The sequence below is a fragment of the Hyla sarda genome, chromosome 2 (genome assembly GCF_029499605.1).
Source record: "Hyla sarda isolate aHylSar1 chromosome 2, aHylSar1.hap1, whole genome shotgun sequence".
Classification (NCBI taxonomy): domain Eukaryota; kingdom Metazoa; phylum Chordata; class Amphibia; order Anura; family Hylidae; genus Hyla; species Hyla sarda.
The window spans coordinates 261,245,811-261,317,899 of record NC_079190.1 but is presented as its reverse complement, the minus strand read 5'-3'; the positions used below and the strand labels follow the sequence as shown (position 1 = coordinate 261,317,899).

Genomic DNA, 72,089 nt, shown 5'->3' with positions numbered 1-72,089 from the left:
CTAAATCTTGCAAAACTACAACTCCCAGCATGCCAACACAGCAAACGGCTGTCAAGGCATGGTGGGAGTTGTAGTTTTGCAACATCTGGAGGGCAACAGTTTAGAGACCACTCTCTAAACTGTCGCCCTGCAGATGTTGCTAGGCAACAGACTCCCGGACACGCGGCGCCATACTCACCTCCACCGCCGCCATGATCACAGCCTCCACCGGGTGAGTGACCGCTGCTGCCGCCGCCGCTACTACACGGTTCCCCCCCGCTGTGCCCGGACACCGATGGGTGGGCATAGCGGGGGGGAACCGAACTTTAACCCCCCCGCCCCCAGTCTGCTATTTGTCGGTCGCTCGGCCGATCAATAGCAGGGATAGGAGGGGTGGCAACCCTGCCACCTCACTCCTATCTCTTCAAGGGGGATCGAGGGTGTCTTGGACACCCCCGATCCCCCTTATTTTATCGCGGCGCCGCCGTTGATGGGCAGGGGGAGAGCGCTCCCCCTGCAAACACCATAGATGCCGTGGTCAGAACTGATCATGGCATCTATGGGGTTAATGCTGCCGGGACCGGCGTGATCGCGGCCCAGGCAGCTGCGGTGGGACTCCGGCTGTAATTGACAGCTGAGTCCGATCCGCGATCTCCTGCGCTGCCCGCGGCAGAGCAGGAGATCGCTTGGACGTATGCATACGTCCATTTGCGCGAACGTCTAATTCGCCTGGACGTATGCATACGTCCAATAGCGGGAAGGGGTTAAGGACACAGCCAATTTTATTTTTGAATTTACATTTTTTCTTTCTTCCCCTTTTAACCCTTTAAGGACCTAGTCCATTTTGACCTTAAAGACCAGGTAACTCTTTTATATTTTCATCCACAGATTATTATGAGGGCTTGCTTTTTGCATGACCAGTTGTCCTTTGTAATTACATTACTCATTTTACCATAAAATGTATGGCGCAACCAAAAAAATACTATTTGTGTGGGGAAATTTTAAAGAAAATCCCAATTTTGCAAATTTTGGAAGGTTTCATTTTCACGCTGTACAATTTACAGTAAAAATGACATGTGTTCTTTATTCTGTGGTTCAATATGATTAAAATAATACCCATGATTACATACTTTTCTATTATTGTTGCACTTAAAATAAATCGTTAACTTTTTAACCAAATTAGTACGTTTAAAATCCCTCTAGGGACAAAACAGGGACATTTTACATTTTTATTGGGGGAGGGGATTTTAAAAATTTTTTAAAACTTGTTTTTACTTCTTTTTTGAAAAACTTTTTATCTCCCCATGGGTACTATTTATAGGAATCATTTGATTGCTAATAGTGTTCAGTGCTATGCATCGGGCATAGCACTTATCAGTGTTATCGGCAATCCTCTTCTCTGGTCTGCTTGATCTCAGAGCAGAGCAGAAGAAGCCGTGAGGCCGACGGAAGCAGGTGAGGGGACCTCCGTCCGCCACATTAGCGGAACTGATCCCTGCGGCCGTGCCACGGGCGATCTTATCAGCATATAATGTAGCCGTGCTGCCGCAGATGCCGTGATCTGTACACTTTATAGTAAACCTGACATGTTTTCTTTATTCTGTGTGTCAATATGATTAAAATGAAACCCATGTTTACACGCTTTTCTATTATTGTGCTACTTTAAAAAAAAAAAAAACTTTTTAAAATTTTTTTTAAATACAAAATAAGTATGTTTTAAATTGCCCTATTTTGGCCACCATTAATCTTCTCATTTTTCTGTATACGGGGCTGTATGAGGGTTAATTTTTTGCACTGTGATCTGTAGGGGTTTATTTTTATCATATTTGTGTATATGTGCCTATTTAATCGTTAAAAAGTTTATTCATTATTTTTTTTTTACACTTTTTGGGGTAAAATAGGAAAAGATGCAATTAAAATGTTTATTTACATTTTTTTCAAACTTTTTTTTATCCATTTATATTACAATTTCTATGTCTCCATAGGGAACTATTTATAGCAATTAGATTGCTTATACTGTTCGGTGCTATGCATAGGCATAGCACTTATCAGTATTATCGGCAATCTTCTTCTCTGGTCTGATAGAAGGCAGACCAGAGAAGAAGACCCTGTGAGAGCAGCCAGAGGCAGGTGAGGGGACCTCTGTCCACCATCTTGGCTGATCTGATCCCCACAGTCGTGCCTCAGGTGATCCGATCAGCCATCAGAACCGCCGCAGAAGCCATTATCAGTATTGATCATGGCATCTAAAGGGTTAATGGTGGGCGACAGTGCAATCACTGATGTCTGCCATTATCAGCAGGTCCCTGGCTGCTAATAGCAGCTGGGACTTGCCGTGCGTAAAGCGAACACTACTTCTGTGCTTGCTTTATGTACAGGACGTAACTGTGTAACGGTGTGTGTATGTAGTGTTTTACTCTTTATTTCAAGACTGTCATGAAAAAGTCTGGTGATTTTAAGGTACAAACACACGGTCGGTTTACAGAGATTTTCCCGCTGCAAGTTACAAGTTTGAGCTGCGGTGGGTTTTCCGAAGCTCAAACTGGCAACAGGAAACTTAACTGTAAAATAGTGTGTGTTGTAGAGATGGAAATCATTTCTACATAATGGCCACTAGATGTCATTATATCCTAGTATATTCTGCTATGAAAATCATGCAACAGCACTCATTTTGAGAAAACATATTACATAGACTATTCAACCATAATAGTCATTGTAACAAAGAAGCTGTATAACAGGGGTTGTCAGTGAAATAGCTGTCAGGATGCAGCTAGCTAGTGGATGAGACTTGGTTTGGATACCTGGAGGTACACTTAGAATCACATGAACCAAGCAGCAAACTAAAGAGATGAAGCAAAAATGTATTCCAGTAACAAGGCTGAGGTCAAGGAAATGCAAAATAGTCAAATTTAACAAATAAACAATAGACATTTGCAAGATGTTCTTTGAGCTGCATGCAAGTGCCACTAGGGTCTAATGTTATCCAAGAGAGCTAGTTGCTTTTGCAGCCAGATGCTACCAGCTGAGCAAGGTAGGAGGGATTTGGCCTGATCATAAGTGCCGTGTTGTCAGGGGCGTAGGAACCGGGGGGGACGGGGGGATGGATCCCCCCAAGAATTAAGGCTGGTTGACCAATAATGGCTTCATCCCCCCCCCGCTCACCGCTCGCTGCCCGCCGCCGCTACTACTACTGTGTTTGTGTCAGTCCGGTAAGAAAATGTTAAATACTACTACCAATGGTAGTAGTATTTAAAATGTTCTTACCGGACTGACACTGACACTGCCACCCTGCCGATATTTTACCGCCACAGCCGGTATTTTCATTCAGATTCCGGGCTGTGCCGGTAAGTTTCATTCACTGTGATCACACTAACCTAAAAAAAAAAAAACTCCTGTTCTGTTCGGTGCCGGCGCTGCTGAGCGGGGGTGGGGGCCGCACGCCCGCACCATGCCGCTCAGCACAGCACCCTGTCTGACTCTGAGGCTGTCCCTGTCTCCCAGTCCCAGTCTAAAACTTTACCTGGCACTGTGCAATGCTGTGCGGCCGGGTGGCTGGATCTGTGGAGGGACGTTGCGGAAGTGACGTCACTCCGCAGACCCGCGCAGGACGTCACGTCACTCGCCGAGACTGAGAGGAGACTGGAGAGGTGCTGCGGTAGTAGGTAAGTGTGTCTGTGTGTGTCTGTTACTACGTGTGTGTCAGTGTTTGTGTGTCTGTCGGCCAGTGTGTGTGTGTGTCAGTGTTTGTGTGTCTGACACTGTCAGCTAGTGTGTGTGTGTGTGTCTCTGAATTCCACCCCACCCACCCCAATTCCCCTGTGGCAATTCCCCCTACCTATGGGGAAGAGAGGGGGGGTTGGTAACTGCCTATACCTATGTACCTATGGTGAAGAGAGGGGGGGTAACTGCCTATACCTATGTACCTATGGGGAAGAGAGGGGGGGTTGGTAACTGCCTATACCTATGTACCTATGGTGAAGAGAGGGGGGGTAACTGCCTATACCTATGGGGAAGAGGGGGGGGGGGGTAACTGCCTATACCTATGGGGAAGAAGGGGGGGGGGTAAACTGCCTATACCTATGGGGAAGAGGGGGGGGGTAACTGCCTATACCTATGGGGAAGAAGGGGGGGGGTAACTGCCTATACCTATGGGGAAGAGAGGGAGGGGGGTAACTGCCAATACCTATGGGCAAGAGGGGGGGGGGTAACTGCCTGTACCTATGGGGAAGAGGGGGGGGTAACTGCCTATACCTATGGGGAAGAAAGGGGGGGGTAACTGCCTATACCTATGGGGAAGAGAGGGAGGGGGGTAACTGCCAATACCTATGGGGAAGAGAGAGAGGGGGGGGGGCTAACTGCCTATACCTATGCCTATAGGGAACAGGGGGGGGGGGTGTAACTGCCTATGCTTATTGGGGGGGCTCCCTAACTTTATACCTGGATGCCTAACTACTTACCTACATACCAGGCTATCTAACTATGTACCTGGCATTCATACATGGCTGCCTAACTACCTAGCTAGCCCCCTACCTACCTGGCTTGTCACCTACCTACATATCTGGCTTCCTGATCTACCTATCTAGTTACCTATTTACCTGGCTACCTACCTACCTGCCCTTTTACTGTGCAGGACACAAAGGAGGGCTTTATTACAGTTTGTGGGCCTATAGATGGATAGATTGTGTAGAGGAGGGCACTGAATATATACCGAGTCTCACATGTTTTTCCTGCAGATGTTAAGAGATTCACATGGCGGTCTTATCCGGACGGAGAAGAAAAGGAAAGAGGACGTCGCTGATCAGAAAAGACGTAATTGTGAGTCCCAAAATGTAACTGTTATCACTTATATGGTATACAGATCCTGTGTACAGCTGTTATCTACTGCCATATGGTCCTGTATATAATCACTTATATTGTATACAGATCCTTTATAGTATACTGGTCTGTGTATAGTGGTTTTATTCAGTACAACATTTTCCGTTTTCCACCTACAGAGCTATATGAGGGCTTTATCGGTATCAATTTGGTTTTGATGATTTTTTTCATCCTATTTTTTGTTGTTGGTAGTGTGTATACAGAGGAGCTGTTAAAATGTTTGCATTTGCACTATTTGGTGAGGTTGTCAAATGTATTTATATTATATTTATATTTGCTGGGTATCCCCTTAAATTTATTGCCTGTTGTTAAATAAATGTTATTTTCAATTGTAAGTTTTATTCTCTAAATGTAATTTTTTTGTGCGATATAGGAAAGTTCCCCCCGCATATATATTGTATCCATCCCATCCCCTGTGCCATTTCTTTACCCCCCCCCATCCCCCATCCCCCATGCCATTTCTCAAACCCCTGATCCCTCGTCCTCTGTGCAATCGGGCCCCTCCCCTTTTTTTATAGCTCCACTCCCACATAGCCACACCCACAACCGGTATTTTTCTGAGGGAAAGGTGGCAACCCTATACTACCTGTATTCTTCGGCAGGCCCCGCTGATGCCTGCGGCCTGCACGTATTAATTCATTACTTTCCCTTTAAGAAAGTAATGAATTCTGGGGGATGAGTGAGGCAACGTGCCTGTGCGCAGTTATGTACTGCAGCGTAGCTCTATTTGCCCGCCAAAGAAGAGCTGTGTCGCAGTTGGAAAAGAGCCCTTCACCAAGACGGTCGCCTGCAAGGTAGCTCCTGCTGCTCCAGCTTAATCTATGGCCGCCCGCCCGCCTGCAATGATATTTCTCACATGAATCATCATCATTCAGCTTTCTACTAGGAAAGCTGAGTGAATGATGATTCCTATGAGAAATTTTATTGCAGCCATATTTTTTTCACCCAGCTTTCCTAGACTGTCTTCGGAACAGCAAAGTTTGCCTAAATATGTGGTAATATATATTTAGGCAATATTTGCTGTATTGAAGTCTAGGAAAGCTGGGTGAAAAAATATGGCTGCAATTATATTTCTCACAGGAATCCTACTAGGAAAGCTGAGTGATTCCTGTGGAAATATAGTTGCAGCCATATTTTTTTCACCCAGCATTCCTAGACTGTCTTCGGAACAGCAAAGTTTGCCTAAATATGTGGTAATATATATTTAGGCAATGTTTGCTGTATTGAAGTCTAGGAAAGCTGGGTGGAAAAAATATGGCTGCAATTATATTTCTCACAGGAATCACTCAGCTTTCCTAGTAGGATTCCTGTGAGAAATATAATTGCAGCCGTATTTTTTCCACCCTGCTTTCCTAGGCTTCAAAACAGCCAAGTTTGCCTACATATGCGGTAACACCTAAAATATAATTGCACAAATCTAACAGCAGCCATAGGAAATATTATTGCAGCCATATTTTTTTCACCCAGCTTTCCTAGACTTCAATACAGCAAACATTGCCTAAATATATGTTACCACATATTTAGGCAAACTTTGCTGTTCTGGAGACAGTCTAGGAAAGCTGGGTGAAAAAAATATGGCTGCAATAATATTTCCTATGGCTGCTGTTAGATTTGTGCAATTATATTTTAGGTGTTACCGCATATGTAGGCAAACTTGGCTGTTTTGAAGCCTAGGAAAGCTGGGTGGAAAAATATGGCTGCAATAGTATTTTTCACTCAGCTTTCCTATGACTGCTGTTAGATTTGTGCAATTATATTTTAGGTGTTACCGCATATGTAGGCAAACTTGGCTGTTTTGAAGCCTAGGAAAGCTGGATGGAAAAAATATGAATGTAATAGTATTTTTCACTCAGCTTTCCTATGGCTGCTGTTAGATTTGTGCAATTATATTTTAGGTGTTACCGCATATGTAGGCAAACTTGGCTGTTTTGAAGCCTAGGAAAGCTGGGTGGAAAAAATATGGCTGCAATAATATTTTTCACTCAGCTTTCCTATGGCTGCTGTTAGATTTGTGCAATTATATTTTAGGTGTTACCGCATATGTAGGCAAACTTGGCTGTTTTGAAGCCTAGGAAAGCTGGGTGGAAAAATATGGCTGCAATAATATTTTTCACTCAGCTTTCCTATGACTGCTGTTAGATTTGTGCAATTATATTTTAGGTGTTACCGCATATGTAGGCAAACTTGGCTGTTTTGAAGCCTAGGAAAGCTGGGTGGAAAAAATATGAATGTAATAGTATTTTTCACTCAGCTTTCCTATGGCTGCTGTTAGATTTGTGCAATTATATTTTAGGTGTTACCGCATATGTAGGCAAACTTGGCTGTTTTGAAGCCTAGGAAAGCTGGGTGGAAAAAATATGGCTGCAATAATATTTTTCACTCAGCTTTCCTATGACTGCTGTTAGATTTGTGCAATTATATTTTAGGTGTTACCGCATATGTAGGCAAACTTGGCTGTTTTAAAGCCTAGGAAAGCTGTGTGGAAAAAAATATGTCTGCAATAGTATTTTTCACTCAGCTTTCCTATGACTGCTGTTAGATTTGTGCAATTATATTTTAGGTGTTACCGCATATGTAGGCAAACTTGGCTGTTTTGAAGCCTAGGAAAGCTGGGTGGAAAAAATATGGCTGCAATAATATTTTTCACTCAGCTTTCCTATGGCTGCTGTTAGATTTGTGCAATTATATAACAATATACCGGGTATATGAAAATGATACCAATAGTGCCTACACTGACCTCACACACAGCCTACCTCCCACAGTCCTGACAGATTCCTATCCCTTGAATTCACTGCTTCCTGAAGGTACCTGTGATGAGGAGCCTGTATTGACCCGCCCCATTTAGCCCCTCCCCTTTTAGCCCCTCCCCTTTTATGACTCCGCCTTTTTTCAACGTCTCAATGCTATCCCCCCAGGTTTTTTGGGCTTCCCCTGCGTGTTGTAATATACAGAATATCGCAGGGAAAGCAGACGTGGTGAGTAGTAGTATCCCCTTAGATCTCTTCCCTGGAGAGATTCCGAGATACCTGAGAGGAAAATTTAGAGGTACTCTGGGATACAAAAACTTATTCCCTATCCTAAGGATAGGAGGTAAGTGTCAGATCGCGGGGGGTTCGACTACTGTGCCCCCCATGATCTCCTGTAAGGGGCCCCAGCTCTCCTTCTACATGGAGCATGTCAACCACCTATGGGAGATTGCTCTGTGCAAGTCTCCACGTTTTCATGTGTGTAATAGTGTTGAGCGGCATAGGCCATATTCGAATTCGCGATATTTCGTGAATATATGGATGAATATTCGTCATATATTCGCTAAATTAGCAAATTCGTAATATTCACATTTTATTTTTGCATATGCGAAAATTTGCATATGCGAAAATTAACATAAGCGAAAATTTGCATATGTGAAAATTCGTACGTCAGTCTCACACAGTAGTATTAGAGCCTTCTTTACACCTCAGAAGCTGGAAGCAGAGAGGGATGATCACTGTGATGTGTACTGTGAAGAAAAAAAAACAAAAAAACGAATATTCATAATTGCGAATATATAGTGCTATATTCGCAAATATTCGCGAATAAAATTTGCATTGCGAATATTCGCGAGCAACACTAATGTGTAAATGACGCTCGGAAACTGGAGAAAAGAAGACAGCTTCAGGGGAATTTTCACACAGTGAGGGAGATTAATCAAAACTTGTGCAGAGGAAAAATCGACCACTTGCCCATAGCAACCAATCAAATTGCTTCTTTCAATTTTGAAAAGGCCTCTGAAAAAAAAAAGCAATCTGATTGGTTGCTATGGGCAACTTTTCCTAAGCAGAGGTCTTTATGATTCTCCCTTAGTGTACCAGTAAAACATTAATTCCACATCCTTAAAGAGTAGCTATCACTAAATTAAATTTCTCTATTCCCCCTCCCTATCTGTCCCTGACACTAACTACATCTATCCCTGTCTGTATTTCTGCCCAAATCCCCATAAAAATACCTTTAGAAGAAAGGCTGCAGGAGCTCAGAGTTGAGCTCTCTGGTGAGGGCAGGAAGTGGGCGGACCCGACATGCGCGACGTCATCTGAAGCCTGGCCGGGGCTCGCTTCCGCCCATCCCCTCTCTCTTTCCTGCAGCTCGCGCGCTGCAATGAATGTGGAGACGGCACTGTACTCGCTCTCTGCCTGTGTAGAAAACAGTGCTCGTGCGCGTGTGCCGCAAAAAATTTAAATATCCCCACCGCCTTGCATCTCCCTCTCCTCATTCATGTGAACCCGGCCAGCGTTGGTCCAAACGTGCTGAACGTCAGGGAGAGAAAAGAGCCGTATAGGGTGACACCTAGTGGCCAGGTTTACAAACGTAAAACACACATAAAACATGATTTTTTTTTAAATAAAATATATTATAAAATATTATAAATTTATAATATAAATGTATAATTATAAATAAAATATTTTTTATCTATTTAATAATTTTTTTTTTATGAGAGTACCCATTTAATGGGGTTATCCGATTACCAAGTTATATATTATTGTAATGTGCTTTTATTACCATGTTTTCACAAAGAGAAAAGTAAATGTAGCCAGCACTGCCGCTAACATACAACACTCAGCACAATTCACAGACTTCACAAATCTTGAACAACCACGGATAGGTACAGGTGATAAGGTGGCGCTACACGCTGAAAGGAGATAGAGTCCAATCCAACTTCACATAAAGAGACAAATAGTGGAGCGCTCACTGTTTTCAGATTAGAGGCAGATCAAAGCGGACATATTCATCCACGGGACACAATCGGTCCTAGCAGGGAGGCGGAAGATGACTCCGGGGGGAGCTCAGATGTCAGGGCACTGGCCGTATCATGCCACTAGGTGCTTCGTCAGGCCGCTGAGAGTCTCAAAAGCAGTCGCTCAGTATTTCAGATCACTAACTCTTTTTTTTTCTCTAAGAGCCGAGGAATGTGTTCTCGAATCACCCAAAGTGCAAGAAAAAGTGCAAAACCTGTTACACTAAAAAAAAACTGGCACAAAGGATGCTGTCTATCGCAAACCATTCTCCTACAGGAGAGAGGCCCCCCAACAAAACCTTACTCTTCGCCTCCGGACCAAAAAGTATCTGCGAGGTTCCATGTTCGATGTCCCTTTTCACCAAAGCTACTAAGGGACCACAAATGCTCCCGGCATCCCCCTTGGCGTTAGCAAAGGTATCTGCCTTCAGAGCCATAAACGGTCGGTACCCTGCCCATGCAGGAGTACTCAGGGTTTTTGCAGGGAGGTGCGGAACCTGATGGCCACACACACCTCCCCTAGGGGGACACCCAGAAGGTCTACCGCATCCTAACAATTCTGTGGACACACAACACGCAAAAAGTGACACAGGGACAAAAAATAAATAAATAAGTGAATGCGCACAGGTATACTGCCCAGACCTCCTGCCAGATCTACAAAAATTTATCATCGAGTTTATCCCTTTTTCTTGTGTATTTTTTTTGCGCTAAAATTTGCGCAGTGACTTTCATGTCTTTTTTGTGCATCTTTTTTGATACTGCAAAAAGCAAGTGCTCTTTTTTATGTGCATTGTGGAATGCCTTTTACAGTGTATACTAATGTATCATGTGCGTTTTTTTGTTTAGACGCATTTTTTTTGCACAAATACGTTTTTTTCAATGCAAAAATACGCCATCAAAAAGGACACGTAGGAAAGTGTTATACTGAGACAGCCAGGGGATGCAGGAGCCCTCCCTCAACATTTCTAAACTACAATTACTCCCATCATGGGACTGAGTCTGTCCCATGATGGGAGTAATTGTAGTACCACAGCACTGAGAGATGGCACTTGCACATCCTCCCCGGCTGCGTGACAGTTAAGACTACTTCTCCCATCATGGACAGACTCTGCCCATGATGGGAGTTATAGTCCAGGGGCCGATCGCACCGGTTCATTCTCCAGAGACCCATTGCGATCCACATTCATTAACTGTAAAAGCCGGTGGCACATGCGGCTACACTGCGTACCCAGTCAGATACTGTATATGCTGTCACAATGGAAAAAAAAAAGCTATTCATCAATCAGAGCTCCTGTCTCCCGGCGACGGGGATTATGAATTATGAGAGCTGTATTCAGGAGCCGGCGGGGAGCTTGTACAGTTAATAAAAGCGGATCGCAGCGGGTCTCTGGAGAATGACCTTCTGTGATCTGCCCCTCAGCCCCAGTACTATAACTCCCAGGCTCCTGTATACACTGTCATATTTCATAATCCTCACCGAAGGGAGCTCTGATTGGTGAATAGCTATTCACCAATCAGAGCTCCCGTCTCCTGGCAGCCGGGATTATGAATTATGACAGTGTATACAGTCTTCCTTGCCTGGAGCCATCAAGGAGCGCAGTGTAGCTGCATGTGCTGCTGGCTTGTTAATTTAATAAATGCGGATCGCAGTGGGTCTCTGGAGAATGACCTCCTGCGATCTGCACCTCAGCTACTGGACTATAACTCCCATCATGGACGGAGTCTGTCCATGATGGGAGTAGTAGTCCTAATAGTCCCGCAGCCGGTGCATGTGCAAGTGCCATCCCTCAGCGCTGCGGTACTATAACTACTCTCATCGTGGGACAGACTCTGTCCCATGATGGGAGTAGTAGTCCAAGGGCAGAGGGACAGATCGAAAGGGGGTCCCACTCCTGAGACCTCCTGTGACCTTTACTGCTCTGCCCCCTAATGATGACATCATTAGGGGCAGGGCTACACAGTCCAGGCCTGACTCTGTTCTCATGCGTTTTGCATAATGGGTACAGAGCCTTTCTGGCAGTGTGTTCCCAAACAGGGAGACTCCAGCTGTTGCCAAACTACAACTCCCATCATTGGAGGCTCCCTGTTTGGGAACACGCTGCATTAAGTGCGCTCTCCCCAGGGGAGAGTGCAAAAAATTTATTAACCCATATTTCTTGTTTTTCTTTTCTTCTCCTTTCAGATACGTGAATGTGGAGGACTACATCAGATTCAGTGGACTGAGATGGTGACCAGCGTTTTTTCTTTATTTCAATAAAATGGTTAATGAGGGGAGTGATTTTTTAAATAATTTTTTTTTCAATGTGTCGTGTTTTTTATAATAGAATTTTCAGGTTTAGTAGTGGAAGCCGTCTTATGAATTATTATTATTTTTTACACAAGCTGCGACTTTTTGATTTTTGCTTATTTCAGCACATTTCTGAACTCTGCTAATGTAGTCATTTTTTTTTTTACTTTGCAGTGGTCATGTATTTATGAAATGCGATAGTTGCTATTTATGAAGAAAAAAAAGTCGCATCTCCTTTTAAAAGTCGCATATGTATTCCAGGTCCAACCTGGCTTACAGAAAGTGCATCTGTCTGCTGAAAAGGACATTAACACCCACTTTATCAAATGTTCTTGTTCTGCATCATGAAACAAAGCTACTACATTAATGTTAATGTTAATTATAGAACAACATTTATTATATAACTAATAACTATTAATTGTAAGGTTGAAAATACACACTGAACACCTTGTTAATTTTAGGACATGAGCATGCTGGCGTACCCACTAAATTTTAAAATTAATGTTGTGTTAAAATAGAATAAGGAACAAAATAATTGTGTATAAATTTTTACAGACTGCGTAAATGACCCATATGTGGCACTAAAATTTTTCCTTAAAAAAAAAAAAGAAGCATCCATAGTAAAACAGCTCTGTGCACATTTTGGGGTGGGTAATGTACCGAGCCGTTTTTTTTTTTTGTGGCTTCACTATTGTTTATGTGTCTTTTGGTGCTGCCAAGTCTTCTTTCTTGACGTAAATTCCAGGCTCGGCGCAGCAACCCACCAATGTCACAAAATGCAGGCTCAAAATTAAACAAAATAGCCTCCAGAGTATGGATATTCATGGTGTGGCATACTATGTTTGTCACGATGCCGGCTGGCAGGTAGTGGATCCTCTGTGCCAGAGAGGGGTGGCGAGGACCGCGCTAGTGGACCGGTTCTAAGCCACTACAGGTTTTCACCAGAGCCCGCCGCAAAGCGGGATGGTCTTGCTGCGGCGGTAGTGACCAGGTCGTATCCACTAGCAACGGCTCACCTCTCTGGCTGCTGAAGATAGGCGAGGTACAAGGGAGTAGGCAGAAGCAAAGTCGGACGTAGCAGAAGGTCGGGGGCAGGCGGCAAGATTCGTAGTCAGGGGAGATAGCAGGAGTTCTGGTACACTGGCTTTTAAACACACAAAACGCTTTCACAAGGCACGATGGCAACAAGATCCGGCAAGGGAATGCAAGGGAGGAGACTAGATATAGCCAGGGAACAGGTGGGAGCCAATTAAGCTAATTGGGCCAGGCACCAATCATTGGTGCACTGGCCCTTTAAATCTCAGGGAGCTGGCGCGCGCGCGCCCTAGAGAGCGGAGCCGCGCGCGCCAGCACATGACAGCAGGAGACGGGAACGGGTAAGTGACCTGGGATGCGATTCGCGAGCGGGCGCGTCCCGCTGTGCGAATCGCATCCCCAACGGCCATGACAGGGCAGCGCTCCCGGTCAGCGGGACCGACCGGGGCGCTGCGGAGAGAGAGACGCCGTACGCGCTCCGGGGAGGAGCGGGGACCCGGAGCGCAAGGCGTAACAGTACCCCCCCCCTTAGGTCTCCCCTTCTCTTTGTCTGGTAACTGCCTCCCCTGGGATGAGGACACCGGGAAAGGATGGAGGGATTCCTCAACAGCAGGCGGAACAGCAGGAGTAGGGATGGGGAGGGAGGGCAGAGGGCGAGACTTGGCACGGGGCAGTGTGACACCAGGACGAGGGCCAAGAGGGGACACAGAGGTTTGCCTGATGGGACTGGGAGGGGGGGAGAGGTATTTCTTGTGGCAGGCAGAGTCCTTAATGACCTTAGGGGGACCGGATACAGGAGGAACCACAGGGTCACGGCAGGGAGTACTGGGGACCGGTTGAAGGCAGTCCTTGGAACAAGAGGGACCCCAACTCTTGATCTCCCCAGTGGACCAATCCAGGGTTGGGGAATGGTGTTGAAGCCAGGGTAGTCCAAGGAGAACTTCAGAAGTGCAATTAGGAAGGACAAAAAATACAATTTCCTCGTGATGAGGTCCGATGCACATTAGGAGGGGCTCCGTGCGATAACGCACGGTGCAGTCCAATCTGGCTCCGTTGACCGCGGAAATGTGGAGTGGCTTGACAAGACGGGTCACCGGAATGCGGAATTTATTCACTAAGGACTCCCGAATAAAATTCCCAGAAGCTCCAGAGTCCAGGCATGCCACGGCTGAGAGGGGAGAGCTGGCTGACGTAGAAATCCGAACAGGCACCGTGAGACGTGGAGAAGTCGACTTAGCATCAAGAGACGCCACACCCACGAGAGCTGGGTGCGAGCGTGCGTTTCCCAGACGTGGAGGACGGATTGGGCACTCCACCAAAAAATGTTCAGTACTGGCACAGTACAGACAAAGATTCTCTTCCTTACGGCGATTCCTCTCTTCCAGGGTCAGGCGAGACCGATCCACTTGCATGGCCTCCTCGGCGGGAGGCCTAGGCGCAGATTGCAGTGGAGACTGTGGGAGAGGTGTCCAGAGATCTAAGTCTTTTTCCTGGCGGAGCTCTTGATGCCTCTCAGAAAAACGCATGTCAATGCGAGTGGCTAGATGAATGAGTTCATGCAGGTTAGCAGGAGTCTCTCGTGCGGCCAGAACATCTTTAATGTTGCTGGATAGGCCTTTTTTAAAGGTCGCGCAGAGAGCCTCATTATTCCAGGAAAGTTCAGAAGCAAGGGTACGGAATTGTATGGCGTACTCGCCAACGGAAGAATTACCCTGGACGAGGTTCAGCAGGGCAGTCTCAGCAGAAGAGGCTCGGGCAGGTTCCTCAAAGACACTTCGAATTTCCGAGAAGAAGGAGTGTACAGAGGCGGTGACGGGGTCATTGCGGTCCCAGAGCGGTGTGGCCCATGACAGGGCTTTTCCAGACAGAAGGCTGACTACGAAAGCCACCTTAGACCTTTCAGTGGGAAACTGGTCCGACATCATCTCCAAGTGCAATGAACATTGCGAAAGAAAGCCACGGCAAAACTTAGAGTCCCCATTAAATTTGTCCGGCAAGGACAGGCGGAGGCTAGGAGTGGCCACTCGCTGCGGAGGAGGTGCAGGAGCTGGCGGAGGAGATGATTGCTGAAGAAGTTGCGAATGTTGGTGCACAATGGTGGACACTTCCGACAGCTGGTGGGTTAGATGGGCGATCTGTCGGGCTTGCTGGGCGACCACCGTGGTGATATCTGAGGCAACTGGCAGGGGAACCTCAGCGGGATCCATGGCCGGATCTACTGTCACGATGCCGGCTGGCAGGTAGTGGATCCTCTGTGCCAGAGAGGGGTGGCGAGGACCGCGCTAGTGGACCGGTTCTAAGCCACTACAGGTTTTCACCAGAGCCCGCCGCAAAGCGGGATGGTCTTGCTGCGGCGGTAGTGACCAGGTCGTATCCACTAGCAACGGCTCACCTCTCTGGCTGCTGAAGATAGGCGAGGTACAAGGGAGTAGGCAGAAGCAAAGTCGGACGTAGCAGAAGGTCGGGGGCAGGCGGCAAGATTCGTAGTCAGGGGAGATAGCAGGAGTTCTGGTACACTGGCTTTTAAACACACAAAACGCTTTCACAAGGCACGATGGCAACAAGATCCGGCAAGGGAGTGCAAGGGAGGAGACTAGATATAGCCAGGGAACAGGTGGGAGCCAATTAAGCTAATTGGGCCAGGCACCAATCATTGGTGCACTGGCCCTTTAAATCTCAGGGAGCTGGCGCGCGCGCGCCCTAGAGAGCGGAGCCGCGCGCGCCAGCACATGACAGCAGGAGACGGGAACGGGTAAGTGACCTGGGATGCGATTCGCGAGCGGGCGCGTCCCGCTGTGCGAATCGCATCCCCAACGGCCATGACAGGGCAGCGCTCCCGGTCAGCGGGACCGACCGGGGCGCTGCGGAGAGAGAGACGCCGTACGCGCTCCGGGGAGGAGCGGGGACCCGGAGCGCAAGGCGTAACAATGTTTTTAATATTTTTTTTTTTCTGAGGAGGGTGTTGAGGAATAGTTGGAGTGCAGCTATTCAGAGCCAGGCAAGCCAGTCAGGGTGTCACCTGATGCGGTATGCCCCCCCCCCTCCCAGTCACTCTCTAGCATGCTTCTGGTAAGATAAGGTAGATAAAGAACTTTGGCTATTAACATAAGGGAAAACTTTTATTTATTAAGGTTGTGCGACTATTTGATAAAGAGGTCACATGTAAGCAAGAGTAAGTTAAAAAAATTGTCAGATAAAAGCCATATGTTTGAAAAGAATGATAAATCTCCTTCTATGTGTTTTTTTTTAAATAAATAAAAAAAACGTGTGTGTTTTGGGGCTTATGCTACACCCAGGCTTAGTAATAGATTCTGTCTACAAGAGGCTTCCACTTCTAAGCCTGAAAATTCAATTATAAAAAACACAGCACATTGAAAACTTTTTTTAGATAAAAAAAACACTCCCCCACAGCCTTAGTTAACCCCTTTTATTGACATTTAAAAAAAAAAAACTAAAAAAAATTACAAAAACGCTGTTCATCGTCACAATCCATCGAATCTGATGTAGTCCTCCGCATTCACGTATCTAAAATGAGAAGAAAAAAAAAAAAAAAGGTTAGTAAATTTTTGGTGCTCTCCCTGGGGTGTTCCTAAATAGGGAGCCTCCAATTGATGATGTCTGCCTACTATATCCTGTATATACAGTCATCTATTCTATAAACAAACAAAGACTTAACCCAGAACTACTCAGCAGCAGTGTGGGTTAACTCTTTCCTTGCTGGGCTCCTGTATAGTATACATGGGTACACTATGCACCCCTGTATACTATACAGCCGGTGGAGGTAAGTACGGATGCTCTGCACCCTGTATATGTTATACATCACTCCTCACCTCCTTACACTGTGGACCGGGCTCTCTGCATCTGTCCGATGGAGTGGTACCCCGAAGGCAGTAAAAAAAAAAATGCCACAGGGTACAAAAATGACTGTTTCCACACACCAGCAAAAACGCAAGAAAAGCTGACAAAACTCAGGAAAAAGCTGTGACAGTTTTTCTGGCATTTTTGCTGGTGGACAAAAAACCTCAATGGAATCCGAGCCTCAAAACAATAGAACAAAATCCCTGTGTCCACTTTTCCTGTGTGGTCCAGCTCAGGTGTACAAATAGAACTGTGTGGAGATTTAGAACTTTGCACAAAATGCATCATGTGCCTTGCACAAGTATGGTAAATTTGGTGCAATTGCACAAAATTTAGAACAATCAAAATGATCTAAAAAAAGTCCAAAATGTGTTGTGTTTTTGCTTTATTCTGTACACATTTTATATGGATTATCAATAAAGCAAGTGCATTCCTATATTTGCCTGGTGCTGGACAACTTCCTTTCTTGTGTCACATTCAGACCAGTTTTATCTTCTGAACAACAAAGAAAAAAGGGGGGGCTCAGCCTAATATGTAAAGGTTTCTACAATGGTATACAAAACATACTACAGAAAATCCAAGAGCAAACAAGATACCATATAAATGTTCACACCAATAATGAAATAAGATAAATCAAATCATTTTATTGCAGAACAATTACAAAAAGACACAGACTTTTAAAAACACTTAAAAGGCTTGACACAGAGCCACCCTACAAGACAGGAGGGAAGCCAATATGGCTCAATACAATGAAAAAGATGACCAACCCTCAAAACAGAGAACCACTAATATAAATGAAGTGCCTATACATACATAGTAAACAATACAAAAAATACAAACATTTCTGTGTTACAAGTATATCAAACCATGTGAAAGACATAATAAGGAAAAAAATATATGCATGAAGTGAGATAAAGTAATGCTACCCTTAAGCAGCAGATAGCAGCAATAGAATAGAGGGTTAGGTCAAATATCAAGATGGTAGTCAGAGGTACGGTGTCCACTAAGTGTGCACAGTCCTAAAGTCCCCTGAGGTAGAGTCCCTCAGGTCCACAGGGCTCTCCTGCAGGGTCCCCCTAAGTCATGATATGGTATTGTATAGTATATTAAGTATGTACATCTATTATATGTATTGTACAGTGAATGTAAGTAATATGTGAAGGTTGTTAGGACGTTTACACTGTATAGGACCTTCCTAAGGTCATGTGATATGTCATGTGATAGGAGATCACATGATATACCCAGAGTTCCAGAGGCACAGGTAGCCTCAGACAACCAGCTACCAATGGGCTTTAGGCCAGCCCCCTGATATATAAGGGGCTGTGGTCTCCACATTCTCTCTCTTGGTTCCTGCAAGTCAAGCAAGCACAAGTCCTGTACAAGTCAAGTCCAGAATAGCTAGGCCAAAGCCTAAAAGTCTGTAGCCACTAGTGTTGAGCGGCATAGGCCATATTCGAATTCACGATATTTCGCGAATATATGGACGAATATTTGTCATATATTCGCTAAATTCGCATATTCGTAATATTAGCGTTTTATTTTCGCATATGCAAAACAATTCGCGTATGCGAAAATTAGCATATGCAAAAATTTGCGTATGCAAAAATTAGCATATACAAAACATTTACATATGCAAATTTTCGGATATGCGAAAATTCGCACGCCAGTCTCACACAGTAGTATTAGAGCCTTCTTTACACCACACAAGCTGGAAGCAGAGAGGGATGATCACTGTGATGTGTACTGTGAAAAAAAAACAACAAAAAAAATTCATATTCGTAATTACGAATATATAGTGCTATATTCGCGAATATTCGCGAATTCGCGAATATGCGATATTCGCGAATAAAATTCACATTGCGGATATTCGCGACCAACACTAGTAGCCACATCAAATCTGTGAGTACAAGTCAAGTCTCTACAGTCCCTACCAAGTCATCACCGAAGTACAGTGGCCTGCACCATTATTATTGCAACTACAAGTCCAAGCAAGCCTGCGAGGTTCCCTGTGTCCCAGTCATCTCTTAGGAAGTTGGCTATTTGTAAAGACTGTTATACTGCCTTCTTCAGTAAAGTTCCAGTTGCATCAAAACCCTGCTTTGGACTCTCATTTACTATATGCCGTTTTGGATTGGTTGTCTGCGATACCCTACACTATACAACCACATCTTGGCATCACGAACACTAGGGGTTAACAACATCTTGCCCCAGGGGTTAATACTGTATGATTCCGCTACCTACACTGCTACACCCCGTGGTCCCACCATAACACTGTGGTCACCACAAGCTTTGGCGTCACGAACAGGATAGGTGTGTGCCTTTAACTATTTAACCACCAGGCTACCCACAACAGGATACGGGTATATACCAAAAGCCACTAGTCCTCCCCCTATTCAGAAATGTGCTTAGAGAAGTGTTCGGAATTGTCGCAAACTGTTACCGAAATTGCGCCCAAAAGTGTACGGGACATTGTCTGTGAAATTGGGCTTTGCTGAGCCGCTAAAAAAAGTAAGGGGGTAGTTGAAGAAAATTGTATTGCTGCATGTGTAAAATTCTGGCCAAAGCCTTGCTATGTGCTCCATTACAAATTGTACCTGCAAGGGTTAAGGAGGAACCCCAGAAGCGTGCAAAAATGTCCCGCGCTGGTCAGCATCCCGTCCCTGTGTATGGTCATCATGTAGTCATTTCCATGCCAAGGTGGAACTGCTTATAAAAGAGACCAGGCGGCCAGCGCTCTTCAGTTTGGAGATGGCCGAAAGGAGTACAGACATGGCGGAGCCCACCGGTGCATATGGAGAGAGCAGTAAGATGGCGCTAGTGGAGCAGAAAGTTGCTGCGGCCCCAGTGCAATTATTTCAAGACTTGGCTGATCACTTGCAGCGGCTGTCCCTTGGGACCGAGGAGGCCTGCCACCCCACCAGGGGGATCATCAGATTCTTCAGGAGCATCACCAGTGTGGCTGTCCCCTCACCATAGGACCCAGGGAGCAAGGGCGTGCCTGTACGGCCTTGGTCCCCAACAGATTAAGAACTATGAATGTATATGGTAGTGGTACATGAATGAAAGCAAGAATACTATTTTTTTGAAAACTTTCCAAATGCATTGTGTATGTGGGGAATTATGTTTTTTTTTTTACTTAATACAGTCTATTATTTTTGCTTAATACAGCTACCACTAGAGGGAACCGACAACATTTGGATTTCTATATTTGGTATAGAGTTTAAGGGGGCTATATTAATCAGTATGCAGAGGACTCCCTTTGGTGGCAGCTGGATGTTAGTACTATGCAATAGTAGGTAAAAGAAAAATTATTGTGTAGCCTTGTTCCACCATTTGCCTTTGTAGCAGTTATGAACACTGTCAGTATCATAGATAAGCCAGTGCACTTTATAGAGATCACCTCCATTAACTATAAAACTTAGCAAAAGGAAAGTTAATAGGATCCCTTTTGTTATTACTGTGTTACATTTTTACTCTAATTCTGTTAGTTTTTTTTTATGAAGAAATTTTGTAGCATGCATTTTATTTTTTTCTAATTCTTTCAGGGACCAACAAAGTCAAGCTGTTCAATTCCCTACAGCCTTTAAATTGAGTGAAACTGCACTTTATTATATTGCTTTGCTGTTGTCTCCCCTGATCAGACAAATCAAATCTAATTGAATCTTAAATATCAGTTTTCTATGTAATACAGTCTTGTCATTATGAGATCCCCAAGCTGAAGGAGGAAGAAACAAGATTTCATTGGTAATCTCAATTGCCAACTTATGTTAATGCACTTTGTCTCACATGTTTCAAATATGATTTTCAATCTAGCTAAAGCTACACAAGATGAAAGGTCAGATTGACTATGAATTTATTTATGAATTTATGTTAGTTAGTAGGTATATGCATACTAGTATGCATCTACACAGACTGTACAAATGATAACATTCTTTTCCAATCCCCTTTAAGCCTTAGGTGAATATGATCACAACTAGTGATTTTCAAAAGGTCACATCGGCTGGTTTGGCAAAATCTTTGGTTCTGTTGTACATTAATTAAAGGATAAAGGAATTTAATGTGAGGGTAGAAAGTTCAAATAAAAAAATTGGTGTGGAAATACGAGGGGAGGGGGGGGGGGGCATGTTAGGATAGGGACTTGTCAGTTGTTGGGAGAGGTCATTCAAAGGGAAGAGGGGGGGGGGATAGGGGTCCTGCGTACATGTTAAAATGGAAAAAAAAATTCCCTCTCCGTCTTACTTCCTCCTCTTTTCCATTAGGAAGAATAAATAATTGCAAAGGAAAGTAGGATGTGTACGAGCATATGGGTATGGAATGAAAGGGGTTTGGGGATAAATATAAAAGACTAGCGATAGGAGATATTCAAAAAAAGCATTTACCGGGTATAATTTGTTTACTGAAAACACATTTAATTAAAGAAACTGCATAGAGAATTAATAAAGAATTATTTTTCACACAATGATCACTCCTTTTTTACGTCATGTTCTAGAGGGGTCACAGTTATGATTCACGATAAAGTTAAATGGGAGTTATACCATAAATTAATTGACTCAGAGGGAAGATTTATAATATTGTATAGGAAATTGGAGAAATTAATATGCACTTTGCCTTTTGTATACATGTCTCCGCCATACACATCCGATGTTCTTAAAACTGTAATTAGGTTTTGGCAAGGGAAGAGTGAATATCCATTATTTATTCAAGGTGATATAAACTGTGTGATGAATGAAGAGGTAGATAGATTAAGATTGGGAAAGGTAAGAAAGTATTATGGACAAACCTCCCTGAAGAAGTTCTGCAATGAAGTAGGATTAATAGACATATGGAGAGCCCGTAACCCAGGGAAGAATATATATTCATGTTGGAATTAAACCAGTAAAATGATTAGTGTTTGAGTGATAAATTAGGGAGTGCAAAGATTAGGAAGATTAACTATTGCACGCGTTGTATTTTTTATCACTCTCCGTTAAAGGGGTACTCCGCCCCTGGCATCTTATCCCCTATCCAAAGGATAGGGGATAAGATGTCAGATCGCCGGGGTCCCGCTGCTGGGGACCCCGGGAATCGCCGCTGCGGCACCCCGCTATCATTACTGCACAGAGCGAGTTCGCTCTGTGCGCAATGACGGGCGATACAGGGGCTGGAGCAGCGTGACGTCATGGCTCCGCCCTTCATGACATCACGGCCCGTCCCCTTAATGCAAGTCTATGGCAGGGGGCGTGACGACCGTCGCGCCCCCTCCCATAGACTTGTATTGACGGGGGCGGGCCGTGATGTCACGAGGGGCGGAGCCGTGATGTAACGATGCTCCGGCCCCTGTATTGCCCGTCATTGCGAGCAGAGCGATCTCGCTCTGTGCAGTAATGATAGCGGGGTGCCGCAGTGGCGATCCCCGGCGATCTGACATCTTATCCCCTATCCTTTGGATAGGGGATAAGATGTCTAGGGGCGGAGTACCCCTTTAAGTGTTCAAATTGATACAGGAATGGGAAACTTAACGCATATTCGTTTGAATTTTTGGATAACGAGGCAATAAAACAGCAGTTAATCGAATTCTTTGATATGAATTGGGGCACAGCCTCAGACCAAATTGTGTGGGAAACAGGAAAAGCATTTTTATGGGGGGAACTAATACATGCAATTGAAAAAAAGAGTTCAACAAGAAGGAAAAAAAACTTAATGGACTTAGTAAAAGAAGCAGAGGAAAAATGTATAATAGACGGATCAGAGGACAATAAAAAGGATTGGGAAGGTAAACAAGAAAAAATAGAAAGTTATTTAAATGAGAAAAGTAGGAGAAAGGCTAGTTTTCAAGGTCAACAGAGATTTATGGAAATGGGGAAACCTAATAAAAAATGAATGGCTCTATTTAGCAATCAACAAGGGAAAAGAGGTATTCATGCAGGTACATCTTCATAGTTAATGGTGATGAACAACCATGGCAGTATGGGGCACAGATGGAAACTAAGAGAACCTCGGTAATTTTGAAAAGGATGATGAACTGCTTGCCTTATTGCTTGAGCGCTGACAGTGGTTTTGTGGGCATAAAGCTGAGATGATTATAGTACCAAAATTGGGGAATTTTCTCTATTTTCTGAGACTTCTGAGAGGAAAGAAAAATTAGCTTTCTATTAAGAAAAGCTATGCAGCCAGAATGCCATGGCTTTTGAACAGCAGACACCAACACCTACAAGTAGCAGCAGCAACCACAGCAGCCAATTAACTTTTTTTCTATTCTTTATTTTCATTTATGCAAATTCTTGTTGGATTACCGGATGACAAAATGTAGCTCAGCTCACCACCCTCAATGGACACCAGTAGAATAGTGGGGAGCATGGATCACACAGCGGGCCGTATCCTGTACAAATAGAGGAGAAAAAAGAGTTGATGGATTCCAGCTCTCCCAGGTGATGGTTTAAAACTTCACATTTATTAGGTGTACATTAAAATGGACAAAACAAAAAAGAAATGAAACGCCAATGCGTTTCAAGCTAAAACATAGCTCTTAATCATGGCGATGTGTACTTGGCAAATGCCTGTTTATATAGTGAAACACAGATCATCAGCATCACCTCAAGAACTAGGTTTAATCATATCCAAGCTGTGCCTGCAGCAGCAGATACCCTGAGCCTAAAACACATGGTTCTGTCTCAGCAGATTAGACCATTAACCCTTTCAGGACCGAGCAATTTTGATATTTTTTTTTTTGCTCCTCGCCATCTAAAAGACATACCTTTTTATTTTTGCATCAAAAGGCTCATATGAGGGCTTGTTTTTTGCTTCACCAATTGTTCATTGTAATGACATCACTCATTTTACCTCCAAATATAAACAAAAAAAAATTATTGGTAGGGCAAAACTGAAAAAAACAGCAACACCATTTTGCATCTTTTGGGGGCTTCCGTTTCTACCCAGTGCACCTTTCGGTAACAATAACACATTATCTTTATTCTGTAGGGCCGTACGATTAAAATTAAACCTAATTTATATAGTTTATTTTACTACTTTAAAAAAATTAGAACTTTTTGTACCAAAATTAGTATGCTTAACCTGTCTTAAGGACCCAGGGCATACCTGTAAACCCATGGGAATTCTGGTCCCCGCCGATCGCCGGGTAGGGACCAGACCGGGATGGCTCCTGAAATCATTCAGCAGGCACTCCGTGCAAACCCAGTGTCAGCAATCTGAATTGATTGGTGATCTGCAGCGATTCCGGGTCCTACAGGTCTCCGGTGACCCGGAAAATAAGGAAGATCGGGGCTGTCTAAGACACCTCCAATCCCCTTGAAGGGATAGGAGCGACCCACCAATAGCAGATCGAGGAAGGGGGGGTTTAAAGTCTGGTTCCCCCACTCTTCCCATCCACGGTAGTCCGGGCAGAGCGGGGGAACGGTGTTGGGACTGGCACCGGAGGTCACTTGCCGGCGGCGGGCGGCAATCAGGTGCGGCTCCCTGGTGCGGTGATCCTGCTGACTACGGAAGCCGGTGAGTTGTTGCCTAGCAACATCTGGAGGGCTGCAGTTTGGAGACCACTATACAGTGGTCTCTAACCTGTAGCCCTCCAGATGTTGCAAAACTACAACTACACTACAGCTGTTTGCTGTTTTGGCATGCTGGGATTTGTAGTTTTGCAATATTTGGAGGGCTAACATTTGGATATCACTGTGCAGTTGTCTCTAAACTGTGGCCCTCTAGATCTTGCAAAAATACAACTCCCAGCATGCCCACACAGCAGTTCATCCACAACATCTGGAGGGCTACAGTTTGGAGATCACTGTGCGGTGGTTTTTAAACTGTGGCCCTCTAAATCTTTTCCGTCGCAGCGCAGACTCCTAGTGGGAAACTCACCGTAAACCTCCACCAGTGTGAATGTACCCTAAAAACATTACACTACACTACACTAACAAAATAAAGGGTAAAGCACTACATATACACACACGTACACCCCCCCCAATAAAAATGAAAAACATCTCATAAGGCAGTGTTTCCAAAACGGAGCCTCCAGTTGTTGCAAAACAACAACTCCCAGCATTTCCAGACAGCCACTAACTGTCCAGGCATGCTGGGAGTATAGCAACAGCTGGAGTCACCCTGTTTGGGAATTACTGCTGTAGAATATTTTTGGTATCAGAGGCAATTGTAATGCTTGCATCTGAGTCCACCCCTATACAAATCCCTAATTTAGGCCTCAAATGTGCATGGTGCGCTCTCACTTCAGAGCCCTGTCATATTTCAAGGAAACAGTTTAGGGCCACATATGGGGTATTTTTGTACTCAGGAGAAATTGTGTTACAAATTTTGGGGTGCTTTTTCTCCTTTTACCCCTTATAAAAAGGAAAAGTTGGGGTCTACACCTGCCTGTTAGTGGAAAAAAAATTAAAAAAAATTTAACTAACATGCCGGTGTTGCCCCTTACTTTTCATTTTCATAAGAGGTAAAAGGGAAAAAAAAGACCCCCAAAATAGGGTCACATGTGGGGGGGGGGGAGTCCACTGTTCTGTCAACATGGGGGCTTTGTAAAGGCACATGGCCCCTGACTTTCATTCCAAACAAATTCACTCTCCAAAAGCTCAATATCGCTCCTTCTCTTCTGAGCATTGTAGTGCGCCCACAGAGCGCTTTACATCCACATATGGGGTATTTCCATACTCAGAAGAAATGGGGTTACACATTTTGGGAGGCTTTTTCTCCTATTACCCCTTGTAAAAATGTAAATTTGGGAAAAAAAACATAATTTTAGTGATTTTTTTTTTTTTCATTTACACATCCAACTTTAGCGAATAGGCGTCAAACACCTGTGGGATGTTAAGGATCACTGGTCCTCTTGTTACGTTCCTTGAGGGGTGTAGTTTCCAAAATAGTATGCCATGAGTTTTTTTTGCTGTTATGGAACCATAAGGGCTACTTAAATGCGACATGCCCTTTAAAAACCATTTCAGCAAAATTCACTCTCCAAAATCCCATTGTCGCTCCTTCAATTCTGAGCCCTCTAGTGCACCCACATAGCACTTTACATCCACATATGAGGTATTTCGTTACTCGAGAGAAAATTGGCTTAAAAATTTGGGGGGGCTTTTTCTCCTATTACCCCTTGTCTAAAAAATGAAGATTTTGAATATTCTCCTACACTTTGCTTCTATTCCTGTGAAACACCTAAAGGGTTAACAAACTTTCTGAATGTCATTTTGAATACGTTGAGGGGTGCAGTTTTTATGGTCATTTATGGGGTATTTCTAATATGAGGTCCCTTCAAATCCACTTCAAAACTGAACTGGTCCCTAAAAAATTCTGATTTTGAAAATTTTGTGAAAAATTAGAAAATTGCTGCTGAACTTTGAAGCCCTCTGATGTCTTCCAAAAGTAAAAACGTGTCAACTTTATGATACCAACATAAAGTAGACATATTGTATATGTGAAGCAATATAAAATTTATTTGCAATGTCTATTTTCCTTACAAGTAGAAAGCTTCAAAGTTAGAAAAATGCTAAATTTTTTATGAAATTTTGGAATTTTTCACCCAGAAAGGATGTAAGTATCCTTGAAAGTTTACCACTAACATGAAGTAGAAAAGCATCCCAGAGTTATTCATGCTTAAAGTGACAGTGGTCAGATGTGCAAAAAATGCTCTGGTGCTCTGGTTTGAATGACCCCTTTAACTTTTTTACTTTTCCACATACATGGATGTTTGAGGGCTCATTTTATGCTCCATAATCTGTTGTTTTCATTAGGACACCAGAAGTGACTTCCTCACCAGAAGTGACTGCTCCTGAGGAAGTCACTTCTGGTGACGGAATGCGTGAGGACCCGTTGTTTTGGGGGGGAACACCTGCTCCTGTACCCCACATGATGTATTGATAACCTTTCTCCCTTCCTTTGACTTGATTCTGGTTGGAATTTTAGCTTATACTGTGATTGTGTATATTTTGGGACATTTATCAAAACTTATCCAGAGGAAAAGTTGCTTCTTTCATTTTTAACAAGGCCACTGCAAAATGAAAGAATTGATCTGATTGGTTGCTATGGGCAACTTGGCAACTTTTCCTTTGCACAGGTTTTGATAAATCTCCCCCATTGTGTTTACCTAGGATTGTGCAATTGTTACTATGGTCTACTATGGTGCAGGAATTGTTTACTATAGAAGCCCTATTAGCACTATTATTCTTTGACCATTGGGCATTATTTTTACAGGGGTACATAGTAGCAAGGGAGTGTTGTTATATATTATCAGGAATTGCAGGTGTCCCTTGGGGGGACTCTCCTCCGTGGCTCTGGGAGACCTTATATCATCTGGCTCCCATGTTTTAAATGTTTTTAAATATATTACATACATTGTTTTTCATGTGATATGAATAAAGTACTTTTTCTATTTCATCCATTGGTGTGCGCCTTCATATGCTTTTTCTCTTTCTTTGTAATTTTTCTACTTAGGACACTGTGGCTGCTGACCTTCGCTCCAACAGCGATTCTACGTGCCTGCTGAGGTGTTGTGCCCTGTTCACAACTCTATCTAGTAAGCCTCCAATCTCATATGTGCACCTTAGCTCAATTTTAAACCACCTGCACTCGGAGCGTACCTTTGTTTTTTCTTTATCTATCTAATAGGGGCCGTAAAGTTAGTGTAATTCATAATATAGTGTCTGTACCTGTGTGTGATGGTGGTCTCGCAATTTTTATGTGATAATTTTAAACAGCATACAAAATTACTAATTTCTCAGGATTTCCCAGGTTGCAATGCGGCCGAGACCTGACTCACTAGTCAGGTGATCAGTGGAAGCCAGTCCTGCTCCAATTTTGCAACAGCTGTAGGCCCCCTGGTTAGAAAACACTGTCTTTCAATAGGTGTGGTGGCTGATGTGTGGGAGGAAGGAAAGTGATCTCAAACTTTCAAGCATGTAACTGTGAGAGGTGTAGTTTAAAGAACAAAATCCAACAGGAAATACCCAGTTCTGGCAGGTAAGTACTAAAATCATCATATGGTGGATAACCCTTTTAAATCCCCTATACCTGGTACCACTATCTAGATATTCTGTTGCTGCTGTTGACTGGCTAGTAGTACCACCACCTCTGGAGATATCTTGCTACTACTACCACCACCAGTCCACCACCCCTGCTGCTAATACTGCTAGGCCTACACAACCACAGATCAACCAGATTATCTGAAAAAGGAATATTTTTTGGACCCTTTTTATTTTAAAATGCATAAAAAAAAATCTATTACTATAAAGTGTTTTTAAACAAGCTGTTTAAAGATGCCATCCAGGGTCGTTTGAAGGAATTTGGGGGCCCCAAGCAAAATAGACATGGAGGCCCCCCTACCCCCTCCCCACCTTATGCACTCAAAAAAGATTATATACAGGACCATATAGAGGTATATACCAGCTGTACACAGGATATATACCCCATATAAGTGATTACAGCTACATGAAGGAACTCACAGGTCACGTCTTTTATGATCAGCGTCGTCCTCTTTCCTTTTCTTCCCCATCCGACTCAGACTGCCATGATGTCTTCTTCCAGCCAAAACTTCATCTCTCTTCATCTGCAGAACAAACATCTTAGACTCTGCATTTTTCCAGTGCTCTCCTTAACACTACACAATCTCCTCATCTATAGGCCTGTAATAATGCCCCCCTTGGTGTCCCACGCAGTAACAGAGCATGGTGCCCAACAGTCCCCAACCATGGTGCCTCCAGCTGTTGTAAAATTATAGCGCCCAGACGACCTCTGGCTTTCCGGGCATGCTGGGAGTCATAGTTTTGCACCCCTGGTTGGGAAACTGATGTAGGTAGTTAGGTAGCCAGGTACATAGGTAGTAGGGTTGCACGATATGGGGAAACTGTGCGATTGCGATTATGGACCTAAATATTGCAATTTCAATATTATAAACAAATAGTGAAATCCTCCCATTTCATATCCAATCTCCCCCCATTTTACATCTATTTCCCCATTTTATATCCACCGCCCATTTCACATCTTCCCCATTTCATTTCTATCCCCCCATGTCACATTCTCCCCTTCCCATTCCTACCCCCTGTCTCATCATCCCCCATATGACATTCTCCCCCATGTGACATTCTCCCCCCATGTTAACACCCCCGTCCCAGTAGACAGGTAGAACCCCCAAATTACATCCCCAGTAGGCAGGTAGTACCCCCAGATTGACCCCCTTCCCCCAGTAGGCAGATAGTACCCCCAGATTAACCCCCAGTAGGCAGGTAGTACCCCCAGTTTACCCCTCCCCCCAGTAGACAGGTAGTAGCCCCATATTAGACCCCACCCCCCTGGTAGGCAGGTAGTACCCCCAGATTAACCCCCTCCCCCCAGTAGACATGAAGCACCCCCAGATTAACACCCTTCCCCCAGTAGGCAGGTAGTACCTCCAGATAAACCCCCTCTCCCCAGTAGGCAAGTATTACCCCAGATTAACCCCCTCCCCACAGTAGGCAGGTAGTACCCACAGATAAACCCCCTCCCTCCAATAGGCAAGTATTACCCCCAGATTAACCCCCTCCCCCAGTAAGCGTGTAGTATCCCCAGATTAACCCCCTCCCCCCAGTATGCAGGTAGTACCCCAAGATTAACCCCCCATGTGCAGGTAGTACCCCCAGATCAACCCCCCCAGTAGGAAGGTAGTACCCCTAGATTACCCCCCCCCAGTAGGCAGGTAGTACCCCCAGTACCCCAGGAGGGGGTTAATCTTGGGGTACCACCTTCCTACTGGGGGGATTGATCAGGGGGCCAGATTACCCCCCAGTAGGAAGGTAGTACCCCCAGATTAACCCCCTCCCCCAGACCCAGTAGGCAGGTAGTAGTACCCCTAGGTTGTCATTAGACCCCCGGGGGCCCCGGCTGCCCCGGCTGGTACCTGCTCTGCTGCTGCAGTTGCCGGGAGGAATTCAGGGGCTGAATCAGGGAAGAACCTTGCTTGCGCTTTTGCTACATGCACCGCGCACGTCACGCTCTAGGGCCAGCGTCAGGACGTAGTAACGCCGGCCCTTGAATTCTGGAAGCGTGACATGAGTGTCACCGCGAAGCTGTACGGCACTGGGGGCAGGGACATCATCCTGAGTTCAATTCCTGGCAACTACAGGCTGTAATCTACAGGGTGGGCCATTGATATGGATACACCTTAATAAAATGGGAATGGTTGGTGATATTAACTTCCTGTTTGTGGAACATTAGTATATGTGAGGGGGGAAACTTTTCAAGATGGGTGGTGACCATGGCGTCCATTGTTTTTTTCAATATGAAGAGGGCTCTGCTCGGGGCCCCGGGCCAGCTCAGGGCCCCAAGCAACTGCTTGGTTTGCCTATACTGTAGTGATGGGCCTGACCATTTTACCTTTAGTCATACATGTGGCCCTTAAATTAGACTCAGACTAAGGAATTTCTGAGCGTAATTCTGCTTAGAAATTACACGTACAGCATTGCTGTCAATGGGATTCCGCTACACTGTGCACACGATAAAATTTCAACAGTTGAGCTTCCACAGATAAAAATTTCTGCGACAAACAATTTCCTAGCTTATTTTTTGGCAGAATACAGCACAGAATACAAAGAATCTGTGAGGACTTGCAATGTCTATGTGCTGCTAGTGCCAACTAATTCAGTTAGTGCTGGCCGCCATCGGAATCTCTGTCTGGTGTGTTTCCGGATGGAGATTCTGCAAAAGAAACAACCTGTGTATGGTGTGAAAAAGTATAATAAAGCAGCTTACTTATATATTGTTATTATCCATACTGCACAGATCTCTCCATATCAGCTGAGTTGTCTTTCTCTTGTAGCTTTGATATCCCATGACTCTCTGAATGCAGTCTATTCCTCCTACCTTCCTGTCTGCTCAGGGACCATTGATCTGAAAAGGGGAGGTTTTGCAGTGATTTGTTTTATTTTTGCTGTTTTAAATGCTTTGATCTTATCTGGGGAAATCATTTACCTTTGTCTACCATGGTTTATTTGTTTATTTGTTATTTTTACCATGGTGCCTGTATCACTTACTCATAAAAGTTTTTTATTCCTATGTTTTAAAACGAATAAAGCTTAATATATTTTGTGTAATTTTGTTGTTGATGCTCTTTTCTGTGGGGTTCATGTTTTTTTTTTTTTGCAGTCATCCTGCCTACTACTTGCAAGGTATTCTGGGCTACCCTATCTATCTTACATATAATAAATAATGAATAAATAATGTGACTTTCACTTTTGTTATACAGGTCTAATATATCACATGAAAATTTAAGGGGCATAATAAACTTTATTGACATACTTATAAGTATAGAATGTAAATTAGAGATTACTTTTATTTCTGTTTATTCAAGTTTTAATCATAAGGATTTACGACCAGCCAAACCCTTCAGATTATGTTAAAAATCTAAGATTATATCAAACTATATTGTCTACTTACGGTGCAAATTAAACATGGATAATAAACAAAACAATACAATACGGAACATTTGTGTGTTAATAGGCAGCATTTGTTTTGGCAATTAAATAACATTTTTTAGAAAGTGTACCAATTCTAACTACGTACATTAGAAACGGTATGGAGAAACCAACCACATATTTTAGAAGTGTTTCTGCCATAGCAATTTACATCACTAAGGACAGTTATGGTTCCATTAACACACAATTACAATCTTTCAGTTTAGACATAAAATCATTGGAGATCCACTGAGTCTGTACCTGCATAATGTATTTAACAGAAATTAACCTGGTTACATCCTCACTCTGTTGAAAATGAGAAAGTCCAACTCAGTAAAATCAATCTCCTTACAGCCAAATTACTGCTGGTCTGGATTTGAATTTCATACAATTGGTTAGCCCCTCTGATAATGTCTTTAAAGGCGAGGCCTTGATGGGGTAGCATGGGGAATTTGGCATCCTGCGCTTTCATGGACTGAGACGATCATGTCATTTAGCATATTCACCTCGACCACATGCTCTTTATGATTCGAACCAGACTATTGATGAGAAGACTCTGCCGGCATTGTAGTGAAAAACAGCTGCTAGTGTTTCACTTTTGCAGTATAAAGTATTTATCTGTTAAATGTCCCAAAAATTTAGAAAATATATAAAATAAGAAATATAGTTAAAAAGTACCTGTCACAGATTAAACTGTTCTAAACTAACTCAGACTATGTTCCCTAACAATTCCAAACACCCCTTCAGACCTTTAAAAAGCTCTGTATCATACCTTTATTCTTGCTCACATAGTGCAATTTCCCAGCAGGAGAAAGTGGGTGTTTCCCAGCAGGCATGACATCACTGAAGCCTGCTGGGGGACCACTTCCGCCCTCACATGGTTGCAGCACTGTGATGAATAGAAGACCTTAGGCTCTGTGCATGTTTCAGTCTGTGTTGCTATCAGTGAGGCTCTCCTGCAGGTTTCAGTCTGTGCAGCTTTCTGTAATAATCTGTAGAGCTTTCATTTTCTGGGCAGCTGTCAATCAAGCTCAGTGCAGAGAAGCACTTTCATGATCAACTGCAGGGACAGGGAGAGTGAGCCGTAAACTGACCCTAAAAGTACTCTCCCTGCCTACTTGCCTATCCATCCTGAGCTATGGATCAACAACTTGGAGCCGGTCCCTCCCTGCGTTACAGTGCAGTGGCGAAAAAACAAATAGAATACATCGGTCACAGGCCAGAAACAGAAAAACTACCAGACAACCAGACACCAGACAACCAGATACCAGACAGGATACAAATACTAACAGGGCAGAATAAAGTTTATAAACAAACAGTTCATAAACCAGATATCAGATAAACACCAGACATGATAACAAGACTAGGCATGGAACAGGAATACAGCAGAATCCAGGAAATGCAGGGGATGGACGGAAGAACTGAGAGCTAAAACACAAAACTGATCAGGTAACAAAGGACACTCCACTCCACAAAAGGAGCAGCCATTATAATAAAGCCAAATAGATTACTTGCCAGTGGGCACACTCCACCATGTGATGAGGATGTTGACCCAGTAGGAAACAGAAATATAATACATGAAACTTCATAAACATGGATACAAGAAAACCAAACTCTAAAACATCGAGGAACTCAGGTCAGGATACTAGACAGGATATGACTCAAGATACAAAGCAGGATATATTTCAAAACCAAACTCCACTAAGAGGAGAAACGCAGAAATTTTATCTTAAATAGTTTACTGGCCTGGCAGGAGACCAAACTCAGGAAGTGCTTGTAATGTCTGTTTATTTGTTTTTGCATTTTTCCATTTTAGACCCTGTTCAGACCTTGTTTTTCATGCATTATCTGTTTCTGTGCTTTAATTTCCACGTGTGGAAGAGTTAAGCCTTTCACCCATTTGAAGATTGGGAATGGTTAATGCACAGAACCAATGAGATCTCGGGTGTGTCTATTTTAACTCCAGCTCAGTCTGCATTCTTTGCTGGTTATTTAGTGCAATACACTTTGTTTGTATGTGCAATAATGCTACTATGAGGTCTGTTTGTGCAATAATGCTACTATGATGTCTGTGCAATATACTTTCAAGTCTGCTTGAGCATGCACCTTGTCTTATTTATCTTGTATCATTATCTGAGTTTTAGCCATGGTAAAATAGTCTTGTTTATTGTAGTTTTTAGTCTGTTATATTTTTCAGTTTTAGGATGTATATATGTTCTGCTTTGTCTGTGTTCACACTGTGAGAATCCTGTTCTACTGCTTTTCTTTGTGCTCGGTGCTTGATTGTAAAGTCTGTCTTTAAAGGGGTACTCCTAGAAATCTTATCCCCTATCCAAAGGATAGGGGATAAGATGTCTGATCACAGGGTTCCCGCCGCTGAGGACCCCCACGATCTCGGCTGCGGCACCCCAGACATCTGGTGCACAAAGTGAACTTTGCTCCATGTTCGATGACTGGCAATGCGGGCCGGAGGTTTGTGACACCATGGTCACTCCTGCTCATGATGTCACGGCCACACACCCTCAATGCAAGTCCATGGGAGGGTTTGGGATGTCCGTCACTTCGCCTCCCACAGACTTTCATTGAAGGGGTACTCCACTGGAAAACATTTTCTTTTAAATCAACTAGTGCCAGAAGGTTAAATTTATTTGTAAATTACTTCTATTAAAAAATATTCCAATCCTTTCAGTACTTATCAGCTGTTGTATAATACACAAGAAGTTATTTGCTTTTTGAATTTTCTTTCTGCCTGGCCACAAATGCTTTCTGCATACACCTCTGTCCATGTCAGGAATTGTCCAGAGCAGGAGCAAATCCCCATTGCAAACCTCTTTTGCTCTGGATTGGGATTTTTTTTTATAGAATTAATTTGCAAATCTGTTTAACTTTCTGCCACCAGTTGATTTAAAAGAAAATGTTTTCCAGTGGAGTAACTCTTTAAGGGGGCGTGGCCTTGACATCCCGAGTGGGGCGTGACTGTGACATCATGAGCCTCCAGCGTTGCCCCCAATGCTCTAAACAAATGCTGGGTGCAGCAGGGAGATAACGGGAGTCCCCAGCGTTGGGACCACCGCGATCAGACATCTTATCCCCCATCCTCTGGATAGGGGAGAAGATGTCTAGGGGCGGAGTACTCCTTTAAGTCAATAATGACTCACAGTGTGCTCCATTTTTTTGTGGTTCCCAGTTTTTTAATGGTTACGTGCCTACTTCCTGGTCATTTAGCAATGTCTATGTCTTGTTGAAACAACTGTAAAATGTGAATTCGCTGGCAAACCATTGTAACAACATATAGATCTCAGTAAACTTGACTAAAGCTGGCCAGACACCTTCAATAGTTGTTAACAGTTATCTTTCCTGGGATGTACACACCAAGAAATGTATGACTGCCAGTTTAAATAATACTATGGACCGTTATAATGCACTCTGATATCTGTAGGATGTCTTCTGGGATAGTAGAGGTGGCTGATTCCTTTGCGCTTCTCTTTCCTTCCCTTTTCGCCTTGTTTTTCTTTTTTGTGTTGTTTGTTTAGATCAAGTAACGTCTGCTTCTACTTTGTCACTCCTTTCTTTTCTTCTTTTTCTCTTTTTATGTTTGCTTTTCTTTGTGTTGCTAAAATGCCGTTTTCCTTGTCTGCTTGGAGCTACCGCTCCCTGCTCCTATTTTTCGATTTGGCCTATATGTATCACATGTAATGTCTGTTTCTGTGTTTTTGCATTTTTCTGCTTTAGGTCCTGTTCAGACATTGTTTTTGTGTCTGAACAGTTTCTGTGCTAATTCTCCCTGGTTTAGGAGAGTTAACCCTACTGCACTGGGAGGATATTTAAGGCTTCTTCAGGTGCTGCTTTTGGCTGGTAATAAGATCTGTATTCTGACCATGCCTGGTTTATTGTGTTCACTTTGTCTGTTTGTGCACATATCCTGATTTTTAACCATGGTTACCTGTCCTGTTTGATATATAGATTTTATCCTACTTTATTTTAGTATATTGCCGGGTTTTAGCATTTGTGTATGTTCGTTCTGCATTTACCTTGATATATCTAAGTCCATGTTCACACTGTGCGTTATGTCAGTCCTGTTTTGAGCTTTTGATCCTGCTACTTCTTGGATAGAATTCCTGAGCCATGTGCTAATCCATCTATCTAGGAGTGAGTTAGTCTTGTGCCTGTACTCGTGTTTGCTTGTATTTAGTATTTCTGTTTCCTCCTAGGCCAGTATCCTGATCACTCGGTGGAGAGTGCCCACTGGCTAGGAGTCTGTTTGGCTTTGATATTGATGTCCCTCCATGTTTGGAGTGGGGTGTCTAGTTTGTTCTTTGTCCAGTGTGAACAGTGCTTTTTGTTTCCTGACAAGTTTTATGTTAGCATGCTATATCCTGCCTAGTTTGTATTTATATATCTGTTAGTTGGTATTGTGTTCCGTCCTGACCTGTTCCCCGACTATGTACAGTTCCGATTGTTTTGTTGACTTTGATGCCAATGCACTTTAGTGCAAGGAAGGGACCGGCTCCAAGTTGTTATTCACCGCTAGGGTGCCTAGGCAAGTAGGCAGGGAGAGATGTCTTAGAGACAGCTTAGGGCTCACTTCTCCCTGACCCCCCGTTCATGACATCACCCCTTGTTTCTGGGGTCTGCTTCTGCCCTTTTGTTCATAAAAGGACTCTTTTTCATGGTACTTGTTTTCACTGCATGCATAACTGCTATTGCAATTCTTTATGTACAATTCCCCTATCATGCTTTTTATTTCTGCTTTTCAAATTGTGGTGCCCTGTGGTGCGGTTTCTTTCTGTTACTGATTTACATTTTCTATTGTTTTCATTCATTTTATATTTTGTGAATTTAATAAAAAGGAACAATTACCAGTAAGCCGAAACCAGTGTTACAAAAAAAAAAGGGCTCAGGCAGACTTGCGCCATTTTGTGCGCCTTGAATAAGAAAAAAATAAAAGGTTTCAATGCAGTGATAAATCTACCACTACATATTAGAAAATTGAAAACCTGTTTACAGTCAGAACTTCATTCAAGCATTATGTAGCACATAGTATAAAAAAACTGACTAAAATTAATAATTCAATAAGATTTTTGTACTCAAAAGACCTTCTTAAATATAAATGTAAATATTTGCAAAGTTCACACAAATCCCATTTACACCCCAATTAAAAAAATAACAACAATAAAATAGTTAGAAAGTAAAGTTTGATCTTAAGCAACCTGTACGCTCGACCGCAGGGCCGGCGGCATGTGACATCACGCCACCCCCCGTGTGACTATAGCTATCACGCCCCCTCCCGTAGGCTTGCATTGAGGGGCGGAGTGTGACATCACACGGGGGCGGAGGCGTGACGTCACACGCCGACGGCCCTGCGGTCGAGTGTAATCAGACCCGGAGCGAACACGCTCCGGGGACTGATTACAAACGGGGTGCCGCATGCATGATCACGGGCATCCCCAGTTGCGGGACTCCCACAATCAGGCATCTTATCCCATATCCTTTGGATAGGGGATAAGATGTGTAAGCACCGGAGTACCCCTTTAAGCTACCTGTACAGAGGAAAAGTTGACCAATTGTCCATTATGTAACACATAGTATTAAAAAAAATAAAAGTAACTGACTAAAATAAAATATTCCAAAAGCCTTTTGTACACAAAAGACCTTCTAAAATATAAATGTAAATATATGCAAAGCTCACACAAATCCCGTTTACACCCCAATTAAAAAAACAACAACAATAAAATAGTTAGAAAGTAAAGTTTGATCTTAAGTACCTGTACAGAGGAAAAGTTGACCAATTGTCCATAGCAAACAATCAGATTGGGGAGATTTAGCAAAACATGTGCAGAGAAAAAGCCGACCAGTTGCCCATAGCAACTAACCAGATTGCTTCTTTTATTTTATAGAAGCCTTTTAAAAAAATGAAAGAAGTAATCTGATTGGTTGCTATGGCCAACTGGTCAACTTTTCCTCTGCCCAAATTTTAATATGTCTTTCCTTTCTATCTTAAACACCACCAAAGTGGATGTACCCTTAATCTCTATGGCCCAGATTTATCAAAGAATGTCTACAGTAGAGCTATTTTCCTATGTTTATTTGGGTGGTGGGTTTGACAAGTGTGCATCTTATTTATCAAGAAGGTGCAGCAGGATGATGAATTTTGCACAGCTCTGCTGTGGTGGGAAGACTATACCACATGCACTTTTTCTAGATACTTGTGAGGGAGGGAAGTAGACACTTTCCCGGGTCCTGAATTTATAAGGTTAGCTGTTTTTACTTACTTTCACAGAGCTGTCGGGACATTTTTAGTTGCATTTTAGGCACTAAAATCAAATTTGATTGCAGTGTCTAAGGGGTTAAAGCTGGGCATCACCGTGATCGGTGATGTCTGGCATTAGAGATGGGTCCTGGTGGCAGATAGCCACCAGGACCACCCAGCTATGACCCACGCTCAGTTCCTGAGCATGTGTCATAGAAGGGGGAGTGTGACGCTGTTGTCCACAAGAGGTTAAAGGTTGAATTGCAGAAGGTAGAAGTGATTCTCATGCCTACTGGTAGGTGGTGTAGCTTTGCGCCTAAAAAAGTACCTAAAATAGCGACTTTTGACAAAAGTTGCAAATGATAAATACGTGACCACTGCAAGGTCAAAAAGAAAAAGTTCTACGGGTAGGCAAGAAGAGTGAAAATGTCTATATCAAAAGGCGCATAAAAGTCGCTAAATATGCTGCTTGTGCCTAAACTGCGCCAAAACATAGACAAAAAAAAATGCTCTAATAGCAATGATAAATCTTCCCCTATATATTTCCTGAACAAAACAACTTGAATATTGCAGTTGTCATAACCTGTTGTAAATAGCCATATCCTTCTTTAAAAATGTTAAATGTTTTCATCAATAGGTGCAAACATTATTTATACCAACTACATGAACAAGAGCTTGTTGTCTCTAATAGTTTTACACTCACTGCATCTTGCAATGGCACTGGCTCCCTGAAGTATGTATGTCACGTTCATATGCAAGGTACGTGGACCAGTGGCTTTGCTGTTTGATCGCTGTAGTGTATTGTAATATGATGACTTCAGAGGCGGCTCAAGACTTTTTGAGGCCTTAGGCGAAAATAAATCTGAGGCCCCCCAAGCGCAATAAAAAGAAGAAAAAAAAGTAAGCAGGCGATATTAAACTTAACTGTATAAATTGTATATTTTAGGGCAAACTTTAATATATATCATAACCTCGCCATTTACTTATTTTTAACGGCTGCGTACTACAGAGGAAATTTTTTTTCTTTTTGGATTTCTTTTCTGTCACGACCACAATGCTCTCTGCTGAAATCTCTGTCCATTTTAGGAAATGTCTAGAGCAGCATATGTTTGCTATGGGGAATTTCTCCTGCTTTGGACTGTTCCTGACATAGACAGAGGTGTCAGCAGAGAGCACCGTGGTCGTGACAGAAGAGAAATCCAAAAAGAAAAGAATTTCCTCTGTAGTAGACAGCCACAAATAAGTACTGGAAGGATTTAGATTTTTTAATAGAAGTAATTTACAAATCTGTTTAACTTTCTAGCATCAGTTGATTTAAAAAAAGAAAAAAAAAGTTTTTCACAGGAGTACCTGCCTTTCACTGCTCACTACATAACTCATCTCTGACTGTGCCATCATATAGTGAGCGGTGAAAGGCAGGTAAAAAAATAGCAACTGGTCCATTTATAAGCCACACACTTTTTTGCCTCCTGCTTGGGTGAGGCTGAGGCCTCTTAGATTTATTACAGAAATAGCACAGCAGCACAGAGTATTACTGGAGGGAACTGTAGTGAGTCAGACTGTCTGCTTTACTACAGTTCCTGCCAGAAATACTATGTGCTGCTGGGAAGCGTACTTCATCTTCTACCTGCCTTTCACCGCTCCCTACATGATGGTACAGTCAGAGATATAAGTTATATTTCGCATATAACTTATAAGTCAGACTGTGCCAACATGTAGGAAGCGATGAAAGGCAGGTAGAAGATAGATACAACTATACAATTCATAAGCCTGGCCAGGCTACCTTGTTTTGGGTCCATGCAGCTGTTGACCGAGAAGGCTGGCAGAGAGATCAGGGCACTTCTTCGCGAGGGCTCGGTACACCGAGGACAAACAGGGCTCTGTACACTGAGGACAAGCAGAGCTCTGTACTCCGAGGACAAGCAGGTCCCTGTACACCGAGGACAAGCAGGGTTCTGTACAGCAAGGACAAGCAGGGCCCTGTACACTGAGAAGAAGCAGGGCTCTGTAGACAGTGGACAAGCAGGGCCCCGTACACTGAGGACAAGCAGGGCTCTGTACACCGAGGAAAAGCAGGGCTCTGTACACCGAGGACAAGCAGGGCTCTGTACCCCGAGGACAAGCAGGGCTCTGTACACCGAAGACAAGCGGGGCCCTGTACACTGAGGACAAGCGGGGCCCTGTACACTGAGGACAAGCGGGGTCCTGTACACTGAGGACAAGCGGAGCTCTGTACACTGAAGACAAGCGGGGCTCTGTACACCGAGGATAAGCAGGGCAATGTACATCGAGGACAAGCTGGGCAATGTACATTGAGAACAAGCGGGGCTCTGTACACCGAGAACAAGCGGGCCCTGTACACCGAGGACAAGTAGGGTCCCGTACAACGAGGACAAGCAGGGCTCCGTACACCGAGGACAAGCAGAGCTCTGTACACCGAGGACAAGCAGGGCTCTGTACACCAAGGACAAGCAGGGCTCTGTACATCAAGGACAAGCAGGGCTCTGTACACCAAGGACAAGCAGGGCTTTGTACACCGAGAACAAGCAGGGTTCCGTACACTGAGGACAAGCAGGGCAATGTACATCGAGGACAAACTGGGCAATGTACATTGAGAACAAGCGGGGTTCTGTACACCGAGGACAAGCAGGGCTCCGTACACCGATGACAAGCAGGGCTCCGTACAACGAGGACAAGCAGGGCTCCGTACACCGAGGACAAGCAGAGCTCTGTACACCGAGGACAAGCAGGGCTCTGTACACCAAGGACAAGCAGGGCTCTGTACATCAAGGACAAGCAGGGCTCTGTACACCAAGGACAAGCAGGGCTTTGTACACCGAGAACAAGCAGGGTTCCGTACACTGAGGACAAGCAGGGCTCCGTACACTGAGGACAAGCAGAGTTCTGTACACCGAGGACAAGCAGGTCCCTGTACACCGAGGACAAACAGGGCTCTGTACACCGAGGACAAGCAGGTCCCTGTACACCGAGGACAAGCAGGGTTCTGTACAGCAAGGAAAAGCAGGGCCCTGTACACCGAGAAGAAGCAGGGCTCTGTAGACAGTGGACAAGCAGGGCCCCATACACTGAGGACAAGCAGGGCTCTGTACACCAAGGAAAAGCAGGGCTTTGTACACCGAGGACAAGCAGGGCTCTGTACCCCGAGGACAAGCAGGGCTCTGTACCCCGAGGACAAGCAGGGCTCTGTACACCGAGGACAAGCGGGGCCCTGTACACTGAGGACAAGCGGGGTCCTGTACACTGAGGACAAGCGGAGCTCTGTACACTGAAGACAAGCGGGGCTCTGTACACCGAGGACAAGCAGGGCAATGTACATCGAGGACAAGCTGGGCAATGTACATTGAGAACAAGCGGGGCTCTGTACACCGAGGACAAGCGGGCCCTGTACACCGAGGACAAGTAGGGTCCCGTACACTGAGGACAAGCAGGGCTCCGTACACTGAGGACAAGCAGGGTTCTGTACACCGAGGACAAGCAGGTCCCTGTACACCGAGGACAAGCAGGGTTCTGTACAGCAAGGACAAGCAGGGCCCTGTACACCGAGAAGAAGCAGGGCTCTGTAGACAGTGGACAAGCAGGGCCCCGTACACTGAGGACAAGCAGGGCTCTGTACACCGAGGAAAAGCAGGGCTTTGCACACCGAGGACAAGCAGGGCTCTGTACCCCGAGGACAAGCAGGGCTCTGTACCCCGAGGACAAGCAGGGCTCTGTACACCGAGGACAAGCGGGGCCCTGTACACTGAGGACAAGCAGGGCCCTGTACACTGAGGACAAGCGGGGTCCTGTACACTGAGGACAAGCGGAGCTCTGTACACTGAAGACAAGCGGGGCTCTGTACACCGAGGACAAGCAGGGCAATGTACATCGAGGACAAGCTGGGCAATGTACATTGAGAACAAGCGGGGCTCTGGACACCGAGGACAAGCGGGCCATGTACACCGAGGACAAGTAGGGTCCTGTACACTGAGGACAAGCGGGGTTCTGTACACTGAGGACAAGCAGAGTTCTGTACACCGAGGACAAGCAGGGCTCCGTACACCGATGACAAGCAGGGCTCCGTACAACGAGGACAAGCAGGGCTCCGTACACCGAGGACAAGCAGAGCTCTGTACACCGAGGACAAGCAGGGCTCTGTACACCGAGGACAAGCAAGGCTCTGTACACCGAGGACAAGCAGGGCTTTGTACACCGAGGACAAGCAGGGCTTTGTACACCGAGAACAAGCAGGGTTCCGTACACTGAGGACAAGCAGGGCTCCGTACACTGAGGACAAGCAGGGTTCTGTACACTGAGGACAAGCAGGGCTCTGTGCACTAAAGACAAGCAGGGCTCTGTACACGTAGGACAAGCAGGGCTCTGTACACTGAGGACAAGCAGGGCCCTGTACACTGAGGACAATCAGGGCTCTGTACACTGAGGACAAGCAGGGCTCTGTACACTGAGGACAAGCAGGGCTCTGTACACTGAGGACAAGCAGGGCTCTGTACACTGAGGACAAGCAGGGCTCTGTACACTGAGGACAAGCAGGGCTCTGTACACTGAGGACGAGCAGGGCTCTGTACACTGAGGACAAGCAGGGCTCTGTACACTGAGGACAAGCAGGGCTCTGTACACTGAGGACAAGCAGGGCCCTGTACACTGAGGACAATCAGGGCTCTGTACACTGAGGACAAGCAGGGCTCTGTACACTGAGGACAAGCAGGGCTCTGTACACTGAGGACAAGCAGGGCTCTGTACACTGAGGACAAGCAGTGTTCTGTACACTGAGAACAAGCAGGGCCCTGTACACTGAGGACAAGCAGGACCCTGTACACTGACGACAAGCTGGGTTCTGTACCTGAGGACAAGCAGGGCCCTGTACACTGAGGACAAGCAGGGCTCTGTACACTGAGGACAAGCAGGGCTCTGTACACTGAGGACAAGCAGGGCCCTTTACAATGAGGACGAGCAGGGCTCAGTACACTGAGGACGAGCAGGGCTCTGTACATTGAGGACAAGCAGGGCTCTGTACACGGAGGACAAGCAGTGTTCTGTACACTGAGGACAAGCAGGGCCCTGTACACTGAGGACAAGCAGGGCCCTGTACACTGACGACAAGCTGGGTTCTGTACCTGAGGACAAGCAGGGCCGGTATGAGAGAGAGAGCAGGGTGGCGGGCGCACTGATCGGTGGCACAGTGAACTCCGAAGTGGCGCTGCTGTGCTTAGACGTGAGGTCACGTCACCCCCACAGTGACGTGATCTCATGTCTAAGCGCAGCAGCACCACGCCGAAGTTCAAAGCCTCTCTCCCAGGCAGCCACTGCGGTTCTCTTACAGGGCTGCCATGGCTGTGTAGGAGATGCAAGCAAGCAGCACCGTTCTCCGGGCCTAGGTGTGTGCTTGGCCCGGGTGTCGGGGCAATTAAAAAAATATTTTTTTTTATTTACTGTGAAAGGCGGCGGACAGCGGGCCCTTTTCCCGGCTGGGCCTTCGGACGACGGACGAATGGACCGGGTGGTCAGTCCGCCCTTGGGCTAAACAATTAAAAATTTTGATCGGGAAAGGCTGCTGACATATTTTTAATTACAGCAGCCTGCAGCTCTCTGATACACCAGGGGTCTCAAACTCAAATTATCTAGGGGCCACTGGAGGTAGCAGCTGGGTGAGGCTGGGCCGCATGTGTCCCTTACATATAATGCCCCCATCATGCGCCCCTCATCATCCACTAGCAACCCCCCTATTCCCCCTACCCCAGTGTGGTAATAGCATGAGCTGACAGATGATGGTGGTGCTACTTCTGGAGGTTTCAGAATTAGGTAGGCAGCAGGTTCCCCACATTAGGTAAGCAGCAGGTTCCCCACATTAGGTAGTAGCAGGTTCTCCACATTAGGTAGTAGGAGGTTCCCCACATTAGGTAGAAGCAGGTTCCCCACATTAGGTGGTAGCAGGTTCCCCACATTAGGTAGTAGCAGGTTCCCCACATTAGGTAGTAGCAGGTTCCCCACATTAGGTAATAGCAGGTTCCCCACATTAGGTAGTAACAGGTTCCCCACATTAGGTATAAGCAGGTTCCCCACATTAGGTTGTAGCAGGTTCCCCACATTAGGTAGTAGCAGGTTCCCCACATTAGGTAATAGCAGGTTCCCCACATTAGGTAGTAGCAGGTTCCCCACATTAGGTAGAAGCAGGTTCCCCACATTAGGTAGTAACAGGTTCCCAACATTAGGTAGAAGCAGGTTCCCCACATTAGGTAGAAGCAGGTTCCCCACATTAGGTAGAAGCAGGTTCCCCACATTAGGTAGTAGCAGGTTCCCCACATTAGGTAGAAGCCAGTTCCCCACATTAGGTAGTAGCAGGTTCCCCACATTAGGTAAGCAGCAGGTTCCCCACATTAGGTAGTAGCAGGTTCTCCACATTAGGTAGTAGGAGGTTCCCCACATTAGGTAGAAGCAGGTTCCCCACATTAGGTGGTAGCAGGTTCCCCACATTAGGTAGTAGCAGGTTCCCCACATTAGGTAGTAGCAGGTTCCCCACATTAGGTAATAGCAGGTTCCCCACATTAGGTAAGCAGCAGGTTCCCCACATTAGGTAGAAGCAGGTTCCCCACATTAGGTAGTAGCAGGTTCCCCCACATTAGGTAATAGCAGGTTCCCCACATTAGGTAGTAGCAGGTTCCCCACATTACGTAGAAGCCGGTTCCCCACATTAGGTAGTAGCAGGTTCCCCACATTAGGTAGAAGCAGGTTCCCCACATTAGGTAGAAGCAGGTTCCCCACATTAGGTACAAGCACGTTTCCCACATTAGATAGTAGCAGGTTCCCCACATTAGGTAGTAGTAGGTTCCCACATTATGTAGTAGCAGGTTCCCCATATTAGGTAGGAGCAGGTTCCCCACATTAGGTAGTAGCAGGTTCCCCATGATAGGTAGTAGCAGGTTCCCCACAATATTTAGAAGCAGGTTCCCCACATTAGTTAGAAGCAGGTTCCCCACATTAGGTAGTAACAGGTTCTCCACATTAGGTAGTAGCATGTTTCCCACATTAGGTAATAGCAGGTTCCCCACATTAGGTAGTAGCAGGTTCCCCACATTAGGTAGTAGCAGGTTCCTCACATTAGGTAGTAGCAGGTTCCCCACATTAGGTAGTAGCAGGTTCCCCACATTAGGTAGTAGCAGGTTCCCCACATTAGGTAGTAGCAGGTTCCCCTGATTAGGTAGTAGCAGGTTCCCCACATTAGGTAGAAGCAGGTTCCGCACATTAGGTAGAAGCAGGTTCCCCACATTAGGTAGAAGCAGGTTCCCCACATTAGGTAGTAGCAGGTTCCCCACATTAGGTAGAAGCACGTTTCCCACATTAGGTAGTAGCAGGTTCCCCACATTAATTAGAAGCAGGTTCCCCACATTAGGTAGTATCAGGTTTCCCACATTAGGTAGTAGCAGGTTCCCCACAATAGGTAGTAGCAGGTTCCCCACAATAGGTAGAAGCAGGTTTCTCAAACTCAAATTATCTAGGGGCCACTGGAGGTAGCAGCTGGGTGAGGCTGGGCCGCATGTGTCCCTTACATATAATGCCCCCATCATGCGCCCCTCATCATCCACTAGCAACCCCCCTATTCCCCCTACCCCAGTGTGGTAATAGCATGAGCTGACAGATGATGGTGGTGCTACTTCTGGAGGTTTCAGAATTAGGTAGGCAGCAGGTTCCCCACATTAGGTAAGCAGCAGGTTCCCCACATTAGGTAGTAGCAGGTTCTCCACATTAGGTAGTAGGAGGTTCCCCACATTAGGTAGAAGCAGGTTCCCCACATTAGGTGGTAGCAGGTTCCCCACATTAGGTAGTAGCAGGTTCCCCACATTAGGTAATAGCAGGTTCCCCACATTAGGTAGTAACAGGTTCCCCACATTAGGTATAAGCAGGTTCCCCACATTAGGTTGTAGCAGGTTCCCCACATTAGGTAGTAGCAGGTTCCCCACATTAGGTAATAGCAGGTTCCCCACATTAGGTAGTAGCAGGTTCCCCACATTAGGTAGAAGCAGGTTCCCCACATTAGGTAGTAACAGGTTCCCAACATTAGGTAGAAGCAGGTTCCCCACATTAGGTAGAAGCAGGTTCCCCACATTAGGTAGAAGCAGGTTCCCCACATTAGGTAGTAGCAGGTTCCCCCACATTAGGTAATAGCAGGTTCCCCACATTAGGTAGTAGCAGGTTCCCCACATTAGGTAGAAGCCAGTTCCCCACATTAGGTAGTAGCAGGTTCCCCACATTAGGTAAGCAGCAGGTTCCCCACATTAGGTAGTAGCAGGTTCTCCACATTAGGTAGTAGGAGGTTCCCCACATTAGGTAGAAGCAGGTTCCCCACATTAGGTGGTAGCAGGTTCCCCACATTAGGTAGTAGCAGGTTCCCCACATTAGGTAGTAGCAGGTTCCCCACATTAGGTAATAGCAGGTTCCCCACATTAGGTAAGCAGCAGGTTCCCCACATTAGGTAGTAGCAGGTTCCCCATGATATTTAGAAGCAGGTTCCCCACATTAGTTAGAAGCAGGTTCCCCACATTAGGTAGTAACAGGTTCTCCACATTAGGTAGTAGCATGTTTCCCACATTAGGTAATAGCAGGTTCCCCACATTAGGTAGTAGCAGGTTCCCCACATTAGGTAGTAACAGGTTCTCCACATTAGGTAGTAGCATGTTTCCCACATTAGGTAATAGCAGGTTCCCCACATTAGGTAGTAGCAGGTTCCCCACATTAGGTAGTAGCAGGTTCCTCACATTAGGTAGTAGCAGGTTCCCCACATTAGGTAGTAGCAGGTTCCCCACATTAGGTAGTAGCAGGTTCCCCACATTAGGTAGTAGCAGGTTCCCCTGATTAGGTAGTAGCAGGTTCCCCACATTAGGTAGAAGCAGGTTCCGCACATTAGGTAGAAGCAGGTTCCCCACATTAGGTAGAAGCAGGTTCCCCACATTAGGTAGTAGCAGGTTCCCCACATTAGGTAGAAGCACGTTTCCCACATTAGGTAGTAGCAGGTTCCCCACATTAGGTAGTAGCAGGTTCCCCACATTAATTAGAAGCAGGTTCCCCACATTAGGTAGTATCAGGTTTCCCACATTAGGTAGTAGCAGGTTCCCCACAATAGGTAGTAGCAGGTTCCCCACAATAGGTAGAAGCAGGTTTCCCACATTTGGTAGTAGCAGGTTCCCCACATTAGGTAGAAGTAGGTTCCCCTGATTAGGTAGTAGCAGGTTCCCCACACTTGGTAGTAGCAGATTCCCCACATTAGGTAGTAGCAGGTTCCCCACATTAGGTAGCTTTGTCGTCTCCCCCCCCCCAGACTCTCACACACTTACACACACAGACAGACAGACAACCACACATGCACACACACATAGACAAACTTACCTGTCCTGCGCTGCGCTCCTCCTCTCTGGCAGCGGCCTGACAAGTCTCCTGTGCAGGTCTGCGGAGGGACATCACATACGCAACGTCCCTCATCAGACTCGTGCCGGCCAACTGGAGACGAGGAGGAGGAGGGTGGGGTAAGTGAAGCCTTCCGGCATTTAGCACTGCTTGCCTGAAGCAGGGCTAAATGACTGGAGAAGTTACCTGCCCGGCGCCCGGAACTGCATGTCCAGGGCGTCGGGCAATACAAATTACACATACCTGGTGCGGGCCACAAACTTTAGTTCCGTGGGCCGCAAATGGCCCACGGGCCGGGAGTTTGAGACCTCAGAATTACATGATTTAGGCGGCCGCAATGCCCCTTTTAGTGCGAGGCCTTAGGCGGCCGCCTTAATCGCCTAATTAGAGAGCCACCTCTGGATGACTTTAAGTTTATTGTTTACTTTGAATGCCATCATAGAATAGCATGTAGTGGCTGTGTCGTGTCTGTGTGTTACTCTACCACAAGCTGCTAATGCTGCAACCAACTTGTGGTTACATAGTTACATAGTTCATGACGTGGAAAAAAGACACAAGTTCGAATTCAAGCTATATACCTGCTGTGTCCCTACTGTGTTGATCCAGAGAAAGACAAAAAACCTTTATGAGGCTGATGCCAAGGGCAAAATTCCTTCCTGACTCCAATATGACAATCAGAATAAATCCCTGGATCCCAATCCCAATAAATCTAATATCCATAACCTGTAATGTTATTACTCTCTAGAAATGTACTCAGGCCCCTTTCAAACTCTTTTATTGAGTTTACCATGACCACTTCCTCTGGGAGAGAGCTCCATAGTCTCACTGCTATCATAGTACATCTGTGCTGGTGTAGAAACCTTCTTTTCTCTAGTTCCCCTTATAGATACATTCCTGGGTATAAATAGATAATGGGAGAGATCTCTATACTGTCCTCTGATATATTTTCACATAGTTATGAGGTCACCCCTAAGCTTTCTTTTTTCTAAACTACATAACCCTAATTCTGATAATCTTTCTGGTTACTGTGGTCCTCCCTCTCTGCTTCCCTGACAGCAATTACACAATCTTCCTGCACACAATTCAGACTTTTAACAACAGGTTCCCTATTTGGCATTACACACCAATGGTAAAGCCTCAGAATATACTAATGAAAGTACTAAAGAAGGTAATTGAAGCTACCTTTTCCAGCTACATCTTCCCTCTCCTGAGTTTGATGCCCAGATATCATTGGCTCCTTACATTGTCAGCAGATTCTTATCCTCTATATGAAGACAATAAATATATATTGGAAATGTCCCCATTTTGGGGTTCAAATAGCTTATTGATTTATTTTAATTAACTCTTTTTACTGGTCAAATGGAAAAAATGCAATTTTGTCATGATTTGTTTGCATTTTAAATTTACACCGTTTACTGTATAGTATTCTGTGGGCCAGTACAATTACAGAGATACCAAATTTATATAGGCCAAATTACAAGTTTACAGTCTATGTTAGGACCAGTTTTTATTAAAAACACTTGTAGTTCTCATTGGTACCATTTTTTAATATGTCACCTCCCTGATTTTCAGAAATCGTGGTAACACCATGCCATTTTTTAAGCAATTTTGAAAAAATGTGTCAATAATAAAATGAGAAGGGAAAGTGGCCATACTGGGCTGCTTCTATACAAAACAGACAGCCACTCACTCTCACATGAAGCTGCTGCACTGTCAGCTCCAGGCTACCTTCCTCTTCCCGTGTTGGAGGTGAAGCCATATGTCAGGGACACTGGTTCCTCCCTGTGCCGCTGCCTGTCTCTGCAAATGAAACATAGAGCAGAAGCAGCATAGGAATATTAATAGAAAAAGGAATGTCATGAAAAACAATCTGGGAGGGCAAGGCTCATTAGGCTTGGTGGCATCACCCCAGGGTACGAGGAGTACAGTCCTCTACCCCTCCCACCCCATAACTCTGCCACACACTGTGCCCTCTAAATATAACCCTGCCACACACTATAGCCTCTGAATATAATACTGCCACACACTATGCCCTCTGAATATATCCCTGCCACACACTGTGCCCTACAAATATAATACTGCCACACACTGAATATAACCCAGCCTGACACTGCACCCTCTGAATATAACACTGCCAAACACTGTACTCTTTGTATATAATACTGCCACACACTACAGCCCCTGAATACAACCCTGCAAGACATGGTACCCCCTGAATATGATACTGCCACAAGCTGTGTCCCTGATATTAACCTCCCGCACACTGTACCCTCTGATTATAATCCTGCTTCCTCTTCATAGACTTGTATGTAACTTATCTCTCAGTGAGCTGCTAGTTCATCTTGTAAACATAGGCCTGTATTGATGTATGTAATATATAGAGAGGGTAGAGAGGCACCACAGGAAAACTTTCCACTAATTACTCCACTGGAAAGGCATCCAAGGCAGGTCTATGTGGGCAGTCAAGGAAACGAGGCCGTACAAAGCACATCTCAATGCGTGAAACTGACGACGGTTGCCTCTGAGTGCCCCACACTGGACCTGTACTTCCCATGTGCTGGTATCAGAGTGAAAATTTAACAGGGGTAAAGAGAAAAGAAGCACAATTTTCTGATGTGCTGTATTGCAAACAATCTGATATTTGCTTGTACTATTTATTCATCCAAAGTTTGTTGAAATGACAGTGGACATTTAAATGTAATAGGCATCTTGAAGAAAGCTTGATTAGCTAGTGTGGTTAAGGGACTTTCTGGATTGGGACTCTTTCTTATACTAGGACTGTAATGCATATGTATTACCTATGATCCTTATTTTCCTTATTTTATGTGAACATCAATAGATTGGTCTTTATATTAATGCATGATGATTATTAGTTGGTTTTAGCCAGGGAACATCAATGTGGAATATTATCTCCAGAAGAAAGCCTCAAACCATACAAAGGAAAATATTTTACAAATGAATAGCTGGGAGATTGGTCATTCATTATGTGGATTTATTGCACAATAATTGTGCTCTCTGGTCTAGACAGATACTAAGCGGTACAACCTTGGTCAAGTCTTTTATAGAGCATGGTAGAATGATATAGATCTGTGGGTCAGAGCCCTACCCAAATGCAGCCTGCACTAAGAACTCGATTAATGCTTAAAAAATTGAAAGATTCTTCATGTATTCATCAGGCATCATTGCCAGGATTTTAGCAATGTCAAATTATCAATACTGGAATATAGACTGAAGAATGTATGTAAGAATAGAGTCACAGAACAATTCTCTTAATCCTTCAATTCAGTTATTACTTTATCTTTCTTATACAGTACAGTATGAGGGGAATGCATCAAAATCCCTTATATAAGCCCCTTATTGCTGCATCTATCCCCCAGGTTGCTACACTCAATTTACTAAGCATGCACACGTCTTGGTAAATTTGTGCGCACCCTTTGAGATCAACTCATCTCTTCTATGTTGCGTGCTAAAGAGGAACACACGTATACAATTCTGCTTTCTGAAAATTAGGTATGTGTACTCCGAGGTGGTGTATATTTGCGCTAGAAAAGGGCTTTTGCACATTTTTTGTGCAGTAAAATCAAAAGGACACAGTTAAAGGGGTACTCCGCCCCTAGACATCTTATCCCCTATCCAAAGGATAGGGGATAAGATGTCAGATCGCCGGGGTCCCTCTGCTTCGGACCCCGGGGATCCCCGCTGCAGCACCCCGCTATCATTACTGCGCAGAGCGAGATTGCTCTTCGCGTAATGACGGGCAATACAGAGGCCGGAGCATCGTTACGTCACGGCTCCACCCCTTGTGACATCACGGCCCGCCTCCGTCAATACAAGTCTATGGGAGGGGGCGTGACGACCGCCTGCCATAGACTTGCATTAAGGGGACGGGCCGTGATGTCATGAGGGGCGGAGCCATGACGTCACGCTGCTCTGGCCCCTGTATCGCCCGTCATTACGCACAGAGCAAACCTGCTCTGTGCAGTAATGATGGCGGGGTGCCGCAGCGGCGATCCCCGGGGTCCTCGGCAGCGGGACCACGGCGATCTGACATCTTATCCCCTATCCTTTGGATAGAGGATAAGATGTCTAGGGGCGGAGTACCCCTTTAATAAATCCAAGTCTACAGGATAAAGTGCTCTATTGTAAACATGAATGTAGAAATCGCTATGAAGAAATCTATCAAACTCGGCGCACAAAAAAAGCGCAAGGAGATGCTTTGCGCAACATTTTGCGCACAAATATACACCGGAAAAAAACTCTATATCCTATGATAAATCTGCACCTATGTGGTTATATATGCACACGGTATATATAACAAACTATCAGAATTTACAGATTGGATGAAAAATTAAAGAAGGATTATAGTACATATGATTAAATCTTACTGATTGAAAACTGAATTTAAACTATGTTCAAATACTATAAGTACAGTATATGTATCCAGTACTAGGATTACAGAAACAGTCGTAGAGCAGCACACCTGTGATGTTTAGTGGGCAAAGTGCTATGAACAATTCCTAGAATTATTTCCTAAAAACTGTAAACACAGAACAACCTGGTTATCCAGGTTTTCTTTCAAATTTATGCCTTAAGTGCTTTACTTGCCTTACTTGTGTGGGTATACACCCACAAAGAAAAATTTAGTCATTTCAAAATAATTATAAACTTTATTAGATCAAAAACATAATATGCAAAGGAGCAAAATAACAACACATGGGAAAAGCAAAAACACTGCCCAGGAACCTGCGCTGTCACATGGAATAAATCTATGGCAAAAGTATGATGACAATATTGCACTAGGGAAGGTAGCTATAGTTGATATTGCACTAACCCTGTAACTAGATGACGGTATATACATAAGTCACACTATAAGGTGGACTAAGGGGAGTGTGCAAGATAAATGCATAAAGTGCTGTAGTAAACATCAAGAAATTACCAACCCAGAAAAGTGCAATGTGCAAGTGCAGAATGTAAGCAGCAGACAGCTCACAGGGTCCAAGGCAGCGTCACCCCAACACGCGTTTCGGTGGGAGTCCTAGTACATGCTGCTACACTTTGGGGGTGATTACAGTAATTAAGAGATAGTGTATGGGGGTTTATATGTTACCCCCCTATTTCTTCCCCCCTATCCATTAAGTGTTTGTTGGTTTATTCTTACTTGTGTGGGGTAGATCGACTCCTTTTTTGTAATATCATGGTCCCCCCCAGGTTCAGCATTCCTCTGGACTCTAGATGACTGTTGTCTCAGGCCTTTCCCAGAATCCCGTTCGGCTCGAGACAACTGCTGATGACAGGGGCTGTGGCACATTGAGCTGGATGTCACATGTCATTGGGGAGCTGGCTTAGTTTCTTCTTGTCTTCCCTGACAAGCCAGATGACATGTGACATCCAGCTTAATGTTCCAGTGCCCCTGTGATCAGCAGTTGTCTCGGGCTGAACAGGATTCTGGGAAAGGCTTGAGACAACAATCATCCAGACATTGGAGGAATGCTAATTCCAAATTAAATTACAAAAAATGGCTGATCTATCCCTTTATATCTAAGGCAAGTAAAGCACTCAAGACATAACTTGGCATCACAGGCAGGACAGTGTGAAGTTAAGAAAACCTGAAAATACTGGAAAGTATTTCTACCTGGGTTTATTATATATGCGCATTGAAAGTGTTGAGAAAGAATGCGGGAAAGGCATCAAAGAACAGGTTATGTTTACTTTCTTGGTTTAATCAATCAGCATTTTTACCTGTGTTTAACAAAAATATGCATTAAAAGTGAAAGTTGACTGGCAGTTATTCTGCCACTTGACTACCTGGTGAGTGCCCAATTACCCCAAAATACAAATATAACCTCCAAATATTTTTCGATAAAATTCAAATGTCTCTTAACTCCTTAATGACCAAGCCCATTTTCACCTTAAGAACCAGGCCAATTTTATCTTTGCGTTTTGTTTTTTTCCTCCTCGCCTTCTAAAATCCATAACTCTTTTATATTTCCATCTACAGACCCATATAAGGGCTTGTTTTTTGCGTGACCAATTTTACTTTGTAATGAAACCTCTCATTTTACCATAAAATGTACGGTGAACCCAAAACAAAATTTTTTTAGGGAGGAAATTTAAATGAAAACCAAAATTTTGCACATTTTGGAGGGGTTCGTTTTCACACTGTACAATTTACGGTAAAAATGATATGTGTTCTTTATTCTGTGGGTCAATACAATTAAAATGATACCCATGGCTAGATACTTTTATATTTTTGTACCGCTTAAAAAAAAATCTAAAACTTTTGGTACAAAATCAGTAATCTAAAATCGCCCTATTTTGACCACCTATAACTTTTTCATTTTTCCATATATAGGGTGCAATGAAGGCTCATTTTTTTGTGCCGTCATCTGTACTTTTTTTAGATATCACATTTGCATATATAACATTTTTAGATAATTTTTTATTAATTTTTTTGAATAAAATGTGACAAAAAAGCAGCATTTTTTGACTTTTTTATTTTTTACGTTTACGCCATTCCCCATACGGGATCATTAACATTATATTTTGATAGTTCGGACATTTATGCACGCGGCGATACCAAATATGTTTATTTTAAAAAAAAATTTACGCTGTTTATGGGTAAAATGGGAAAAATGGACAATTTTCATTTTTATTGGGGGAGGGGATTTTTCACTTTTTTTACTTTTTATTTTTACATTTTTCAAATTTTTTTTAACACTTTTTATGTCCCCATAGGGGATTATCTATAGCAATCCTTTTATTGCTAATACTGTGCAGTGCTATGTATAGGACACAGCACTGCTCAGTATTATCGGTGATCTTCTGCTCTGGTCTGCTCGATCTCAGACCAGAGCAGAAGACCCCGGGAGACGGCCGGAGCCAGGTGAGGGGACCTCCGGCCGCCATGATGGATAATCGGATCGCCGCGGCAGCGCTGCGGGCGATCCGATCATCCAATCAAAGTACCGCAATGCCGCAGATGCCGTGATCTGTATTGATCATGGCATCTGAGGGGTTAATGGCAGACATCCGCGCGATCGTGGATGTCGGCCATTACGGCCAGGTCCTGCCGTGTATGACGCGAGCACCGTTCCGATGCTCGTGGTCATACACAGGACGTAAATGTACGTCCTGGTGCGGGAAGTCCCGCCAAGCCAGGACGTACATTTACGTCCGTGGTCGTGAAGGGGTTAAAGGAATGATTGGCAGCTGAAGGGGTAGAGGAAGGTTTTTAGTACAAAGAAGGTTTATAGTACATTTGACTAATTCTTATTGATTGATAACTGAATTTAAATTGCATGTTCAAATACTATAAGTACAGTATATGAATCCAGTACTAGGATAACACGTCAGGAACAGTTGTGGAGCAACACACCTGTGATGTTTAGGGAACAAAGGTTCTATGAGCAATTCCCAAAATGATTTCTTAAAAACTGTAAACATAGAACAACCATAGAACCCCTGCCATGTCCTCTGCCAGTAAACATTTGGTGGCAGTAGAAGCTCGCCTAGGACCTGTATTAGCAGCAGACCAGTTCCTGCTGGTGGTAGCAGCAGCATCAGCAAGGAAAAGTTGTCACTGTTTTCCAGGCGTTGTGTGGTTTCAGAAGATAATAAGGCCCTTGTGGAATGAATACTTGTTCTAGATTAGAATAAGGAGGAAGAAGAGTTTGACAATATGACACTGAACCAGGTATCAGTGGATTCCTCATGGTCTACACTTACACAGAGTGGTGGAAATGTCCATCCCACACAGTCTTTTTAATCTCATTATTTGCTTCCCCCCACTATTGCTAAGTAGTAGGACAGCATTAGCCACAAGAAGGAGTTGTGTGAGGAAAGTTAGCTTTTGGAGTATGTTGCAGAGGTGGTGGAGGTGAAAGCAGTGACCAAGCATAGCACTAGTGGGACTGGTGGTGACAAGCATGGCCGTGTGATTGTAAGTCATCAGGGTGGATATTCTGAGGAGGATTTGTGTAAACGTAACTTGAGGTGCATAAAACTTAGCATTTAATAGACAATACTTTAAAAAAGTGGCAGAAAAAATACAATGTGCTTCAAGCTGGTGAGATATGCAAGGTAGCGGTATGTAATGTAATTCCAATCGTAACAGCCACAAAACAAAAACGTACAACCAAACTGCGAGTGGAAAAGCACAACCAAACTGCGAGTGGACAGAGCCTTCACGGAGTTAAGGGGCTCACAATAATACCCTCAGACCACCCAGCACATTACTGTGTTGATATAGCTTGACACGTCCTAAGGGGGGGGGGGGGGGGAGAAAGCAATGAGGGATATGTGAGCACTATGAAAAAAAAAAAAACACTGTGCTGTCCTGGGTGATAGTTACCAACCCAAGGGTGCATCGGGGGGCATAGCACCACAGGCGAGCTCACTGTGATAGTGTTATGCTGACACCCTTAAACATGTGGCTAGTGCCGCCACCAACCAGTATACGGCGGGGTACAATAATTGTCCGATTGCGGGTCAAATGGTAAAAGACCGCAAATTAAGAGCCCAAGTGAGGGGAGCGATACCAGCAGCTGGACCAGAGCTCTCCAAACTGTCACTGCAACGAGGAGATATCGCCAGTCTCTCTGTCGGGAGCTGTGAGTAGCCACATAGCGGCAGCAGAGTTTGATGTGTTGGGCTCTCCCACACACAGTACGGGCACCCTGAGTTGGTTCCCATCACAGCTCCACTTGCTTGTGCTCTTAATTTGTGGTCTTTTACCATTAGACCCACAATCAGAGAGTTATTGTACCCTGCTGTATACTGGATGGTGGCAGCACTAGCCACATGTTTAGGGGTGTCAGCATGACACTGTCAAAGTGAGCCCGCCCGAGTCGGTAACTATAACCCAGGAAAGCACGATGTTTTTTTTTCGTAGTGCTCACATACCCCCCCAGTGCTTTCTCTCCCCCGAGGACGTGCCGAGCTATATCGACACAGAAATGCGTTGGATGGTCTGGGGGTATTATTGTGAGCCCCTTAACTCCAGGGAGGCTCTGCCCTGCCGGGGTAGTGGCAACCCATTTGCTTTTCCACTAGCAGTGTGGTTGTACTTTTTCTTTGTGGATGGTTAGATTGGAATTGCATTACATACCGCTACCTTGCACTTATCACCAGCTTTTAGCACTTTATAATTTTCTGGCACTTTTTTAAGGTATTGTCTATTAAATGCTAATGTGGTGAGGGTGTGATGAGGGCAGATGGAATTACCCAAGGGGCAGGTGGCATTAACCCCTAGTTTTCGTGACGCCAGTGCATGGTTTATCCTCTAGACCACACGAAGGTGTGGATCCTGGGGGCAGATAATGAGTCCAACACCAAGTTACGGAACGGCAGCTTTACTGAGTCAGACAGATGTAAAAGATTATACAGCTTGGCTAGGCCCATGGAGGTGACCAGTGATTTCAGAGACCACAGGGCTTGCTGGGACTTAAAGTGGACTTGGACAATTTGATGCAGGCAACGCTGACTTGACTGAGACTGACTAGACAGATCTCATCCCTTTGTAGATTACCAGGTTTTGACTTTCACCTGTGGGGTAGTGGAGTTGTGGACTCGTGGCTGCGTGGTAGACTTTAGGCCTCCTTAGGACACCAGACACTCTCTCAGGACTTGACCTCACGGCAGCTCAGCAAAGACTCAAAGATAAAGAGGGAGCTCCATTCAGGGCTTATATGGGAGAAACTCTGGAGAGGTCCCATAGGTCACCCTGTAGGTCACATAGACACTGGTACCTTCCCTGTTTACAATCACATGATAATAATACCTAACCCCTTAAGGACCCATGACGTACCGGTACGTCATGAGTCAACTGCTGTCATAGCCTCTAACAACGGCCGGGATCCGTGGCTAATAGCGTGCGGCACTGATCAGGGTGCCTTGCGCTATAAACCCTTTAGACGCGGTGTTCAAAGTTGAACGCCGCATCTAAAGTGAAAGTAAATCATTACCGGTTAGCTCAGGGGGCTGTTCGGGATGTCCGTGGCGAAATCGCGGCATACTGAACAGATGTTAGACAGCAGCAGGGTCCCTTACCTTGCCTCCTGGTGTCCGATCGCCGAATGACTGCTCAGTGCCTGAGATCCAGGCATGAGCAGTCAAGCGGCACAATCATTGATCAATGGTTTCCTATGAGAAACCATTGATCAATGTAAAAGATCAGTGTGTGCAGTGTTATAGCCCCCCATGGGAGCTATAACATTGCAAAATAAAAGTGAAAAAAAAAGTGAATAAAGATCATTTAATGCCTTCCCTAATAAAAGTTTGAATCCCCCCCCTTTTCCCATTTAAAAAAAAAAAAACAGTGTAAATAAAAATAAACATATGTGGTATCGCCGCGTGTGGAAATGTCCGAATTATAAAAATGTATCATTAATTAAACCGCACAGTCAATGGCGTAGGCGCAAAAAAATTCCAAAGTCCAAAATAGTGAATTTTTGGTCACTTTCTATATCATGAAAAAAATTAATAATTTAAGTCCTACCAATACAAAAATAGTACGACTAAAAACTTCAGATCATGGCGCAAAAAATTAGCCCTCAAACCGCCCCATATGCGAAAAAATTAAATAGTTATAGGGTTCAGAAGATGACAATTTTAAACATATACATTTTCCTGCATGTAGTTATGATTTTTTTCAGAAGTATGACAAAATCAAACCTATATAATTAGGGTATCATTTTAATCGTATGGACCTACAAAATAAAGAGAAGGTGTCATTTTTACCGAAAAATGTACTGTGTAGAAATGGAAGCCTCAAAAGTTACAAAATGGGTTTATTTTCCAATTTTGTCTCACAATGATTTTTTTTCCCGTTTCATCATAGGTTTTTAGGTAAGTAGAATTGGTGGCACAAAAAATAAGCCCTCAAATGGATTTTTAGGTGCAAAATTGAAAGAGTTATGATTTTTTAACGGTAAGGAGGAAAAAATGAGAATGCAAAAACTGAAAAACCCCGGGTCCTTAATGGGTTAAAGGTATACAGCAATATATGTACAGGGTGGGCCATTTATATGGATACACATTAATAAAATGGGAATGGTTGGTGATATTAACTTCCTGTTTGTGGCACATTAGTATATGTGAGGGGGGAAACTTTTCAAGATGGGTGGTGACCATGGCGGCCATTTTGAATCAAACTTTTTTTTTTATAGGAAGAGGATCATGTGACACATCAAACTTTTTGGGAATTTCACAAGAAAAGCAATGATGTGCTTGGTGTTAACGTAACTTTATTCTTTCATGAGTTATTTACAAATTTCTGACCACTTATAAAATGTGTTCAATGTGCTGCCCATTGTGTTGGATTGTCAATGCAACCCTCTTCTCCCACTCTTCACACACTGATAGCAACACCGCAGGAGAAATGCTAGTACAGGCATCCAGTATCCGTAGTTTCAGGTGCTGCACATCTCGTATCTTCACAGCATAGACAATTGCCTTCAGATGACCCTAAAGATAAAAGTCTAAGGGGATCAGATCGGGAGACCTTGGTGGCCATTCAACTGGCCCACAACGACCAATCCACTTTCCAGGAAACTGTTCTTCTAGGGATTCTCGGACCTGACACCCATAATGTGGTGGTGCACCATCTTGCTGGAAAAACTCAGGGAACGTGCCAGTTTCAGTGCATAAAGAGGGAAACACATCATCATGTAGCAATTTCGCATATCCAGTGGCCTTGAGTTTTCCATTGATGAAGAATGGCCCCACTATCTTTGTACCCCATAAAAGTTTGCCTCGTCACTGAACAAAATCTTCTGAAGGCAATTGTCTATGTTGTGAAGATACGAGATGTGCAGCACCTGAAACTACAGATACTGGAAGCCTGTGCTAGCATTTCTCCTGCAGTGTTGCTATCAGTGTGTGAAGAGTGGGAGAAGAGGGTTGCATTGACAATCCAACACAATGGGCAGCACATTGAACACATTTTATAAGTGGTCAGAAACTTGTAAATAACCCATGAAAGAATAAAGTTACATTAAAACCAATAAGTTTGATGTGTCACATGACCCTCTTCCTATTGAAAAAACAAAAGTTGGATTCAAAATGGCCAACCTCAAAATGGCCGCCAAGGTCACCACCCATCTTGAAAAGTTTCCCCCCTCACATATATTAATGTGCAACAAACAGGAAGTTAACATCACCAACCATTCCCATTTTATTAAGGTGTATCCATATAAATGGCCCACCCTGTACATTACACTGGATAACATAGGCACTTAAGATGATACATAAGACACAAATACAGGGGTGGGGGTGGGGTTCAGGGGTCACTGACATGGAGTCTGCCTGACAGGGCAGCAAGGATACAGGAGTGCAAATGGGCCACCACACTAAGTTTTATGCACCTCAAGTTACATTTACACAACTCTTACTGCCTTGAGTCAATTGGGCGTCCAGATTGCCCATTTATTGATGTGTTTGCTAATTTATTGATGTGCTGAGGGGGAGCAAGGAGCCAATGATCAGACATCAATAGTTAATGGTGAATTTGGTAGCGGGGACAATGAAGAGGAGTTTGATAATGACCATGTAGTGTTGGACAGGACGTGGGAACCAAGTGAAGAGGAGGAGACATGTTAAGGGCTGGAGGGTAGTGGTCCTTTATGCAAAGAAGAGCATAGCCGAGGTAGGGCCAGAACACTTGTCAAAAGTAACAGACCTAGGCCTGCTGGTCTGATCAGTTTAGGTGACAAAGGGGGAGATTTATCAAAACCTGTCCAGGAAGAGGAAAAGTTGCTGAGTTGCTCATAGCAACCAATCAGATCACTTCTTTCATTTTCAAAAAGGTTGCTATGAGCAACTCAGCAACTTTTCCTCTTGGCAGGTTTTTATAAGTCTCCTACAATGACACTGCTGCATTAGTAGGCTTGAGGAAAAAAAGACTTCCAGAGGAGGGCCACAAAAGGAGGAAGGGTTGGAAAAAGCCATTGCTTCTTCATTTGCCAGACTCAAAACATGTTGCTACTTCTGAAAGGGAGAATTTTTGCAACTGTTGGAAAAATATGTAATACGTAGTCTTAGAACCACTTTAAAAGTACTTAAAGGGGTAATCCGGAGGAAAAATTTTTTTTTTTTTTACAATCAATTGGTGCGAGAAAGTTAAACAGATTTGTAAATCACTTCTATAAAAAAAAATCTTTATCCTTCCAGTACTTATTAGCGGCTGTATACCACAGAGGAAATTCTTTTCTTTTTGGATTTCTTTTCTCTGTCTGTCAACAGTGCTCTCTGCTGACACCTCTGTCCATGTCAGGAACTCTCCAGAGCAGAATAAAATCCCCACAAACCTCTCCTGCTCTGGACAGTTCCTAAAATGGACAGAGGTGTCAGCAGAGAGCACTATGGACAGACAGAAAAGAAATCCAAAAAGAAAAGAATTTCCTCTGAAAGATTCAGCAGCTAAGAAGTACTGGAAGGATTAAGATTTTTTAATAGAAGTAATTTACAAATCTGAATTGAGGTAGAAAAAAAGCCATGGTCACACATCTACATATTGTGTTTTGATCTAATTGCTTCTCAGCATAAATTCAAAAACTAACAGGTTGTTAGTATACATTTTGATCAAAAGGTACAAGCCCACTCGCCATGTCAAGGCCACCTAATTTGAGTGGGTCCCTAATGTCCCTAGCATAAAATGGCGTAGCACTGGGCAGCGACCACCATCGCCGCAACACCAATGCCACAGGGGGAACGACCCACTGGCAGAGCGGCCCCTACGCCACTCTAACCAGTCCATGGGTCGCACCTCCCCACAGACACGGCACCACGGCAGCCACGGCTGCCGCACAGCACCACACCAGTGTGAACAGGGTGTAAAAGCTCACTTACCATGCTCTCCCAGTCAGACTGGGAGGCTGCTAGGAAAGAAAAGGCCCTTGTGTAGCTAACTACTACTTATATAGGGTTGGGCTGAGGGGTGGGGAAGAGTGCAGACACATGTTAAAACAAAAAAAAAGAGGGGATAGAAAACACAATGTGAATTCAGGTAGAAAAAAGCCATGGTCGCACATCTACATATTGTGTTTTGATCTAACTGCAATTTACAAATCTGTATAACTTTTTGGCACCAGCTGAATAAAAAAAAAAAGTTTTTCCCACCGGAGTACCTCTTTTAATACATTTCTACGTGACCCTAGCAATGTTTTACAGAACATGTTTTGAGGCTTATTTCATTGCTAGTTCACAGAGAACCTGTTCCCCGCAAACCAAATTTCCTTCCCTTACCTATTGATCAAAGTTGGGACCACCCCTTTCCCTAATGATCAAAACAGGCCCCCACTATCACAGTTGTTATTACATGTGATTAAAGTTGTGTGCCCCCTCCTCTCCTTATTGCCAACAGGGCTCTCATTTTCCTCAGTGGTCACAGCAAGACTTACTAAGGACCTTTTCTATTGATCAGTTGTTTCCCCCACTGTGGTAGTGTTTACAACACTGTGCCCTGTCCCCAAGATCTCCCACTTGCTCTCTTAGGCTGGGTTCACACTATGATTTAACTACACAGAATCGGATACGACTGGGGGGAGCAAAAATCAGGTGCTCCCGTATCCCAGCCGGACCGAGCCTGTATCTAATTCATTTCAATGAGCCGACCGGAGTCATACCGGGACTCCGGTCTGCTAATTTTTGCCCGTATCCGGTTTTCTGACAGGACCTAAAACGGTGGTATGCCACGGTTTTAGGTCCGGTCACAAAAACTGGATATAGGGCAAAAATGAGGTGCCCGGACACAACGTTTGACGCCGGTCGGCTCATTGAAATAAATTAGATGCGGGCCGGATCAGGTTGGGATATGGGAGCGCCTGGTTTTCACTCCCCCCAAACGTATCTGGTTCCCGAATAGTTAAATCGTGGTGTGAACCCAGCTTTAATGTGAACAGTCTATTGCTATCTGCTGTATGTACTGTGGCTTCCTGCATTGTTCTTCACTACCAGAGATCGATGCAGAATTAGCACACAGTGGCTAACATTATCTCACAGCCATTATATGATCTCTCTAGCCAGCAGAGTGATCATAGTCTGCTTCTGCAGTTGACCTTGAAGCAGAGCCTACCACAGACAAGTACTGTACCTTATGGGAAATGCAGCAATCATACAGTATATTTCTCTATAGTGTGGGACTAACTCTGTAGTTTCTCTTTAAAAAGAGACATCTTGAGGCCAAAGTAATTAGTGCAGATCAGATGTACTTAACACATTTTCACATTTTGTGGGCCAGCATTCTGTGGTTTATTGGTTACATGCAAACTAGGTGGTAATATTGCTCAAACTTTTCTCAAAATATTTTAAAGCATCACTGTGATTTGAATAAACTTTTGATATGTTGCCCAGACATGTCAAAAGTTTACATCCCACTGGGTCACTCTCCTGAGATCTTCTGTGATCATAAGTAACAGTCAGGGGAATTGCATAGGAGATCTACAGTAGAGGGTGCACATTGACTAAACCAAAATCCCAGGGTAGAGTGGGTTTACCAAATCTCCAGCTATACTACGGGGCAGAGATTCTTACTTATATATTGTACTGGGTACAACATGGACCGACCAAAAAGTGGGTGGCAATGTTGGCCTTAATATCTCCTGCTGACTTATCACTAGCCTCATCACTAGGTCGATGAGGGCACACAGAACAAATACCTGACTTGCCTTATTTGGTCATATGCGCTTACTGCGTCTGGGGTGTAGGGATTACCAAATATAGAATATCCTTGAGGCCAGGGACTATGACACCTATGCTGGGAAACCCGGCTTTTCCACCTGCACATGCAGTTCAGAAGTTCTTTTGTTGGGATGGACAACATATTCTCTGCTGCCATAGTTAAAGGGCAGTTACTGACCATTGATAGATGGACTGTGGCCTTTCCAAATTCAAAGCTATCATTGATGGAATATAGCCAACTTTGGTCTTTTGTAAAGTCCCTTTCCTTTGGTCCCTCTGATGCACAATCACTGTTGACTTTCAACATTTTTTTTTTTAACTGCAGAAGCAGGCCCATGGGCATTGTTGAAATTGTACCATCTGACCATATCATTGAGCAATGCAGGCAGACCATCTTTTTTCACGATATGGGAAATAGACTTGGGAGGTCATGTCCAGCCAGGAAGAAGTGCATAAGGTATGTATATTTTCCCATGGAATGTCATCTTCTAATGTCAGGGAGAAAAACTGTAAAATCATCTACCAATGGTACCGATGTCCTGCAGCCATACAGAACGGGGAGGAAAGATAGGTGCTGGAGGTGTTGGACAGATGAGGGCACAATGATCCATTTATGGTGAGGCTACCCAAAGGTGCAGGCTTTCTGGGATAAAATCTTTTGGATTTATGAAAGGTTCTCAGATTAATAATACACGGTAGACAGCCTTGCTGTAACTCCTGCCGAGCTCATTTATTGCCTTCAAAAGGGGAGCACCAGACACTTTTTGGCTGCTGCGCAAATGGTCATTCCTTGACACTGGAGGTCTATGTCAGTTCCCGCTCTCTTGGATTGGTTCAGAGGAGTGGTTAGCCAAGGCACATGGCTGCCCTGAAGCATTTATTAAGACTTAGAGCAGTTTGGTGTTGGTTGAAATCACTGACTTTATTCAGCTTTTGTAGTGGGAATTTACAGGGGCTTGCAGTTTATTTCTATAACTTCGCTCCCCTTTTCTCTCACTTTTTCTCTTCGCTTTTGTCTGCTTTATATACATTGTCTTTCTTTTTACGTGAGGTGGGTTCCCGGGGCTAGGCTGACCATAGAGCAGAAAGCGTACAGTTTGAGGACATCTGGGGTGTACTTAGTTTTTTTTGGTTAGGTTGTTATTAAAGGGGTACTCCACTGAAAACATCTTATCCCCTATCCATAGGATAGGACATTAGATGTCTGATCACGGAGTCCTGCTGCTGGGGACCCCCGCGATCTCCGCTGTAGCACCCCTGTCATTCGGTGCACATAGCGAACTCCGCTCCATGCCCGATGACTGGCGAACACGGCTGCCACTCCCCCTCCATTCATGTTTATGGGAGGAGGTTTGACGGCTACGTATTAGCCGTCACGCCACCTCCCATAGACATGAATGGAGGGGGAAGGGTGTGACGTCAAGAACGCGTTAGCTCCAAGCTTCTGTGTTTCGGACGCTGCCAGCCTGAATTTCGCTGGGGTCCCAGCGGCGGGATAGGGGATAAGATGTTGTCAATGGAGTAAGGTAGCAGTTGGCTGAGACAGTAGCAGGTTAGGGCTGCATGTCTTCTAGAATTTAGACAGGCCTTTTTGTATTCTCTGATTTTGTTTGTTGTGACTGTTGTGTAAGTCGTGGGTATTTTGATGTATAAGCCTTGACATGTTTTTTTGTTTTATATTTTGCAAAAGTATATCTACCAAATCTCCAGTCCTTTAATGTCTCAGTAGTCTTCAGCCTCTTTGCCTCTTCTGACGAAAGAGAGGGTTGCATCCTGATGTACAATCCTCAATCTTTCTTGTTTTTAACATAGGTCACAGCACTCTCCACTACCACCTGCCATGTGCTGTCCAGACTTTCCCCAATTGGGGCCAAACCAGAGTCTTTCAAGGCTACACCCACTCAGCATAGTGGTGCAGTGCATTATTGCCACCATGTGTGACTTTTCTACCAGCATTAGTCCCATCTAGGGCTTATACCAGCACCTATGCCTCTTCTTGTGTCTGCAAGCCCTGAAAACGCTAATTCTTGTTTCTATGTAAGTCTGTTTGTTTGTCTGTCTATCTACTGTATACTCACAATTTAAACTATGAAATTTTTGTACGTTTTCCATTGTTGAGGTCTAACATTAACCTATTTTCTGCTGGATACATTTGTCTATTAGCTGACACAAGCCTTTTATTCCAGTGCAATCTTATTTATGATGTTTTTTTCCTTCAACGTCATAAAAAACCCACAAATTGCTCAGGATGGGATGTTAAGCATCTTAATGCATTTTAAGAATTAATATGCTGGATGTTTGAGTAGAGGAAGAAGGAGTCTGCTAGTACATTAGCATTTCAGAGATCCGGTTCCCTCATGCAGGAATGCATTCAAAAACAATGATATAAGCATACCTTTAGAATGAAGCCAAATATTAGCTATTGTTCAAAATTCAAGAATAATATCTCACAATAATGTTTTATTATTTGTCTTACTTAATGTTACTTAATGGCAGATAATACTGTTAAAGAAATATGCAGGGTATATAAACAATATTTACTGTATTACATATTTTGATTAGAAATACATTACCCACATCCACCTTTTGGAAACCATTTTCTATTGAATAAAAAATCATCTACAAAATAAATAAGTACAAACCATTTAATGTTCTACTGTAATAAATACAGGAGATAAGTAACAAGCTAAAATTCAAATATTATTCAGCAAAGCAAAAACTGAAAAAGGTGGATTTTAGACTACCTTTAGATGCCTACTGTATTTGATCATTGGTTTGCACTAACAGAGAATATCATATACTGTAAGTAGCCATCTTTGAAGAAAAAAAAGTCACTCCTTACACATATATGTAATTGTTAAAGCCTCATTTGCATATTAACAAAAAGACATACAGTATCTTGGTGATTAAATATTTGGAGCACTGACGGTCGGTAAAAGTTGGGAAATGTGCTGGAAATGTGCAAAGCCTAACATGTTTTTCTGGCAGATTCTGCTGTGACGCAACATGGTCAAAGTCTGAAGTCTGGAGGAAGAAGTCTAAGCAAGTCGAAGAAGGAAAGAGAACGATTCTGCATAGATGCCCCCTATTCAGGCTGCAGATACTGTTAACACAGTCATACTGTAGGGCCTCCCCACACAGTGCTCCCTCTTGGGTGTGGTCACATAATTATTATGATTAATTGTTTATATCATTTTTCATTTCTAATAACCAGGTTATACTTATTTCATATTAAGGTTTTATATTTTATTACTGACATAACTAGAATAATTAGAATACAGACAGAAAAAAAAGGGAAAGGCCATGTCAAGATTCACTGAGGAGTAGTGACAATAATAGATTTAATGTCAAAATATATTGTGCTGTGGGACCACTTTCCAACATTTGATTTGTTAATGCAGCGGAATTGAGTTACAGTATATTTTGGTAGAGATGTCAGGGTTCCTTTCATAAACAAAGTCATGTGATTTACCGTATGTTCACAATATTGAATTTTTTTTAATAAAAACTAAATATGTCATATTTTTGAGTGATATTTACATAAAGTACTTTTTATTTTAAGAGCTAGATGAAATATTCATATTAATGCAAAGTTTAAATAAAAGTTCTACTGTGTTATGAATATTGTACTTAACCTCTTCATGCTGCAGCTATTTTTGGTGATAGTATTTTAATTATTTCCTTTTAGCTGGGTAAGTAACATTTTAATTTTTCAATTGGCAGTACATATGATAGCTTTTTTTTCTGTGAGACAAGCTGTACTTTTAATGCCACCTTCATTTTACCATATGAAATATTCTGGAAGAAGCAAATAAAAAAAAAAAAAAAAAATTAAAAAAAATAACATTTGTGTGCTAAAATGGAAAGATTTTATAGAAAATAAAGGAAAACAAGATGGTGCGCACCTGGTGAAGATCGTCAGGTATATGGTGAAAATGGTATACGAGAAAAATCACCTCTTACCAGATGGTGTTATGCTAAGAGCACAAAACCTATGGTTGCGGTATCAGCAAATGGTCAGCTGCACACAGGTCCCGCCGGTATAGAACCATCAAGGATGCGGAGTTGGAGAGTGGAGTGCAGGAGGTCTATTGTTTAAAAGGTATAAAAAACATCTCATTAAGTCCTTTTGGGGCTATGGTGGACATCTTGTAGATTCAATAGGTTTCCAGACTGTTCGAACCTGTTGTTGGCATCAAAAGGAACAGAGTAATTTGGTGTAATATGGATTGGGTCAGGATTTTCAGGATGAAGTAACGTGCAATGTTTGGAGAGACCGTGCAGGAGGAACTTTTTCCTGATATTTAGACGATGTTGGTTTAATTTTAGATGGAGTGGTTGGGTCGTCCGGCTTAAGTATTGCACTGAATCATATTGCACATTGCACTGAATCATATAAATGACATAATTATTCTGACAAATTAATCGTTGTTTGATGTTAAATTGTTCTCCTGTGGTCTGAGAGAAGAATGCTGTTAATCCATGCGTGATTTGGTTGCAAATCAAACGCAAAAAAAGAAGAAAAAGAGGTTGCCATGTTGGCAAAAAAGGAAAACTGAACAATCAACACAATATGGACCAGTAAAAGGAAAAGAAAATTCTGTCTATATATACAATATCTCTTCCCACAAATTTCCTCATGCAGAAATAAGCCTTTTAAATAAAGGCTTATCCTTCTGCCCCAAACGTAAAAGTGATGCATTTCAACTCTATCTTGATTTTCAAAGATTCGTAAGGAAGTTAACCTTTCAGCGGCTCTTTGAAAAACAGAAATATAAGAATATTGGAGATAAAGTGGTGAATACAGATACATTGGCCCCTGAAGATGGGATTAAACATCAGCAGTTACGACCACCATCTAAATTTTACCCCTTACAATCACAAGGCCCAAATATTGAAGTGTTCCAACAGATTGTATCTGAAGAATTAAATAAACTTACCAACATAAAGGAAACACCAAAAACCTTTTATCCGGACAATCTCAGTAAAAATGAATGTACAGCCCTAAAAAGATTTCAGAAGAATGAAGAAATCGTCCTTTGGCCGGAGGTCTGGTGATTCCAGACTAAGAATAATACCATAGTGAAGCCACACGCATCCTATCAGACTGAACGTACTATGAAAAAATCACTGGTGATCCCTTCAAGAAAATTCAGAACGATCTAAATATGATGACTAAGGATGCAGTTGAACAAGGCATCCTCACCAAAGAAGAACAGAAATGTATCACCTCTACCAACAATAACAAACTTTATTTTTATTAACTTCCTAAAATTCACAAATCTGTTACACATCTACCAGGGAGACCTATTATTTCTTGCACAAGTTCCACACTCAGTAATTTAGCCCATTATTTGGATTTATATTTACAAACTTATGTCACTCAATTACCCAGTTACTTGAGAGATTTATCTCACCTCATTAAACATCTTTTACCCCTAAAATGGGAACCGGATTACAATTTAATTACTTGCGATGTTTCTGCATTATACACAAACATCGACCATAAAGTTGGCCTCCAGTGTGTACAAGAAGTTCTAAATAATGATCCACAAATCACCAAACCACACTGTGATTTTCTGATGGATGTGCCATCCTACATCTTGCATAATAATTTTTTCATTTAACAAAGCTCGTTTTACCATCAGAGCCTTGGCACGGCCATGGATGCCAAGGTCACACCAGCCTACGCCAATATATTTATGGGGGCATTTGAGACCCCCCACATCTGCGATAACCCATTACTAATGCATAACATTGTTACGTATCGGTGATATATAGATGACCTCTTCTTTATTTGGAGAGGTCATCCAGATACTATCTTCACACTTCTCTCACAGCTAAAAAACAATTCATGGGGCCTTAATTTCACGCTGGAGCACAGTACAGTGAATATTCATTTTCTTGATATCTGTATTTCCCATGACGATTCTGCCTTTATTACCTCCACCTTTTTTTTTTTAGTAGATGCAAATAGTTATCTGGATTTTCATAGTGCCCATTTTAAAAAATGGATTACCAATATTCCTTATTCACAATACAAGAGGATCAGAAAAAATTGTACAAATCCATCTACATTCAAATCTCAATCGCAAGTATTACGTGACCGATTCAGGCAAAAACATTATTCAGAGCACATTCTGAATAACGCTTACAACCGTGCCAAAGTGCAAACACAAATGGAATGTCTCCAAAACAAGAAAAAAAAAATCACCACTACTGATTTTTCTGCTAATTTTATTTTGACATACAGTACCTGTTCCCATAAAGTAAGAAAAATCATTGAAAAACATTGGCATATCCTCAAAGAGGATATTTTCCTAAAAAACACTCCCTGAACATCCAAGACTCACTTATCGTAGAGTCCATCACTAAAAACGCTACTTACACCCAGTCTAATGAAAAAACAGAAACAAAAGAACAAAGCTCAATTAGATGCCTTTGGTCAACCTCTTCCAAAGGGAAGCTATAAATGCTTCAAACCGCGATGTCTATGTAACCGAATAACGCATGGATTAACAGAATTCTCTCAGACCATGGGAGAACAATTTCAGATCATACAACAATTAACTTGAAAGAATAATTATGTCATTTATATGATTCAGTGCAATGTGTGTCCATTACAATACCTAGACCAGATGACCCAACTGCTCCATCTAAGATTAAACCTACATCTTCTAAATATCAGGAAAAAGTTCCTCCTGCATGGTCTCTCCAAACATTGCACGTTACTTCATCCTGAACATCCTGACCCAATCCGTATTACACCGATTGACTCTGTTCCTTTTGATGATAACAACAGGTTCGAACAGTTGAAATGTCTGGAAACCTATTGGATCTACAAGATGTCCACCATAACCCCAAAAGGACTAAATAAGATGTTTTTATACCTTTTAAACAAAAAACCTCCCGCACTCCACTCTCTGACTCCGCATCCTTGATGGTCCAGCGTTCCTACGATGTCCCATTTTTGATGACCCCTGTGGTTTGAATTATAAAATGGAAAATTTTCAACGCATCCTAGCCAGCTGAGCCGCGTGCTATGTCCGAGTGGCCTCTCATTAAAGGTAACAATATTGATTGGAATAGCAACAATAGACAAACAGAAAATGGTCTACCTTCTACAACTTGTACAATAATCATACTGCTTCGCAGCATAATTAAAAAAACTAACACTTGTTAGTATACCTTTTCTGAAAAACCTGCAAGCCCACTAGCCACGTCAAGACCACCTGATAAGAGTGAGTCCCTAAACCAACACTGGCATATCGCTGGGTGGCGACCACCCCCGCTGCCACAGGGAGAATGACCCAGTGACCAGGCAGTCCCACTGCTGCCCGACCAAGCCCCTGGCTCCAAGCCACACCACTCCACAGACAAAGCACCACAGCAACAATGACCGCCACAGAGCACCACATCAGTGTGAACACCTACCATGTGCACACTGCCAGAGGCCTGGGAGAATGCTAGGAGGAAACCTTTATGTAGTCTACTGCTGAATACATGGCCCAAATCTGGAGAGGGAGCACATAGTAGGTTTTCACACTGCTGTGTTGCTCTGTGGCAGCCATTGTTGCTTTCGTGCTTTTTCTGTGGAGTGGCATGGCCCAGATCTGGAGAGGGAGCAGGCAGCACATAGTAGGTGTTCACACTGGTGTGGTGCTTTGCAGCGGCCATTGTTGCTGTGGCTTAGACCTGGGGGCTAAGTACACTTACAACCTGTTTGTTTTGGAAAATATGCTGAGAAGCCATTGGATCTTAGTACAAGTTGTGGATGTATGGCCATGTTCTGTTTCTCTATTTTAAGTTACATTGTTTATAATAAAATTTCAAATAAAAATGACCCTGATTCCTGTTTAAAAAAAAAAAAAAAAAGATTTGATTAACATATTTTATGATTATTTTTAAACTGTCTACTCCAAAAATGAAAACTTGAATAGCAGTACATACAGGGTATAAGTATGTAATGTTAATTTTTTTTATTTTTTTGTGGGGTGGGTGGATAGATATTAACTATTTCCTTTATGACATTTTCAAGGAGAGGCGGAGCATGTTTGACATGAAGATTCCCCCCAAAAACATCAGTATTTTTATTTATTTACTACCTCTAAAGCTTCTCATCCCTCAGTTATTCCACTGTTGTGCTATATAGAGAATACTATTGTCATGAGATATATTTTTGTCAAACAAAAAGTTTTACAGCACTGTGTTTAGGTTGGGTATACAATGAGATCATATTGCACAATACTATAATGTGTACAAAACAGATCATAAATTTCCCTTAAATTCAGCAGATTAAATTTCTGGGACGTTTTCTCGGAAATTTCAATATTTTTTTTTATTTTCTAAGGTCCATGTCATGTAAGTAAAGCCTGAACAAATGTATGCATTTCCCTGCTTGACCTGACTGACATGTATATTGATTATTATCTAACAGTTCATTCATAAGAGCAAATTGAACTGGCCTGGCAGACAGAATAGCCTTTTAACACACTCCTCAGGGAAAGAAAATCATTTCTTTCAAAAATGATAAGTGAAAAAAAATGGCACCAATGGATCTGTATTAGCACTTCATTATTGCACTAATAGTTAACTTAAGTTATCTTAAATTATGTTTGCCTTAAATTGTAAAAATATACAGTTAATATTTCTCAGAAGGGAAACTAGTTAACCCTTTTTAACAAACAACATTCTACAAAATACAGAAGATTTAGTCCATGGAGCAAGCATACACATATATGTAAACTGTATGTGTAAATCACACATAATATTTAAAGTTATTTTAAACTTTAACCTTAGCCCATAGCAACCAATCACAGCTCAGTTTTATTTTACCAACATATTCTGATAAATGAAAGCCTATGCATTCACCCCTCCCCGCAGAATTATCTGATGTTCTGAAAGCTGCCTATGTCTGTGAGTGCTGTACCCTTTTTTTTCCAATATTTTGTTGTGGTATTGTATATAAGTATATCCTATGCTTGGGACAGAGCACCACCTTGGTTGGAATACATTTACCGTATATACTCGAGTATAAGCCGAGTTTTTCAGCACGATTTTTCGTGCTGAAAACACCCCCCTCGGCTTATACTCGAGTGAACTCTCCACCCGCAGTGGTCTTCAACCTGCGGACCTCCAGAGGTTTCAAAACTACAACTCCCAGCAAGCCCGGGCAGCCATCGGCTGTCCGGGCTTGCTGGGAGTTGTAGTTTTGAAACCTCCGGAGGTCCGACGGTTGAAGACCACTGCGGCCTTCGACATCATCCAGCCCCCTCTCACCCCCTTTAGTTCTGTACAGTACTCACCTCCGCTCGGCGCTGGTCCGGTGCTGCAGGGCTGTCCGGTGAGGAGGTCGTCCGGTGGGATAGTGGTTCCGGGCTGCTATCTTCACCGGGGAGGCCTCTTCTAAGCGGTTCGGGCCCGGCCCCAGAATAGTCACGTTGCCTTGACAACGACGCAGAGGTACGTTCATTGCCAACGTACTTCTGCGTCATTGTCAAGGCAACGCCTCTATTCCGGGCCGGAAGCGCG

At 43.7% G+C, this 72,089-nt stretch overlaps 2 long non-coding RNA genes across 2 annotated transcripts; both read left to right on the top strand.

The window, feature by feature from the left end:
* The first annotated feature begins 3,462 nt into the window (after positions 1–3,462).
* Positions 3,463–12,648, top strand: LOC130356045 (uncharacterized). The gene is made up of 4 exons (XR_008888753.1): positions 3,463–3,641; positions 4,713–4,794; positions 11,805–11,849; positions 12,084–12,648. It is a non-coding gene; the product is annotated as an uncharacterized LOC130356045 (long non-coding RNA).
* Positions 12,649–23,033: 10,385 nt separating this feature from the next.
* Positions 23,034–66,127, top strand: LOC130356044 (uncharacterized). Its single transcript, XR_008888752.1, has 5 exons — positions 23,034–23,209; positions 27,231–27,312; positions 57,721–57,810; positions 64,371–64,595; positions 65,547–66,127. It is a non-coding gene; the product is annotated as an uncharacterized LOC130356044 (long non-coding RNA).
* Positions 66,128–72,089: the final 5,962 nt, after the last annotated feature.